The sequence below is a fragment of the Lathyrus oleraceus genome, chromosome 6, assembly GCF_024323335.1.
Source record: "Lathyrus oleraceus cultivar Zhongwan6 chromosome 6, CAAS_Psat_ZW6_1.0, whole genome shotgun sequence".
NCBI lineage: Eukaryota > Viridiplantae > Streptophyta > Magnoliopsida > Fabales > Fabaceae > Lathyrus > Lathyrus oleraceus.
In genome coordinates, this window is record NC_066584.1 from 501,706,282 (window position 1) to 501,778,370 (window position 72,089).

At 36.8% G+C, this 72,089-nt stretch overlaps 5 protein-coding genes across 6 annotated transcripts; 3 read left to right on the plus strand and 2 right to left on the minus strand.

Annotated features, from left to right (window-relative positions):
- Positions 1-1,400: 1,400 nt before the first annotated feature.
- LOC127097708 (uncharacterized) lies at positions 1,401-3,933 on the minus strand. The gene is made up of 6 exons (XM_051036201.1): positions 3,414-3,933; positions 3,283-3,331; positions 3,087-3,138; positions 2,247-2,410; positions 1,967-2,083; positions 1,401-1,651 (listed from the first exon to the last, which is right to left on the minus strand). The coding sequence occupies exons 1-6, from the start codon at positions 3,791-3,793 to the stop codon at positions 1,487-1,489; spliced, it is 927 nt and encodes a 308-aa protein (XP_050892158.1). The 5' UTR covers positions 3,794-3,933; the 3' UTR covers positions 1,401-1,486.
- A 2,997-nt stretch (positions 3,934-6,930) lies between these two features.
- LOC127097709 (mitochondrial pyruvate carrier 1) lies at positions 6,931-8,921 on the plus strand. Of its 2 annotated transcripts, none has more exons than XM_051036202.1 (5): positions 6,931-7,094; positions 7,808-7,915; positions 8,049-8,103; positions 8,203-8,338; positions 8,561-8,921. In XM_051036202.1, the coding sequence occupies exons 2-5, from the start codon at positions 7,823-7,825 to the stop codon at positions 8,601-8,603; spliced, it is 327 nt and encodes a 108-aa protein (XP_050892159.1). In that variant the 5' UTR covers positions 6,931-7,094; positions 7,808-7,822; the 3' UTR covers positions 8,604-8,921. The 2 variants fall into 2 exon arrangements, with proteins under 2 accessions (XP_050892159.1, XP_050892160.1); XM_051036203.1 differs by having other exon boundaries at positions 6,944-7,094; positions 7,811-7,915.
- A 1,973-nt stretch (positions 8,922-10,894) lies between these two features.
- On the plus strand, positions 10,895-16,495 carry LOC127096442 (uncharacterized). The gene is made up of 2 exons (XM_051035009.1): positions 10,895-14,866; positions 15,833-16,495. Exons 1-2 carry the CDS (start codon positions 10,895-10,897, stop codon positions 16,493-16,495), a joined length of 4,635 nt encoding a protein of 1,544 aa, XP_050890966.1.
- A 5,249-nt stretch (positions 16,496-21,744) lies between these two features.
- LOC127097710 (uncharacterized) lies at positions 21,745-25,726 on the plus strand. Its single transcript, XM_051036204.1, has 5 exons — positions 21,745-22,015; positions 22,101-22,383; positions 24,450-24,579; positions 24,946-25,110; positions 25,197-25,726. Exons 1-5 carry the CDS (start codon positions 21,841-21,843, stop codon positions 25,353-25,355), a joined length of 912 nt encoding a protein of 303 aa, XP_050892161.1. The 5' UTR covers positions 21,745-21,840; the 3' UTR covers positions 25,356-25,726.
- A 6,156-nt stretch (positions 25,727-31,882) lies between these two features.
- On the minus strand, positions 31,883-34,703 carry LOC127097711 (putative Myb family transcription factor At1g14600). The gene is made up of 5 exons (XM_051036205.1): positions 34,310-34,703; positions 34,114-34,227; positions 33,626-33,770; positions 33,118-33,370; positions 31,883-32,260 (listed from the first exon to the last, which is right to left on the minus strand). Exons 1-5 carry the CDS (start codon positions 34,446-34,448, stop codon positions 31,976-31,978), a joined length of 936 nt encoding a protein of 311 aa, XP_050892162.1. The 5' UTR covers positions 34,449-34,703; the 3' UTR covers positions 31,883-31,975.
- Between the last annotated feature and the right edge of the window lie 37,386 nt (positions 34,704-72,089).

Sequence of the window (72,089 nt, forward strand, 5' to 3'; positions counted from 1 at the left end):
CAATTGCACATGGGAGGAGCAAGCACATTGAGGTGACATTCCATTATTTGAGGGATCTTGTTACTGATGGAAGATTACAATTGTGATATTATAGAAGTCAGGACTAAGTTGCTGATTTGCTAACAAAAGGGATCACAAATGATGTATTCAAGAGGTTGAAGAAGAGCATGTGCATGGTGGACTTGCAGCACATGAATTAAGGTGGTCTGTTAAATTTTATGAAGTATTTCATGTGTTGTAACTAGTTACCATGCGTAACACACCGGTTATAGCTGGAGTTGACATGTATTCCACTAATAGAGAATTAAAGTTTCCGTAGGGGTAACCGGTTATCAGAAATGGTGTAACCGATTACCACTGAAGCTGAATTAATTTGTTTTAATTTCAGTGCCAGGTGTAACCGATTACCTATTTTGGCGTAATCGATTACAAACCCGAATTTTTGTTTTTTCTACTATTGTACTTGGTCAATTTACATTCAAATCATTGTGTAACATGTATATAAGTGTGTAGGATGCATTCTCATCCTAGTTAATGAAACTACTCTCTCTCTCTCTCCCTCTCTCTCCCCCCCCCCCCCCACACAACCAAATTACCCCAACTTTGTGGTTGCTTGTTCCAACAACAACTTGGTCCTTTAAGTTACCAAACGTGTACACCGTTATCCTTTTTTAACATAATGAATGTGTTAATTGTGGATGCAATTATTTTGAGTGGTATGAAAATGATGAGGTGTAACCAGAAATACAATAGTTACACATTTCTAAAGATTCAAAATGTGAGGAAAAATGATGTAAAAATCACTCTAATGACCAAATTGTTACAACAAAAACTTAAAGCACAATCGATTAAAAAAAAGAATTTAAAGGACCTTTCGTGTCATTTTGCCAAATTCTAAATATGGTAATCTTAAATATTTTCGGAAAATAAATTTCTAACATATATTTGATAAAAATGAATATGCCTCATAAATAAAGTAATTTTGTTATAAAATGAATGCGTCTGGATATAAAAAAAATTCTCTAGAGTGTGGAATCACTATCATGTGATCCCTTCATGGTGTAGTGAACAACACCCATCTCTCAATTTTCTCAACATAGTACAATGAGCATAAGAAACTCTAACTCCGTTAGATTTGAACCCAAAAAAAGTAGTATACAAATGCAATAATTTTTGCAACTGCCCAAAACAATCTGAAGATTCAAATGATTAACCCTTTTTTTCACATAAATTTGTTTAGGAAATCTTTAACTTATATTTTCAAACAATTTTCTTTTATGAATTTCTTAACTTCGCATTCCCTTATATCACTTAGCATGACCTTTTTTTTCTTCTGTTAGGGGGTATTAACCTAATACAAATATTTATAGAGCACATAACCATAAATCTAATGAACAATCTTAACAAAAATTCAAAACCATCCACTATTTAAATTATCAAGAATAATATATTTCAATATCATGTATCACACCAAAACAATGCATGATTAAGAATGTTCATTAGCAATATTCTTTGAAAGACTACGAAGGAAACGAGTGAGGGCCTTCTTAGCCTTAATCTCTAATATCTCGATTTTTTTCTCCTCTTCTTCATTAGTAGTAGTCTTCATTTCTTGAGCAGAGTGTACTTTACGTACGAGCTTTCTCAACTCCTGCAAAAGATAGGAACATTGTGTATAGAAAACAAAAGATAACCATATTTTATGCCAATAAACGTAAACAACATGAGCAATACACATTTTTTCGCACAATTTGAAAAACAATCTTTATTCTTAGAAAGAATTCTAAGTGAATCTCGCTAAAAACATAGGCTTACTCTCTATTTAATACGATTCACAGAAAATTCTCCCTTTACAAAAAACTTGGTTAGAAATGTTAGATGTATGTTTCACGGGTAACTGAAGTTGTGAAAGCGTTAGAATGTGCATGTCTGCAGCAACTTGATCATGCGTATTGCAAAAAGTTACCTGACGGTCAAACTCAACACCTTGAACAGAATAAACTTCATTGGTGATTTGAATGTCCTTGCTGATCAAACCATCAAACCACCTTGTTACTTGATTATCATCATATAATTTATATTCCTGATAAATTGCTCAAAATGTTAGAATACAATGCTAAGACACACTACATTGTAACGAAGCTATCAATTTCGGTTCATTAATTGGTTCATTAGGCGTAACTAAGCTATCAATTCCTTAGTAATCTCATGTCTAGATGATAAGAAATTTAGACATGAACTAATACCTCCTCCTCCTCCTCTTCTTCACTTTCTATCAAGTTCTCATCATCATCTCCAAGATCATTGGAACCCAAGCCTGTTAAAGCTTGCAGCTCATTGTGATCAGAATCCTTTGTTGCTTTTATTAATCGATCCATTAATTCCGGTTCCACGTCCCGTAGCAATTTTCCTGGGATAACAGTTTATGTATGAAGAACATGAATCTGCTGAGAATGGACATAATAATACCATAGTAATTCTTATCAACTCACAATGACTATTGACAAGTGTAGTGTATGTAGTTTACTATTACTTGAGGTGTACATGCCAACTCATGATTAATGTCAAAAGAAATGGTAAAGATAATTACATGAATAAATGTTCAAAGCAATATTGTGAATTAATATCACAGAAAATAGCGGTTTGTTCAAATTTCCCTATGTTAAAAAGCATCTCGTGAAACAATAACAATTTGTTCAAACTATGTACGCTATAGCAGGATAAGACTTGGTTGTTGACGTATGTTGTATGTATGCTACTCACCGCTATAGCTGTTATTTAACAACATTGATTGAAGACCCGTAGGTTAGCCACTGTTCAATCGTGACAAACAACTAGGGGCCTATTTAGTCATGGTTTAACTCTGACAAACCTAACCTATTATGAGACTCTATTTAATCAGAGGCTCTTAGCTATAACCCTTCTTGCACACCCACAAAGACGGCATCTAATGCATGCTGTGTTGTCAATCCGAAAAGCCTAATATAACATGACATAACATTATGCTTCCAAAGTAATTGGTGATTTAGTTACCTATATAACTTGACATAACATTATGCTTCCAAAGTAATTGGTGATTTAGTTACCTATATAATTGAACTGGCGCCGCCTTCCTTCGCGAACATCTGGTCCCATTCTCTGCGGCAAAACAACAAACACCTTCTCTTCAATAAACTTGAATTAGTAAAAAAGCATTATCCATAGAAGCACAAACAGAACTATTATAATTTATCATGACAATGAAAACACTAGTGATTAAGACGGAAAAGAAAAGGAAAGAACCTTAACAATCGCAATAGCTTCAAAAACAATTTGGTCCAACGAAAACATCCTGCAACAACCCAAAAACAAAATTGATCAAAGATTGAAACTTTAAGAAGCAGGGATTGAGAAATGAAGAAAAAGGAAGGAACCTGAGGATTCGTTTGATTTGGGGAGAAGAGAAGGAAGCCAAATCCATTCCCCATTTGACAGCTTGTTTAGCTTCACGTTTCAATTGGTTGCGGCTCTTAAAGGAAGAATCTTCTTCTTGTTCTTCTTCTCCAGGAACTCTATCTTTGAGTTGGGTTGCAGTGGGTGTGGGTGATGGAACATGGCCTCTTCGGAGGCTTCCGCGGGATGCAGTGACTGTGAAACGACGAGTTTTTGTGGGTTGTGGTGATGATGAAGATGGTGTTTGAAGAAGAAGATGAGTTTGGTGGTGTAATGGTGGAAGTTTAGAAGAAGTAAGATGGCGAAAGAGCAAGAAACATGGCGAATGTCTTAGAGAGCGTAATACTAGTTGTTGGCTCATATGTGACGGAATGAAGGAAACTCAAAACTCAAATGTGTGTTTCTTTTAGGTGTTTGTTTGATGATGATAATGATGATGCATTTTATCTCACTATCTATGTCTCTACTCTAGATACATTTTACTCTCTCTACTTTTTTTTTTAGTGAAACCAAAACTAAGTATGTCCCAAGAGCTAGGGATAAGATACTATGGTATTTGTCTTTAAACAATTTTTTTTTTATAATTTAATATCTGATTCTAAGATCAGTCGATCTGCTTATTAATTTTAAGATCGATTAATTCGATTATCAATTACATTGTCTATTTATGGGAGTCTCGATTAAAGCAAATACATGACTATGTATAAACTATCACACACCACATAAGTTGTTAATGATCTCTATAAATCTTTAAAACTTTGTTTTAAAAAAATTTCAACAAGTTTTAGTGTATAATATAGTTTCTATCACCCCCTTCCAACTCCCGCACTTGGTCATTCTTTTAAGTGTTTTTTTAATAGGTTGCTTACGTTTACTAATCATTTCAAGTGAAGGTTGAGTTTCTTTCTTTTTGGGAAGACTTAGGTTTTGTAGATGGGGTCGGTTCTTCTGACTGCCAGGAACCCTGGCAAAAGAAGTGGTACATAGAGACACAATTGTTGGTAGAGGTAGTCACCAAAGAAGAGAGAAAATGGTATTTGGTGAGGAGAGGAAATTTGACTTTATGTATGACTTTCAATATTGTTTGTTTATTGTATTTATTAATTGCTTTTTTTTTTCTGTTTGCCAGAAAGCATGATCGTCCTTAATGATTTCATCATTATGATGAAGGATTTTAACACGAACGCTGTCCATCACCCGCCTCTGGGATAGAAGGTGGAGACGGTCGCACAAACTCAAAAGGAAACCAAACAAAAGGGTTGTTGGGTTATACAATGATGGATATATATTTATCGTCTCTGCATGGACTGGTTGTGTTTTAAAGAACGTTCAATAGTTTTTATGATTTTAAGAATGATTTGTCAAAGTTTGTTGTTTATGAAATTGAAATACCATAAAATAAATTGAACTTTGGTGTTAATAATTGAGAAAAAATGTTGGGGTTAGATTTCATCGACTTATACTCATGTATAGTCGCGATCTGTGATATGAAATTCTAATTAGCTATAATATTATTGTCGATTGCTCTGCATTGTAGCTCATGTTTGAGTCAACAACAAGAAATCAATCGTATTACCTAATAGATGATCTCTGGCACGAGGCTCTCCACCTGCACAACATCCCTATGATGCCCGCTCCTAAAGCGGATGTGATGGGCTCTGAGTTGGGAAGGTGGTGCAAGTTCCATATAGTCAATGGGAATCACATAGAAGATTGCTACCAACTTAAAAAGGAAATTGAGAGACTAATACAAGAGGACACCTCAAGAAATATGTGAAAGGTAACTCCTCCCATTCGAAAGACAAGTATAACTCAGAAAAGCGAGACGACATTGGAAGCCTTATACCCAATAAAGCTAAAGAACCGCCTAAGGGTAAGGGTAATAAAGTTGGGCGCCACACACTCAACATCGTAGCAGGAGGATTCGCCGGGAGCAGAGAAACTAGCTCCGCTCGAAGAAGGTACACTCGCCAAATCCTGAGTGTAGAAAACCTCCCTGAAGTCGAGACCAAAGTCAAGTGCCAAACATCAAAAACCATAATCACCTTCTCGGAGGAAGATGTAGCTAACATTCACCTCCATAATGACGACCCCATGGTCATTATCATCAATTACGAAGAATGGGAAACTAAGAGAGTTCTCGTTGACCAAGGGAGTTATGCAGACATACTATACTGGGAGGCGTTTGAAATGATTCACTTTGACCCATAAGATCTGAAGCCTTTCAAGGATCGTTGTTTGGATTCTGCGGAGAACATGTGCAGGTAAAATGGTACATTATCTTGAGGATCACCTTCAGAGAGCATAGCTAAGCCAAAAAGATAAAGGTTAGGTATTTAGTTATTGATGCCCCATCTTCGTACAATATGATTATACGGCGTCCAACTTTTAATAGGCTGAACTTGAAGTACTGCAGAACTGAAATTCAGATTGCAGACATCACGATGAAGGTTGTGCAAGTGAAATTATTCAAGAGATTGAGAACTATGTTAAATGTAGATTGCATAGAAACAATGAATTAGGCGATGTTTTAAATATGTAATTCTTTATGTTAAACATGTTTGTAAGATGTAGGATTCGACATAGTCGAAGTCGAACGTATTCGATATAGTAGTAGTCGAATATAGTTTGTAATAGTTGAATCTGCATGTATTTGACAGAAAGTCAAATACTACTTTTAGTAGAAAAATGTGTATGTATTCTAAAGAGAGTCGAATACAACATGAATTCGACAGGGTTGAATAACAATTTGTTGTTAGTTGGTTAGTTATAAATTGTGTAATGTGCAAGCAATCTCAGTTATAAATAGGGAGGTACACTGCGTTTGTAATACACAACACACAAATTTTCAATTCAATACATTCTTCTTCTCTTCTCCTAAAACCATAATTTTCTCTCTTTTCTCCCCCTTTCTCTTTCAAAGACCGCCTCTCTTTTCAAATCATTGTGCGGCGAAATCGTCTTGCAATTAGGGTGTGGTTAAATCACTTGAGTGAATAGTGAAGAACATAAATCTTAAATCAATAAAAAAATGATTAAATATTTTTATAACAAGATCGATTCCTAATCATTTTGCGTGTCAAATGTGGCGCACTAGACATTAAAGAAAAAAAGGTCTGAAACATTAAAAATAAAGGAGAAAAATGATCCTCATATAATGGGGAAGAATTGATCTTCTACTACGTCCACTATCTATCCCATGAAGATTCCTATAAATATTTAATCTTAGAATCGAGAGGATCAAACGCTAGTTTCACATAATCACTTATGCAAAATTTCTTATAACCGATGAAGAGACTTTCAACTTTATTATATTTTTTTTATCAAATACATAATTCAAAATAAATGATTTTTTAAATAATAAAAACAATTTTTAACATTTTTATTGTTTTAAAAAATGAACACAATTATTCACTTATTAAAGACTCTACTAATATTAGCAATTGTACAAAAAAAATTTTTGGTAAGATATTATATTATGCTAAAAATATTAAAATATAGATAAATTGGTCTAAGGAATGAAACGCAGAAAGCGATGTCGTTTAACAGGTCTTTGTTGTTCGACCAATTTAAAGTCCAACAAGCATTTGGTAGGACCTTAACAGTTCTCTCACAGATTTGGATTCCAATCCTTGCCCGATCCTTCTCATCTCGTTCTCCAGGTACCTCCACACTTCTTTAACCTAATTATCTTTCTCAATTTCGATCTAATCACATATCACTCAAATCAAATTATGCTTTTTCATTATCTGTGTTATATGATACTGTAATTCTGGGCGATATTCATTACACTGTTTGATTAGGGAAAAAATCCATTCTTTTTGATTCAAGTGTGCCTGATTGGATAATGGGTATGCGCCTAATTCAAGTGTTTCAAGTGTTCCTAGTTCAAATTAGGCCAAACCATTGAAAGATATTTGTATTTGTATTGTATGTTGTCAATATACATAATTCATTATAAGATTTTATAGCAATGTTTAATCAACATTTTTTGTATCATTGTTTTACTCTTTTTTTAGATTATATATTTTGATAATAATAATAACCAACAGCATATTAGGAGGACTTGTTTAGTGGACTATATTAGACTTTAACTTTATTGGCGTGCCATTGCATCGGATCCCATCAGAACTTTGCAGTTAAACGTGTTTGGTCCTGGATAAAACATTATGATAGAAGTTGATCCATGTAGCCGATCCAATTAGTGGGATAAGACTTGGTTGTTGTGTGTTTTTTATGAGTAGAATTGCAGATTAGTCTTTTTCTGAGAATTGGTGCAGTCTTACTATTTTGCATTTACATACTAGTGAATTTGTGATATGATATCTTTTCGGTTGTTGAAATCATCTTACAATTTCATAATGACAATCTGCAGCAGAAGTGGTGTCTTATGGCTGCCTTCAAAGCATTTTGGAACAGTCCAGTTGGTCCTAAAACATCTCACTTTTGGGGACCTGTTGCCAATTGGGGATTCGTCGCAGCTGTGAGTTTCACTCGTATGATTATCTGGTTATGTTGTTAACAAAGTACTGCATTTGTTTACTTGACTAGTATACAGAAACGGTCTTAGCCTTTGGTTTTAAGCTAATATGTCAAACTTATTTTTATATGGGAAGGGTTTGGCTGACATCAATAAACCTCCAGAAATGATCTCTGGCAACATGACAGGAGGTTCGGCATCTCTACTTCCATGAAATGTTGAAATTCCTCTTAGCATATTGGTCTGTGGATTAATAATTTCATCACCTATATTTTTTTTAACTATTGCAGCAATGTGCGTTTATTCAGCATTATTCATGAGATTCGCATGGATGGTACAGCCACGCAACTATCTACTTCTTGTATGTCATGCTTCAAACGAGACTGTTCAGCTCTATCAACATACTCGGTGGGCAAAGGCAGAAGGGTAAGCTAAGCACATAACATGCACACAAAACAAAACAGTGAACTCAACCTATTCTATTTGCCGTTACTCTTTCTGATAATAATGTTTGGCATGTTATAGATTTCCACTGTATCTCAATCTGTATTGGTCTTCAAATGTTATGCTAGTTTTTTTGTGACTGAATGGAGCTATAGATGTCAGATTACAGATAAAAGTTTGTATCTCTTGCAATTTCTTTTGTAGGTATCTCTCGGGGAAGAAGGAGAAAGAAGCTTCATCGGAGTGAACACAGTGATTTGAAAAGATTATGTTTGAACTTGACGATAACTGAATAATTGATTGTGTGAAAGGGCTCGTGGAAATGGTAAAAGATTCAAAATTTTCCGAGTATTTATTTTTACAAGGATTATAAAGAACTCTACACTATTAAAGGCTTGATTGCTTTTGATCCGATCCAGAACTTTTGGGCATTGTTCAACCATTGAAATTTATATCCGCATTGTTCAACCATGGATATGATTCTTGTTAATGCATGTTGTCTGCAGTGTTGGAACATTATTGAACTTTGAGTGCACTATTCAAATGTCTACTCTCTTCTACTCCAGTTGCATGATTCTCTATAATACTGTCAAATAAATAAATGAGACTGGATTTTTCTTGTGTCTTAACAATACAAGTAACATGTCAACAATTTCTGTATAATCATGTAAAGGTGGATGAAAAACGAGTAATGCTTATGTGCTTAAAAAACATAATGGATTAAAATTAGTTTTAGAGTAAAGCACCCAGGGTCTGGATAAAGTCGTGTTGTTTAATCTCTTGAATTGTCCAATGTTAATGATTCGGGAATGAAACTTCTTTGTGTGTCGTGTTGTTGATAATTGAAGATCTAATGGCGAATTTAAAATGATCTTGTGTTCTAGTCCATTAGTGTGAGGTGTATCTGTAAATACTATGACACTCAAATTAATGACACTTGTAACTGAGAGATTTTGGGTTAGAATAGTGTGTATTCAAGTTAACTGTGATAAAAACATTGGGTATTGTTAATGGTTGAAAACTGATTTTTATAATTAGTTTTAACTTTAAATTGAACCATAACATTTCATTTTAGGCAAAAAAAACTCTTCTTTGGGTTTTGTTAATGTTTGAAAATTGATTTTTTTAATTAGTTTTAACTTGTCTGTGTGAACCATAACATTTCATTTTAGGCAAAAACTCTTATTCTCCCTAAAATTTCTTCATTTTGCAACCTTTTGAAAATTCGGAATACCCTTCACAAATTTGTTGCCAAATCCCTACCACCCTTTGTTCCCCCAATTAGTGCTTCTTATTTTCTGTCACCGTTCACATTTTGAACCTTTTTCCTTTAGACAAATCCTATATCATGCGCCTTTAAAGAACCAACAAAATATTCTAGTTTCATGATTTCATGATTGTTGGATTCATGAATAGCTATGATAACGTGATCAAAGTGAGAGGTCAACATACACATTACCTTCTCAACTATCATCTTATAAGTTAGGGTTTCACCACAATCCTTAATGAGATGGACGAAATTATGCACCTTCGACACATAACTTGCAATCTTTTCATCTTCTCCCATCTGCAGCAATTCATACTGCCGTGTGAAGTTTGTAATTTGACGACTTTGACTTTCTCACCTTCTTCATAGAACTTGACAAAAATATCTCATGCCTCCTTCGTCGATTCAGTATGAGAGATCTTGTCGAAATTCTCTGAATCTACTGTCGATTGAATGCAATACACATGCTTGCGATCTTTCTTCTTTGCCTCCTTATTGACAACTCTCTGAGCATCAGTTGCATTCTCAGCAAGCTCACGTACACCATTAGTAACCACTTCTAGGATTTTTATAAAAAATGAATAAGGATTGTGTTCCGGACTGGGCCGTGACACTAGGCACGGCACGGCCCAATGCTCGCCAAGCCCACGTCCCAACGACCGTGTCCAAACGACCACGAGGACACGTCAGGTGAACGACCGTCCGCCCGACGAACGTCTCCCCGGCCCCTTAAATACGTGTCGGACAACGAGCGGGTCCTCCTCATATGATCTCCATCCACTCATCGTCAACCCACGTCGCGGACACCTAAGTTGTGTCGGGCAGAGCCATAACGGCATCTCACTCACCACGTCACCCAACTCCCCTATATTGTCTCCTTAGGGATAGGGGCAGTTGGACCAGGGGGCAGACCTTGGTCTAGGTCTTAACGCTTCTTACGCGTCCCCTGGCAGCTCCTCCTTGGGCCTAGCTAATCCAGCCCATTAGGAGCCTTGGCCCAGCGCTGGGGGCTCAATATAAATACCCCTTTCATGGCAAAGGGGCAGGTATTCTAACTCACACTCTGATAACCTCATTCTGTACCTTTTCTGACTTAAGCATTGGAGCACCTTGCAGGTACACCCCCCTCTCATTTCATTCTCCGGCCCATTCACCAAGACCTTGGAAGGCCCTCCTGATCAGGTAAGATCAGTGGCGCCGTCTGTGGGAACTAGCTATCCCCATCTTCATCAAACGAGGATCAAAAGCTCATTTATTTCTGTCCTTCCAACATGGCCGGAGAACAACATAGCGATCACAGCCGTCCCCTCGACAACTACAATATGGACGACGGCCCGCCATCCCATGAAACGGGCGCTCGGGACGGTCATCCATCCACCCCGTCTCCAGAGCCCCAAAACAACGGGGATGCCTCTCACGCCCACAATTTAGGGGCAGAGACATTTCATCCCATTCCCGTTCCCGTTGAAGGAGACGCCGTAATGGTTGCCATGGTGAATGCCCTCAATCAGGCCGGTTCTATGCTCCACCAGCAGCACGAACGAATCATGGCCCTCGAAGCCGAACGACAAGAAGCCCGGCCCCAGCCGGTGAGTAGGATACAACAACGTTCGGAGCCAACGAAGAAGCGAGGACGTCGCTCTCCAGAACCCCACGTCAGCAGGGCACGCGCCCGTCGTGACGGTGGTCGAGCGGGAACATCACCAAGGCGCGGACACAGCCCCGACAACAACGAACTGTCTCCCTTAAGGAGCGACGAGGAAGATTTGCATTGCCCCCTATCTCGGGCAATAATGGAAGCCCCGCTCCCCAAAGGCATGGAGAAACCACCAAATCTAGCTGTGTACGACGGGACTACAGATCCCGACGATCACGTCGACAACGTCAACGCGATGCTCGACTACCGCAATGATATAACCGGGCACCTCAAATGCCGACTGTTCTCAACGACCCTCAGGAAAGGGGCCATGGCTTGGTACAAAAGCTTGGCCCCTGAGTCCATTACGTCATGGAGAGTCATGAGGTCCATGTTCACCAGGCACTTTACAGCTTCCCGTCGTCACCCCAAGACTGAGGCGACCCTTGAAGCCATAGTGCAGAAGAAGAATGAAACACTGCGCTCATACATCGAGCGATTCAACCAGGAAGCTGTCGAGGTAGATACCACCGAGCACATGAAGAAGTATCTCCTCGAGAGAGGTCTCTTGCCCGGCAGTGAACTTAGCAGAGCCGTAGGGATCGAGCCTCCCCGCACCTTAAACGAGCTCCTGCATAAAGCCCAGGCCTACATCAGATACGAGGAAAAGCAGGTGGCACACAATGCCCGCAGCGGACGTAACGCTGGGGAGACCGAGCACTCAAAACGCGAGGACACGAGCATTTCCCGTCGCAACGGAGACAAACGAAGAGAAGAAAGACCTCGCGAGCTCCGGGAAGGAAGAGGCCCCGCGGGCAGATATAGCGAGTACACCTTACTGACAGCTCCTCGAGAGCGCATCCTCGCAGAATGTATCAACTCTGAATTTAAGCAGGGCAGGGTCAGGTTCCCAAAACCGTCTGCACCAAAGCCCCACACCGACAAATCAAAGTACTGCCGGTTCCACAGAAGTCACGGGCACGTGACCGAAGACTGCGTCCACCTGAAGGATGCGATAGAAATTTTAATCCAAGAGGGGCACCTGAAGCAGTATACGAGGAAGAACGAAGCTCCCAGACACGACGAGCCAGAGAAGAAGAGACCCCGGGAAGACGCACCCCCTGACAACTCTCCCTATCAAGTGGCCCTCTGCGTGTCACGACCGGAAGATTTCTTCCTCCCCGAACCATTGCCCGAGGGCAAGATCACTGCACTCAGCCCCTGGGAAAACTTCCCTGCCACACTGGTGATATCAGGAGGAGGAACTAACGGGGAATCCGCGGCCCTCTCCGTCAAATGTAAGTTCGACGAACTCCTACTGACTGCCCCCGAGCAGAAAGCGACATTGACGAAATACCGGGGAAAATCCAACCCAATATCCTTCTTCCTGGAGGAACTCCCGGGCGGATCCCCGAACTCGGGCATCCCACTATTGATAAGGGCAAAGATGGCCCAATTCGACGTACGACGCATCCTGGTCGACCAAGGCAGCTCAGTGGATATCATGTACGTCCACCTCTTCAAGACTCTGAAGCTAGACAAGACCAACTTAGCCCCCTACGTCGGATCAGATCTCCAAGGATTCAACGGAGCAACAACCAGACCGTGGGGATATGTTGAGCTCCTCGTCACCTTCGGCGAACAAGAAACGGCCAGGGAAGTCAAAATCCAATTCCTGGTCGTAGACTGTCCGTCTCTCTACAATTGCATCTTTGGACGCCCGACACTGGCCGAACTCACCGCGGTCCCATCCACCGTCCACCTGAAGATGAAATACTACACCAAATTGGGACGTGTGGTCACCATCCATGGTGACATCGAAGCAGCCCGGCGATGCTACGACGCCGCAGTAAAAGGACAGGCCGTAGTCAGCACGAAGAGCAACTGCGACAACAAAAAACTCAAGACCGAGGATCCTGCCCGAGGAGTCAACGCCATCGACCTCGACTGTCGCATCGGGCTGGACGAGACCGAAGAGGGGAGGTTCCCCAAGGAACGCTCTCTCGAACACCCGGTCCGACCAATCCCCGACGGGGAGTTCGAACTCATCCCTCTTGGGGACGATCCGGAAAGGACGGTGAAGATAGGTAAGGGACTACCCGAGGAAACAAGAGAAGAGCTAGTAGCATGCCTCAAAGAGAACTCCGACCTCTTCGCGTGGAATGCCGCAGAAATGCCCGGGCTGGACCCCGAGATCGCGTGTCATAAGCTAGCTTTAGACCGGGCAGCCAAGCCCATAGCACAGCGTAGACGCAAGCAATCGCCCGAAAAGGCAGAGGCTGCCGAGCGAGCTGTAAAAGACCTCTTAGAGGCAAATTTTATTTCTGAAGCCCAGTACACAACCTGGCTCTCTAATGTAGTCCTCGTTAAGAAAAATAATGGAAAATGGCGTATGTGTGTTGATTATACTGATCTTAATAGGGCTTGCCCGAAAGATGCTTTCCCCCTCCCTAATATAGACTTGCTCGTTGACAACTCTGCAGGTTTTAAACTCTTGTCCTTCATGGACGCATATAGTGGATACAACCAGATCCCTATGTCGCCCGCAGACAAGAAACACACAGCGTTCATGACCCCAACGGGCAATTACTATTACAACGTGATGCCGTTCGGGCTCAAGAACGCTGGCGCTACATACCAACGCATGATGAACAAAGTCTTCAAGGACGAAATAGGGGACATGCTCGAAGTATACATGGACGACATGATCGTCAAATCACACGAGGAGATAACCCATGCTCGACACCTTGCGAAGGTATTCGAGCAGGCGAGACAGTGTAAAATGAGGTTCAACCCCGAAAAATGCACGTTCGGAGTCCGGGCAGGCAAGTTCCTCGGTTTCTATCTCACCGAAAGAGGGATCGAGGCCAACCCCGACAAATGCCGGGCATTCTCGGAGTTTCCGACCCCGAAAACCAAAAAATCGATCCAGTCACTCAATGGAGTGCTCGCCTCACTCTCCCGTTTCATCGCCAAGTCCGCCCAGCACGCATTGCCATTCTTCAGACTCCTTCGCAAAGAGGCTACCTTCGACTGGACCGATGAATGCGAGCAAGCGCTACTCCATCTAAAGAAGGTTCTGTCCCAACCCCCGGTCTTATCACGGCCATCAGAAAAGGAAACCCTATACTTATACCTATCCGTGGCAACCGAGGCCGTCAGCGCCGTTCTAATAAGAGAAACCGACGAAGGACAAAAGCCCATCTATTTTACGAGTAAAGCACTCCAAGGTCCCGAGCTCCGATATCAGCAAATCGAAAAGGTCGCCCTGGCCCTCATCAACACAGCGAGGAGACTACGATATTACTTCCTCGCACACACGATAAAGGTGAGGACCGACCAGCCAATCAAACAGCTGCTCGGGCGCCCGGATATGGCCGGGAGGATGCTCAAGTGGTCACTAGAACTCTCCGAATTCGACATACAATACGAAAGTAGGAAAGCCTTGAAAGCTCAGGCACTGGCCGACTTCGTCGCGGAGATGACCCATTGCCCGACTCCAGTAGAAAGCGCCCACAAATGGACGATCTTCGTCGATGGCGCCTCTAGCACATCAGGCAGCGGGGCCGGGATCATCCTCGAAAATGAAGAAGGGATCCTGATAGAGGTATCATTAGCGCTAGCGTTCCCAACATCAAACAACCAAGCCGAATACGAAGCCTTCCTCGCGGGCCTGAGGTTAGCCGAGGACCTGGGAGCAAAAGAGGTAAAAATATCCACCGACTCCCAGCTCGTGGCCTCACAAGTGCGAGGAGAATACCAAACCAAGAACGACAACCTCCTCGAGTACTTGTCCCTCGTCAAAGAAAAACTTGATAGATTTGAAAAATGGGAAGTTCAACACATACCCCGCGAGCACAACACACGGGCAGACGTTCTCTCGAAACTAGCCAGCACGAGGAAAAAGGGTGGGAATAAATCAGTAATCCAAGAAATTCTCCCTCGGCCCAGCATCGACAAACTACCGCCTCCACTCGAGGTCAACGCTATTGGAGATGCCCACTGTTGGATGACACCCATCTACAATTACCTCACACGAGACGAACTCCCGGCTGACCCCAAAGAGGCGACCACTGTCAAACGACGCGCATGCTCGTACGTACTCCTCGAAGGCAAACTCTACCGGAGAGGATTCTCCATCCCACTACTCAAATGCGTCGAGGAAGAGAAAGTCCCCGACATACTTGGAGAGATACACCGGGGAATTAACGCTCAACACCTCGGCGGACGATCGCTCGCGCGAAAAGCCCTTCGAGCAGGCTACTACTGGCCGACCATGCAAAACGATTCGAAAGAGCACGTCAAAAGATGTGACAAATGCCAACGACATGCCGACATGCACCTCGCACCCCCGAACGACCTCAAATCACTGTCTTCCCCATGGCCCTTCGCGTGGTGGGGCATGGACATCCTCGGACCCTCCGTCACCGGATCATATCAGAATAAATACCTCATCGTCGGGGTGGATTACTTCACCAAATGGATCGAGGCGGAGGCACTGGCTAAAATAACCGCGCAGAACATTCTCCGGTTCTTCAAACGCAATATCCTCGCTCGGTTCGGTATACCCCAGGCACTTGTCACAGACAACGGGACACAATTCACGGACGGAGGATTCCAGGACTTCGTCGCCAGCCTGGGCACCACACAGCATTTCACGTCTGTCGAGCATCCGCAGACGAACGGGCAAGCAGAGGCGGCCAACAGGGTAATCTTACGTGGCCTCAAACGCAGACTCGGTGAGGCAAAGAGGGCATGGGTCAAGGAGCTACATAGCGTCCTATGGGCCTACCGCACGACACCACATTCTACCACCGGGGAAACCCCGTTCCGACTAACTTACGGCACCGAGGCAGTCATCCCGGTGGAGATACGGACGCCAACGAGGAGGACAGAGGAGCCCCTAGACGAGGAAATGAACGATGAAACCCTTAGAGCCGAGCTCGACCTAGTCGAGGAGATACGTTCCGAAGCAGCTCTCAGGGAAACAACCCTCAAACAAAAAATAGCACTACGCCATGACGCGAAAGTCATAAAAAGAGAGTTCCAGGTCGGCACCCTGGTCCTCAGAAGAAACCAGAAAAACCCGAGAGAGGGCAAACTGGCGGCCAACTGGGAAGGCCCTTACCGCGTCCGCGACAAAACGAGCAACGGGGCCTATTACCTAGAAAACCTACAAGGAGAACAACTCGCTCGACCATGGAACGCAGAAAAACTTAGACAATATTACAGCTAAATACGCCACGGGGAGACGTGGCAGGTACGACCACGCTCTTCGTCCCCAAAACCCCAGGGAGGAACCACGAGACCCGGGAACGATCCGGGGTCACATGACAAACACAACCCTCCCCGACGGTTGGGATCTTGACCAAGACTCAACGTCGAAGTACCAGGACTGGCAGGGCACCCAGCTCGCGATGGGAGGGCCCAAGCCTCGGGACCAGGGTTCGAACAACGGACCCGGGCCTCGATACCCACGGGCACAAAGCCCGACACTTCGTCGGTTCCCTAAACCGAGGAGATTAACAAAGTCGAGCAGAGTACGAATTCATACAAACAAGTATCAAACACAAACGAGCACGATGAATGATAACGTAAATATTCATGCATTAAAAACGATAAGAGCGGCCGAAGCCAAGTACGCCCGAAGGCCATATTACAACGCCCGAAGGCCAAATACATAAGGCACGCAGGCCATGATAACTAAAATCAAAGAGAAACAAATAAACTAAGACTCCGCTCGGAGCACCTCTTCATCCTCTTCTTCTTCTTCTCCCCCCAGCTCCTCCTCCGCTTCAAACGGGCAGATAATCTCACCGTCCCGGACGCAGCAGTTATAGGCCGACCCTACTGTCACCAACTCAGGGTTCAGAAGCCCGAGCTGCTCGACAGCATTGTCGAAACCCTCTTTGAAGCAGGCCACGAGATCTTGGTTGAGAGTCCGAATATGCCCTAGCAGCTCACCGCGCGAACCAAGGGCGCGTTCCTCCTCGGTCTCATCTGCCAGAGGACGGACCTTTCCCTCGAGAGACTCAACCTGAGCCCGTAGGCAAGCGTTGTCCTCGGTCAGCTTCTGATGGTCGACCACCTGCTCTTCCAAGCTCGCCTTAGCAGCCTTCAACTGGTCCCTCTCCTTTTCCACCTCCTCCAGCTTCTGGCTCAGCCCTTCCTGCAGCTGATGCTCTTCTTTGTAGTCCGACAGATCTTTAGATAGTCTTTCCTTCTCCGTCCGAACCTGCAAAAGGGCATCCTCCAGCGAGGCGGTGGAGACCGAAGTGTCGGTCAAAACCATGGCCGTCTCCATCACCCGGATGACAGCAGCAATATCCCTGGCCAGATCTTTCCTCCGGGCAGCAACATCCTGGTCCAGAATAGCCTTGGCCTCAGGCGCAGGCACAGCAATCGACTCCTCGGCCTTGAAGAACGACCGTTCCACATAGCAGGGAGGAAGAAGATAGCTGCCCGGTCCATGCGAACTTCCTGGAGACGACCTGGTAAGGGCCCCAGCCGGACGCTTCCGTTTATGGAGGGGAGAAGCCGCTGGCGACGGACTGCTATCAGGAATGTTGATCGGGTTAGATCGAGGAGGAGAGGAAGGAATCACGCTCGCCGCCTGCGAGGGACTAGCCCCGGCATCGCCAGCAGTCTCCAAGGGACGGGCCACAGTTTTCTTCTTCTTCTTGGGCACCCGGTCAGGAGCGCCGACCTGATTCGCTAGCTTCAGCACCCGATCACGAGCATTGGGCATGGCACCTGCAAATAAATTACACACCAACATTAGCGAGCGAAGTCATAAACAGAAATAAAAAGCTAAACAAAGTCTGCCTACTCAATAACGCCAGAGCTTCCTCCTCGGTATCACACTCGAGCAGAGCCTTCGTATTGATATAACGCGCCTCGGTGATTAGTTCCCCGGCCTCATCCAGGTAGGGCACGCCCTGTCGATTCGCCCAGAACCCCAAGCTGAAGCTCTGCACGTAATCGACCAGCTTCTTGTACGCGAGCCTATCCTCCTCGCCGAGCATCGCATACTTGACTCGGTAATGCGCCGTGGAGAGATCGAAATGATCACGCTGCCACCTCAGCGGTATCTTCGACATCAGCGTCTCCTCCCCATTGGGTGTCCGCTGATAGTAGTATAGAGAGTGAAGGGCAGCCCGGGTAATCGGCATCACCACGTACCACCGGTTTTTGAAATGGCGAACAGAATCCTCGTACGTCTTGAACAGACGCACGGGCTGCTTGAAAGAAACCCAACTGTGGCGACCACGGGAACCGGACCTCTGGAGATGGAAAACGTGGAAGAAGAGAGCCCGGGTGCAACCAATGCCGAGGAACTGGCAAACTAACTCGAATGCCCGCATAAATGCGAGAGCATTAGGATGTAGTTGGGACGGCGCCAGCCGGAGCCACTTGAAGACCGACATCTGGAAGGAGTTGAAGGGCAGTCTAATCCCCGCCTCACGGAAAGCAAATTCATACATGGTGAACTGCTTCCCCGGGAAATGATGGCAAATGCGGTCCTCTTCCTTGGGGGCGCAGCAATACCAGTTTGGTGGATCCTCCCGGCTTATGGTCTCGACCATAGCGTAAGCAATGACGGCCTCGTCACAGAAGTCTGATTCCTCCTCCAAGGGCTCGTCCGCAACCCATGAGAAGTCGACCTGCCCGGAAGAGGAGGCGTGTTCGGTACCATCTCGGACACTCCCATCCCCGACAGGGAGACGAGCGATTGTCGCGTCTTCGGTGGAGGACCCAGAATCTTCCCTCCTCGGTCGTAAGCGCCCGGTAGCACCTGAAACGCAGACAGAAAGAGTGAATTCGACGTCGTATCAAATCCACCCTTCCACCGCAGGTCAAGTGAAAGGGCGTAGCGGCGACGGACACTAACCGTGCTCAACTCGGTGACGCGCGCATTCTATGGAGACCGGGCATAAACTTCATACAGCCTATGCAAGTATTGCCCGGCATATGAAATTTATGCCCGGTACAGTATGATCCCAACCCTATTTTCTGCCATCTAATATACACCTACAGTCCACTACACTGTTCCTAAGTTAAACCTAACCACATTTCTACAAAAATAGCATGCGTTTGACAGAAAACAGCAAGGAAAAACAGTGGGTCACAGTGGAAAATCATACCTGTCATAGTTAAGTTGAAAGGGGTACGGTGGTGCCCGAGCAGAAGACGGTGGTTCAGATAGGAGGACGGGCGGAGACGGCGGTCCAGACGGTAGAGCGAGCAAACGAGGGAGAATGTGGAGAACTCCGGTGAACGTGTGAGCGAAAAAAGTGGAAATGAAGTTACTCAACCCCTTTTTTATAGGGCTTGGCACGTGGACCAACACGCTAGGTCATCATTGCCTAGCCTGCCTACGCCGTCTTTGCACACGAAACGAAGCGACCCCACTGATTCTGAGACACGTCTATCAAAGATAAGAAACTGAAACGACCCGAGCACCTATCCGTCTCCTCGACTCACCAAGACGCCACCTCCCCGCGTCATACCCACGTTTACCACAAGGAAGGTGCGGACCAACCGATCACCTCCATCCCCGACATTCCCGGAGAAAGGGTCGGTCATGAACAGGTCTGTTACGACCTCACCTGTCTAACGATGAAGCTTCCCCATCGTCTCGGGGAACCCTTAGTTGAAACATAAGTCATCTCTCTGGCTCAGAGACTCGACTTGGGGGGCTCCTGTTCCGGACTGGGCCGTGACACTAGGCACGGCACGGCCCAATGCTCGCCAAGCCCACGTCCCAACGACCGTGTCCAAACGACCACGAGGACACGTCAGGTGAACGACCGTCCGCCCGACGAACGTCTCCCCGGCCCCTTAAATACGTGTCGGACAACGAGCGGGTCCTCCTCATATGATCTCCATCCACTCATCGTCAACCCACGTCGCGGACACCTAAGTTGTGTCGGGCAGAGCCATAACGGCATCTCACTCACCACGTCACCCAACTCCCCTATATTGTCTCCTTAGGGATAGGGGCAGTTGGACCAGGGGGCAGACCTTGGTCTAGGTCTTAACGCTTCTTACGCGTCCCCTGGCAGCTCCTCCTTGGGCCTAGCTAATCCAGCCCATTAGGAGCCTTGGCCCAGCGCTGGGGGCTCAATATAAATACCCCTTTCATGGCAAAGGGGCAGGTATTCTAACTCACACTCTGATAACCTCATTCTGTACCTTTTCTGACTTAAGCATTGGAGCACCTTGCAGGTACACCCCCCTCTCATTTCATTCTCCGGCCCATTCACCAAGACCTTGGAAGGCCCTCCTGATCAGGTAAGATCAGATTGCATCTGTTTTCTCCATCAGATTCAATTTTTATCGTCAAGAACTGGAAGAGAATTCAAAATGTCATTTTTTTTTACCATTCATCATTGCAGGAATTGATTAACAATCCACAATCCCGAAAACACGATCACCGACATGTGCTTCTTGAAAACACGATCAAGAACCTAACCGAAACTCTAAATATCAATTCGATAGTGCGTAAGACACTTTTAGTGAGGAGAGAAATAAAGAGAATATGAAATAAGGATTACTATTATTGAAGAATGACTCTGTTACAAAATTGAATTACAAAATATTTATTTATATACACTTAACTTTGGACTTAGGCCTCATACAACTTGGATTATATTATATATCTCAACAGGATTAAGAATTTGTGTTCTCTTTAAGACTTCAATTCAATCACAACTAATATTGTAGCCGAAAGAATTACTCGTTGCATATTTTATTCGTGTGGATTAAATAGAAGATTGTCGTTCATGTTATGCTCGTGATTAATCCGTTTCTACGATCAAAATTTGTGAACTACAATAGATAATAGATAATTGATTGATCTCTAAAGCTTCTAATGTTGGACAAATTGCAAATGTCAAAAAGGCTATAGAGATTGCGAGTGTTGAAGAGTATCCACGTGTTGAAGAGGTCAGAAAAGAAGGAGTATGACCGGTTGTTTGTTTAAGAAGCAAATAAAACATAAATAGTATGACACACAACTATATTTTCTTTAATCATTTTAAAATTAATAATAATATTAAATTTTTCTTTCAACCTTTTATGTATGTGAATATACTTAAATAAATTAAATTTGTTGTCTTGGCTTTGCTCCAAAAATCTAAAATTATATCTAGATTTATTAAATATGATGAAATCTATTGTTTAGATTGATAAATTGATAATAAAATCAAGCGAAATTTTATTATATATCCTTGTACCTTCTAGTTTTAACTGAGGAACAAATTTATTCAAGTTCATCATAACAATATTCAAACAATAAAAATGAATCTTTATTTTATTATCAGCTTAGTTTTATTACATTTATTTTACTCCACTGTATTGTTTTAAAAAATGATGAGGAAGAGGAATTAAGAAATGACTAATTAAATAAGATCACTTATATTTAATGATAATGAAAAATGACTAGAATAAAATAAAAGTAAATTTGTGCCCGAAAAATAAAATAAAATAAAATAAAATAAAATAAAGTAAATAACAAAGGTAAAGAAGAGGAAGAGGATTGAAGTTAATCCCAGAAAAAGGTTTTCCGAGAGAGTCGAAATGGACGCCGCCGTCACCGCCACCGCGCCGCCGACGAGAATAACCGAAGATAAAGAAGATATGAAACCCTGGGAGCAGCATTCCGGCGTAATCAGACTCCCTCGCTTCGACTACAATGCTCCGTCTTCTCTTCTCACTCACTCTCATTCCGCCTTTCTCATCACCTGTACAATCAGTATGTTCTTCTTCTTCTTCTATTACTCTCATTCATTCATAATCATTGACCTAATTTTACTTGATTCCTCAATTTCAATTTTTAGAGCGAGAGAAAAGCGCTACTAAAGAAGCTATTACAATCCTTCATAGCTTCATCAATGGCGATCAACACTCTTCCGACAAAACTGATACTACTTCCAAGAGAAGGAAAATATCCGCACCAGAAACTGCTGTCAAAGAGGAAGGAGTTACCGATCTTTCTCTGGTTAAACTCATAAGAAATGGATTGGTACTTTTTATTTTTCCTAAAAATACATTTCCAGATACTGTTGGAATTGTATCTAGTGTTATTCAGGCTTTGGAGTCTGGGAAGATAACTTCGCCGGCGTAAGTAAATCAACTTCGGCTAGTTGAATATTGTTCTGTTTGTTGTTTAGTATGCAAATCATGCCGCCTCCTGTGTTTCATTCAGAGCCGTTTAAGTTAGCCATAGTTCAAACATGATGAAACAATTAGAGGCCTTATTTAATTATGTTTTAATAGTGACAGAGATTTTACGAGGCTCTGTACGTTTTAACCGTGACAAATTTTAGGTCCTGTGCAGTAGTCCGTCTTTCACGACCCTAGTTTCATTCAACCCTTTTTACATGCGCCCTAGGAATTAAGAAATGGCAATTATCTTCACTAACATAGGCAATAGACACGGGGCACAGACACTAGATAGACACCTCAACAATAATTTTAGAAGTGATTGAGTATAACCATGTCTCCGGGTCATGTATTGGACATTGGACACACTTTTAATTTGAAATGTTGGTGCTAAATAGAGAATTATTAAAAAGAATAGCTAAGCGCTGCCAATATGTTGTTGGTACAAGCGAGAATTGATTAATAGTAAGTGGTTAACAATTAGGCCAACTGATTCACAGCTTGTCATCTCTCCATTCTCTTTTGCTCATACATTTTGACTCTGTTTTCATTTTGGGGACTCTCCCAATTAGGATTTCCTTCTATTGAGTTTTCTACTTTTATTTTCTATATATTAAGAAGTAAAGAAAATTTGCTAGCAAGAAAAAGGTAGCAATCATGTGAATAAGAGAGAATTGTTTGAGGACTCTAGCCAAGTTAATAGGTAGCTAAAAGGGGGGATTGATAAGTTGTAAGGCCCTTCTTGGATAAACATCTTAATTTGTAGCTTATAACATGTGTCAGATATCTCTATAGCAAAATATAAATAAAGTTAAATTGTTTTCCTATAAGCTATAAGCTATTTTTGAAAACTATCTTGGAGAACTTATGAAGATAAGTTGAAAACGGCTTATGCACATGTCCTAAGCTGTTTTCATTAGTTCTCTCAAACAGTCGCACAAAACTTATTCTAGTAGATAAACTTAAATAAGGCAATCCAAACAGACTCTAAGTGGTTAACAATTATGTGAACTAGTTTACTCCTTCTCATTCCTCCATTTTTGTATGTAAAATGTACATTAAGTAAAATAAAATTGACAGAAAAAAAGTTGATATATCAAGCTTCATTTCAATCTTCTTGTACAACATTCTTGCTTTAAGGATGTCTTGGTAGGGGTTTAGCTTGTGGTATTCTTGAAACTTTGCCTAGACTATTTCTGTTTTTCCCGCATTCTTTGATTGTGTGTTCTTTTCTTCATTTGTATTTACATGTTTTCTATTGGTTCATGAAAAGTAAATAGCTTTTATTTTACGTACGTCTTAAGTATTGCTGTGATTGACGCTTCTTGTGCTTGTTCATGCTTAGTCATCTACCTAGGTGAGGCATAGTTGATACTTGGTAGAGGCTTAATGCCTCGTTGTAGACTGAGCGGGGTGCCTTTCACCTGTAACCCTTAGACATGCTCCTACGCTGAGTTACAATATTCTTGTATTGCTTGTTCCATTCATAATTCTTCGATGTCATTGTCCATTTTGTATACTATGGTTCTTTTCTTTCACTGTTTTCTAATTCTATTGCTTACAATGACATGCTCTTGTTCTTTCTTTTTCCTCAGTTGAAGGTGGCAGAGTTAGAACCCGAGTTTGCAGATGGTGTGATTTTTGTATAAAAAAATTAGTAAATAATACAAACTCTGATTATATTAGAGTTATAACATCAACTTAAAGATTGCCACAATTCTTTATTATTTGTAAATCATACAAAATACTCACTTTTTTTCTGTAGTTGTTACTACTGCTACCCTATTAAAATCTATGTTCATTTCTGTTTTTCCAACCTTAAAGTCATAACAGCCATTCGTGAGTACCCCGCTCACATCAGAGCATAAGCTTTTAGAATGATTGATAAAAATATGGACCTGCGAATTCTATTTTTGAGTTGTTTGTATTGGGTGGAGTTGTGTCATATATGCAGGTTGATGGACATATACTACAAATCCCCCCTTCTTTTTGGTATTAATAGTCTGCAAATTTCTCTGCTGCAGCTGGTGCCATCGCATTTTGCCCATCCAAGGTACCTGTAGTTTGAATGAAAAAGAACTGCATGAAGTAGTATCAGTGCTTGTTAAACAATTTGTGGATGCTAAACAGGACAAACTAGGACGACCGTTAAAGGTTCAATTCATTATTATCTTTTAGTCGCAAATGAGTCATGTTTTTCATAAGCTAATGAGAGCATCTTTGGACTCATTGGCAGCTCTCATCACTTGACATACAAAGAAGAGCTAGCATTTCTTTAAAGGCTACAATATTAATGAAACTGATATCTGAATGCTGGCTTAGTATTTAAGGATTCATTAACATCTTAATAGATATTTCTTAAGTGATTTAGAGATTATGAAATAAATATTTCTTAAACAGATAGTTCCAAATAAGTTTCAGACAAATTAATTCATACATATATGTTTCTGCTATAGAGTAGAATATTATGTTAGAAAATATGTTTGATGTGCATCATGTGCATGTGCAATGACTCTGTAGTTTGCTGTTGGATTTAACCGAAGAGGTATTGAAGAGATGAAGACTGCCAAAGAAAATTTAAATGGTTCTAACAGTTTGCTGGACCGCAATAAATGCTTCGAAATAGTGGCTACTGCTGTCAATCATGTTGTGAAAGATTCAGTAGTGGATCTCAGATCTCCAGTGGTAAAAAGATGTTGTATTGTACTGCATTAAACAAATTATAACTCTTGGTATCCACATTTCACCAAACATTACACTTTGTTTTGCAGCTATCTGTTCTTGTTGAGGTTCTACCCCTCTCTGGAGTACCTAATGGGTCCCTAGTGGCTGCTGTTTCTGTTCTTCCTAGCAACCTTGTTAGTACTAAGCCTAAACTCTGCGTCAAGGCTCTTAATTCTAATACTAAGGAAGGGTTTGTGGCTCAATGAGAATGACTGATTCTATAAGTAGGTGGCACGGTTGCATTATCAATGTCAGATTGTTATCCTGGAAATATCTGGTGGGTTTCTTATGACCATGCAAATGGAAATTGAAAGAACCATCAGTGTAATGAAATCCCTCCCAATGTACTATTTTTCTCCCACTTGCTACTAACAAGTTAAAGCTGTGGTACTTTTGCTTTACTCCACCTATTTATGATGTGGCTAACTTGTTATTAATTGTGATTTGTGAATTCAAGCAGAATATAGCTTTATTCACAGCTGAAGCCGTTACTGGCTTTCTTCCATTCGTTTATTCAGTGGTTTGTGTTATGTAACGTTGCTTAAAGAATGAAAATAGTAGCTGTCGTTTTTTTCAATTATGTGTTGATGTTGAGGGTTCCCATGATTCTTGAAGGAGTAATAACCGTTTGACAAGTATGCGTCTTAAATATTAGTAGGACATTCTCTTTATATTCTTTTAGGAGATTAAGATTCCATTTTCATCTTAGAATATCTTGTTTGATAAAAAAAAACTTAGATTATCTAGAAGGGGAGAAAATTCCGAGAAGCCCCAAGTCTATAAAATCGTCATAATGTCTTCTTTAAACTTTTTAATCACCCTCTCATTGTCTACAATCTGAAACATTGGATGAGAGGTTAACAAAATCAAGGCAATTCACCATGATTTTTCAAGTAAACCACTCATCCAAATATGCATCACGCGAATAAAACGTGAGAGGGAGTCTTAGGAACAAGTCAGCCAATAAAACTTGAGGGGGAGTCAGAGAACAAGTCTTACATTCATTAAATAGAATGAAAATTAGTCATTATTCTCTAATATGCATCACTGGGCTCGCATGCAATTCTGGAAAAACTCTCAAGACCAATTAATAGATTTGAACGGAGAGAAACAGAATAATATACGATGGAATGAGGGTGAGTTGAACGGAATATAATAGAACAAATTTGTTGTGTTTTTTTTAATAATGTGATAGAATGAAATAGAACAAATTAGTACGTTAAATTACATACACCCCAAATTGAAGAAAATAAAACAATATTGTTTTATAGAATGATAACTAAATATTTATCATTAACATATTTTTAATTTTTAAAATATTATAACATAGAGTATATTTGAACAATTTATAAAAATTCTTCTTGAATAAAAATAAACTCTCAAACTCCTCCCTATTAAATCACTTCATTCTTTTCATTCAACCACTTTTTTATTTTTATTTTTAAGTCTTTCCTCTCATTCCTTCCAAACTCCCAAATAAATATACTATTGTTGCTTGGGGCAAAGCTTTTGACCTGTTTGGATATTTGGTGTACATTTGGATTGATGCTAAATTTGACATAGCTGCAGCGAAGTACAATTTTGTCTAAATCTATGTGTTAAAACATTAAAAAAAAAGTCATCGGTACTGTAATTTGGTTAAATTTATCTCCAAGCCAAACATACAGTTAATCAGCAATTTCTCATCCAAACTAGCTTGTGATATTTTATCAAACTATGATGAAAATTTCATGAAGCATTTTGCGCATTGAACTTGAGACGTGGAGAACTCTGCTATAAATAATTATTAGTTTTAGTTAAAATTAACTTAACTAATGAATAATAGTATTATGTCTATATGGCATTATTATTTGTATATATAATCAATGTAGCTGTTAACACTAATATACAACGGAATATTGGATGAATGTAATTATTTACTGTAACCGTTTTGTAAGAGTACTGAAAATTTGTTATTCTCTCTCTTCTTTCATTTTCATCTTCTTCACCTTATGCACCAACAATTGGTATCAGAATCTGGTTCAGGTCCACAGGAAAACACAGGGAAAAACAAGTGAACGGTGATGCGTTGTATGATTGATTTTGTTTCTTGAATTCGTGTTGAATTTCTAATCGGAATCGTAACAGAATCACATTTCTTGATTCCACGGGATTGAGAAACACTAGTGTTTGGTTAAATCTGAGTGATTTGCACAAGATTGAAGATGAACGGAAACGGTAATTTTAGTACTAAGCTTCCAGTGTTCGATGGGAAGAACTGAAACCGGTGGATGATTCAGATGCGTGTGCTGTTTGACGCTCAAGATGTTCTTTATCTCATCAACGACGATTACGTTCCGATTGCACTTCCAGAAAATACAACAGACGCGCAGATGAATGCTCAGCGTGATCTGAGAAAGAAGATCAGAAGGCGTTGTTCTACATCCATCAGTGTGTGAATGTGAATGTGTTTGAGAAAATCGCTTATTCGACGACGACGAAGGCTGACACACTAGTACGATGCTACGAAGGTGATGCATCAGTGATGAAGGTAAAACTTCTATCTCTACATAAGCAGTATGAGTATCTCAGCATGAAGAACAATGAGAAGGTACCTGACTACATCTCTAGAGTAATTCTGATCACAAATGAGACGAAGTCGTGTAAAGAAACTCTATCTGAAGAAAGTATAACTTTAAGTCTCTTACTCCTTAGTTTGATTACATTGTGGTAGCAATTGAACATTCTAAGGATCTTAGCACCATGAGAATTGAAGAGCTGCAAAGCAGTCTAGAGGCACAAGAGTTGCATCTGACTGAGAAAAACTCTAAAATGGAGGTAGATCAGCAGACTATGAAAGCAACTTCTGGTAAGAAATATCAAAAAAAGTCTTGGTCAGAAGCCGAGAAGAGATCTGATGGTGTTCAAAAGTCAGAAACCTAAACTTCTTAAAGGAAGAAGAATGCTCAGAAGGTGAATGAGAAGTATGACAAGAGGAAAGTCCAATGTTGCTGTTGTAAGAAGTTTGGCCACTTCGCTGCTGATTGCTGGTCAAATAAGGAAAGGGAGTCAAAAGAAGCAAATGTAGCCAAGAAATTTTGATGATGAATCAGTGTTATTGATGACTTATGAATCAGATGATGCATATTTGACAGTCTGAGGGTATATGGACATTGGCTACTCAAATCATCTTACTGGAAATAAGAAATGGCTGGTTGATTTTGACTCTAGAAAGAGGACAAAGATAAGATGTGCTGATGATAAATACCTCAATGCTAAAGGTATGGAAAATGTCAAAGTAGTTCTGAATAATGGTAAAACAACATTGATTCAGAATGTGTGGTATGTTCCTGGCATGAAAGCAACCTGATGAGTGTAGGTCAATTAATTGAGAAAGGATTTTCAATTACCTTGAAGGACAACCTTTTAAAGTTGTATGACAGTAATAAGAAGTTGATTATGAAGTCAGAACAGGGGAGGAATAGAACATTCAAAGTGAATGATAAAATTGCAGACTCTGAATGCTTTAGTGCAACAAGTGTTGTGAAGGAAAGTTAGTTGTGGCACAAAAGATTTGGTCATCTAAACTTCAGTAGCTTAGTGCGTTTGACTCAAAGAAGATGGTACATGGAATTCCTGCAATTTATAAGCCAAAGAAGTCATGCAATGTATGCATGAGAGGGAAGCAACCAATATTGCCATTTGCATCTAAAATGCCTCCAAGAGCAAAACATGCTCTCAGTGTGGTGCGGTCTATTGTGTGTGGACCATTTCCAGTACCTTCACTTGGAGGGAATAAATACTTTGTGTCATTTGTTAATGAGTTCACAAGGATGACGTGGGTATCCCTTATAAAGTTCAAACACGAGGTATTTGCTGAATTTAAGAAATTCAGAATCAAGGCTGAGAATTAGAGTGGTCAGAAGATGAAAGTTCTCAAAATTGATGGTGGAGGTGAGTATAACTCTATAGAGTTCAGAAAGTTCTGTGAGGAGAATGAAATTGAGCATGAGGTGACTGCTCCATACACTCCTCAACACAATGGTCTTGCTTAAAGAAAAAACCGAACTTTCCTTGAACAAGGAGCATGCTAAAGGAGAAGAAGCTACCTCACACCTTATGAAGAGAAGTTGTTGCCACTGTGGCATATATGCTCAACTGATGTCCAACCAATAAGCTGTAGGAAATTGTTCCTTTAGAGAAGTGCATAGAAGATAATCAAAGTGTGAGCCATTTGAAGGTGTTTGGTTCTGTTTGTTTCAAACATGTTCCAGATGCTAAGAGAATCAAGTTGGATGACAGAAGCAGAGTTATCTTGCTTGGAGGGTACCATAGTACATCTGCTTATAAGCTCTATTATCCTGTCACTAACAAGCTTGATATCAGTAGAGATGTCATTGTGAAGGAATCAGGAGCGTGGGATTGGAGTAAATCTCAATCCAACTCTAGTGAGTTAACTTCTGAAGATACTTTAAAATATGAAGGTTCTAAAGATGAGTCATAATCAGAAGATGATTCTGAAGGTGACTCTGAAGGAGAGTCCGACTCTGAAGGTGAATTTGATTCTGATCTAGATTTCGATGGTGATTCAGACTCTGGTGGAGATCCAGACTTTGGGAATATTCCAGAATCTAAAGGTGGTACTTCTGGGGTTCTAGCATCTGATACTACTCCAGCGCCCGTAGAAGATTCTGAACAAGTTTAGAGACAATAAAGAATCATAAATATTCCAAGAAGATTTGCAGAGTTTAATATACTGCAAGATACTGAAGTAGACTCTGAAGGAGAAGTCATTCAGTGTTTCATGTTAGTAAACTCTGAACTAGTGAGTACTGAAGAAACACTCATGAAGAAAGTGTGGCCGAAGGCCATGAAAGAAGAACTTGAGGCTATAGAAAATAACAAGACTTGGAAGTTGATTGAGCTTCCAAAGGACAAGAAACCCATCAGCGTCATATGAGTTTTCAAGGTGAAATTAAAGCCAAATGGATCAATCGACAAACACAAAGCAAGGTTAGTGGCAAGAGGTTTTCTACACAAATCTGGGTTAAACTACCTTGAGGTGTTTGCTCCTATAGCGAGACATAAGACAATCAGATTGGCGATTACGATAACTGCTAAAAGGAATTGACCTCTGATGCATTTGGACGTGAATCTGCATTTCTGAACGGTCCATTGCAAGAAGAGGTATATGTGTCATAACCTCTTGGGTTTATGAAAAAGAATCAGGAAGGAGTTGTGTACATGTTACATAAAGTATTGTATGGACTGAAACAAGCTCCTAAAGCTTGAAATCTGAAAATTGATTCAGTTTTCAAGCTTCAAGGATACATAAAATGTGAGATAGAGTATGGTGTCTATGTTCAGCATACTTCTGTAGGCAATATGATTATAATATGTCTGTATGTTGATGACATATTGCTAGCAGGAAGTTGTGAACATGAGTTAACTAAGTTCAAGAAAGTGCTGATGAATGAGTTTGAGATAACTGATCTAGGAAATATGACATATTTTCTAGATATGGAGATTATGTACTCTAAGAAGGGTATCATTTTGCATCAACTGAAGTATGAACTTAAACTTCTGAAGAGATTTGAGCTGCTGAATTGTAAGGTTGCGGTCACACCTTCAGAAACAAATCACAAATTGGATTCTGATACTAAGGGTGATGATGTAGATGCTACCATACATGATATTTGCTATGCAGTTGGAATATTTAGTAGGTTCATGAGTAAACCGAAGTGGTCTCATTACCAAGCTGCTGTAAGGATTCTGAGGTATATTAAGGGGGACTCTAAAGTATGGAGTTTTGGTCCCTTTTAATGAAAAGGCTAATTCATAACTGATGTGTTACTCAGACTCTGATTGGTGTAGAGAGAGAGATGACATAAGAAGTATTTTTAGATATTTGTTTAATTATATGGTAAGTCTTATTTATTGGTGTTCTAAGAAGCAACCGATTATTATTTTGTCAACCTGTAAGCTGAATATATTGCAGGTGTTGTGGCTGCATGTCAAGCTGTTTGGATTTTGAATTTAATACAGGATATGAAGATCAAAGTAAACAAGCCTCTAAAGCTGATGATTGATAACAATCAATCTTGTCAAGCAATCATATTGAGACTAGGTATCATTTTCTAAGAAGTCGGGTTCAGAATGGAGTGCTAGAAGTTATGCACTGTAACATTCAAAAGCAACTCACAAATGTTCTGACAAAAGCAATAAAGACTGATCAATTTCTTCACTTGAGGGATATAATTGATGTTAATTTTGATTAATTGAATGCATTAAAGGATGATGTTAGAAATAATTCATATTCACTAATAGTAGTTATAGTTAAGCTTAATCTAACTAGAAATTATATATATATAAACAGTATAGCTGTCAACAGTAATATACAACCGATCAATGTAGTACTGAATGTATGCATCATATGCGGTGGATGTGTGTATTTATTATTCTCAGTGTTTTTCCATCTTCATCTTCTTCAATTTATACACCAACAAACACTAACTAGGGTATATATAGATTTAAGAAATGTTTAAAAGGAGATGTTCACGTAGAAATAAACATACTTAAAGTATTCCAATAGACTCCGTTAGCAATCAACTAGGTAACACAATTTTTGGATAACATTGCTTTATAACTATTCCAATAGATACTACTCCATTTATATAGCTATTAATAATTTCTAAAAGGTCTAGATAAAACCAAAAAAACACATTAAAAATAAACTAGAATTCTAGAATTGTAATTAAAAAGCCAACCAACGAAGCAGTGAATAGGGAACAAGAAAAGTAGCACAAAGAGAATAAAGAGAAAAATCCTACATTAAAGTAGCATCAAATCAATTACCACATATGGCTAAAGATAGGTCTAAATTAATCTTTTCTTTAACACTACTAGATGTTCTATAGCAGTCTTTAGGAGGAGTTGTCCAGCATGAAATTGCCTCACTGATTTCACTTGCCGAATAACAACCATTACTTGTCTGAGCTGAACCATTTTGCAATGTTAGTGACAATGACAACTCATCTCCTCCTTCACTTTCAACTTCTACATGTGCTTTGTCAGTTTTCATAACTCCATTCATTGACCATGAACCCCTCCTTTTCTCATTCCCATTACCAACCTGTAAAAAAACAACATACACATACATACTAAGCTTTCCAAAATAAAAGTACAAAGGGCCCAAAAAATTCTAACCACTTTTTTAGGCTGATTAATTGTTACATATATAATATTAATATTTATGTTGACAATTTCTCACTTAATTTCAAACGTGTTTTTCAAAAAACCAACTCCATCTAGAATAATGTAACTAACAAACTAATAGTAACCACCCATTTTAGACCAGTACCAAAAGAAAAAAAAGGACGAACAATTAAGAGTACAAATCTAAAAACTACTTATAAATGCCTAGGACGATTTAGCTGGCACTGTCCTTTTAAAATCTAAAAAATTACAAAAAAAAATTATGAAATTATGATAATGTCTGTGTCTGCAAAAGAACGGGTAAAATAGAGCGGACATAATAAAGGATGAAGACCTAAACTTTGGTCCACCTCTGCGAAAAAATTAGGGCAAAACGGACACAACCACTACAGGCTGACACTATTTGCCACCCCTATCTAGAATCAATAATAATGTAAACATACCTTTTCACAACAGTAGAAGCAAAGTGTCACATAAATATATAGAAAACATTCTAAAGGATAAGAGAATGCAATAGCAGCTGAAAAACCAACAGTTTGGCATTAACGTGGATCCCAAAGTTTAAGGGCAAAACGTAAGATTAAGATCTTACTGATCAAAAGTGAAAGTGTTAGGAAATGAGTATATACTGCTACTATAGTTATAGGTATAGATATAGCTATAGCTATAGCTATAGCATGCAGTGAAATAAAACCTAAAACCAACGCAACACTCAACTTGTTTGTTCAAGTTAAGAAAAATAAAAAAAAATAGGAGTAATTGACTCTCACTCACCTGAGAGAAATGAGATGGTTGGTTCGGAGATTTGAAAGAAGTGATGCCAAAATGTGGTTGAATCTTTCTCTGCCATCCATAAAACTTTTCTTCCTCTTTTATTCCTTTTTTCTTGTGCAGCAGTTCATGGTCATAAAAGCGGTACGGATTTGTTATTGTTACTGCACCACCATCATCATCATCATCACATATTCTTCTTCTTTCGCTGCATTGCACCAGACTAATTGTTGTAGAACTTCTCTCGATTCGAGCTCTGATCACAAACAGTAGCACAATACTATTATCCAAATCCAAAGGAATTTTTCGAGAAACAATAATAATATTAATAATAATAATAAAGTTAAAGTAATTGTAGCTCAGAAAAGTAAAAGATCAACCAAATACCTATAATCCTTTTTGTTTCTCTCCCACTTTTATACCATTAACTTTATTTTTGTGTGTGAAAAGTTTGAAATTATTGTTTCAAGGGTAAAGCTAAGCAAAGCAAAGCAAAGCAAAGCAAAGTTACCTTTTAGAGAAGATATTGCTGTTGCCAAGGAAGGAATCAGATTCTTCTCTTATGAGTTTTGAACATGAATGCTCATTCACTTCATCAACACATCCATCGTCATGATCTTCAAAGCATTGGTTTCTATGTTGTGAACTTGTTCTACCTGAAGAACATGAACATCAATGATAGAGATATACTTTAAATGGTGTTGATTTCATGAAAATGTATATACCATTAGAAGAAAATTTACAAGGACATGAATTTTTTATATCCTTGTTACACTGTTTTGGCATGAACTAAATGCAAAAAGGGAGTAATAAATGAGTTCCGTAGTTTTAGTTTTAGATTTCCCGGTTTTGCATAAAGAAAAGTTTGTTTTGTGAGTTCAAATAGTTACTAAGAGAAGAAAGAACAATAGTGTTGCATTCAATGCAGAAACAGAAACAGAAACAAAAACAAAGCATGCACATATGTTTTTGATAGGACATGAAAGAGAGAATATTGACCTTGTCTTCCCATTTCACCTCTCATACTTCTGTACATCTGGAGATGGCTTTTGACATGTGAAATGGTGAGACCTTTTACATCCATAAGCTGAAGAACAAGTTTAGGAGTAGCCTCTGCAAAGAGGAAGAGAAGAAACTGTAAGAGAAGGATCCATAAGAATAAGAGAGATTAGAAAAAAGAAACGAAGAAACTAACTATGATGGCCTCCAAGGGTATGAATGGCCGTAACGAAGCAACGGTGAAGTTCAGGAGTCCATCTCAAACGAGGGACTTTTGATCTTATATACTGTCTCACTGCTCCTCCTACACCTTCTCTTCCACAGCTACTACTCATTTTTTTTCTTCCTTTGAAAATGTTTGTCTTCAAAATATGGGTTTGTTTGTATATTTATATGTAGAGAGAGAAGAGAATCCAGGTAGGAGAGAGAGGGGAATATTGATCAGGAGAGAAAATGAAAAGACGAGAGGAATATGGAAGAGAGGTCTGCAAATTCCTTTAGGACATTGGTGTCAACTGATAATACCTGAACCATCTCATGGTGGTTGCTGTACTGCTTTTATTTTATTTTCTTTGTGTTGCCAATCACAATTAAAAAACAAATGCTTAACTTATCACAAACAAAGTGTGAATAAGTACAAACAAAACTTAAACAATAAACAATTCATTTTAGTGGTTACTATGTGTCAAGTAGTCTCATTACAATCTCTAATATATTAAAAAAAAATAAAAAACACTCTATAATGTGTATATTTTATATTAATGAATTTATAAACAAATGCTCCATAAATCCTAACTCAATTAGAAAAAAAATATTACTACTTTAAATGTCAATATTGAAGTTTAATTTTTAATTCTTAGTATTTTGTATGAAATTTTAATAGTTATTAGAGGGTTGAAATCCAAACTGATTTAAAAGAATTTGTAAACCAATTAAAAGAAATAGAAAATTGCAAAAGATCAAATAATAATGAAGGTTTTAATGTAATTTTGTAAAAACGTTCAAATTTTAGAATGATAGCAATCTAAAGAGAATTGAATTGTTTAATTATATATTTTAATGCTTTATTTATTTATTTTAATTTTATTATTCATCCAAACTTATTTTTTAATATTATTTATTAATTTAATTTAACTTATTTATTTTAAGTATTTTATTTTAATCATATTTGATTATTCTTATTTTATTATATAAAATTTTAATATATTATAGATCAAATATATTATATATATATATATATATATATATATAATTAATTTAAATTAAACTGCATAAAATTGAATCAAAACTGCTTATACTTTTTTGTCAATAGATAAATTTACTTTTAAATTAGATAAATTTACTTTTAGATTAGATAAATTTTTGTCTAAAAACTAACTCAAACCACCTCATAAACATTTTTAATAATTATTATCAAATCGTATTCAAACACAAAAATAATAAATAAATAAATAAGTTTATTAACAATGAATTTGACTTGATTAATGAATGCTCGACTGACTTACAAAATTAATAGATGATTTTTAAATATTTCTTTTAAGTGTATATTGAGAATTTTTTTAGAATAATCAATTTTTTTTTAAATTTAACACAATATATCAAACTATTCATGGTTCACACATCATCTCATTCTTAAGTTTTTCTTTAATTTTTCTACCAAAGTTATTTAAAAAGATGGGTATGTTTGTTATTCGATTCTCAAGTCTCCGTTGAAGATCTAATTTTGGAACACCCAGACTTTTGAGCATCTTGATAGGAGTTTGATCTGTTGGTTAGACAGGGAGATTGAAGACATTGAAAAAATTAGAAGAATTGATAGACTTGTTTCGATGTTCAACATAGCAAACGAGAATAACGAAGCACAATATGCACGAGAGATAGTTAGAATAGACAGTGATGTCAATGTTATGATGCATGAAATAGATGATATTGTTTTAATAGTTGTAATCTTTTATATATGTTTTAAGTGTTAAGTCATTTCGTTTGTTCTTCGTGTTATTGTTTTGGGCGTGTTTGTGTTCGTTTTGTAGTAGTCAAAAGTTGTATTCAATATTAAATTGATTGGTTACAAAAAATAAATTACATATCAAGTGTCCATAGAATAATTATGTTGGGGAGCTTGTTCCAAGATTGGAACAAAGTGTCCGCGTGTGTTTGGGTTGACAACATATACCACATAATCCTACTATTTTGTCAGTCGAATCAATTTCGGTTCTAATACGCGTGTTGTTAGGATGATATTTTTTCTTCCTTTGCATATTTTCGTTGTGCTAAACTATGTACCCTTGATACATAGGTCAATATTCCTCCTTTGTTACCACTAGAAAGCTATTCTTGGATATATTTTGAATATATTTATGATTTTGTAAATGGTAGATAGATGTTTGGAAAGGTCATGACGAATATATGAACATATCGCAATGACTATGAGTAAAATATATAAAATGCTTGAAATTTTTCGCAATTGCATCAATCTCTATTTAGTTCTGACTCGATAGTATCCTTTTAACAATCCTTCGTTATAATCCATTGTCTCCAAGTATATCTATGACTATCAAAGAATGTTAAGATGGTTATTCTAAAAAAAACTCTATATTGAATCTTGAGACACACATTTTTTTGATTAAAACAAATTTAATCAAAAAACTAATAACTTTAAAATTAAGAAGATCAATAGAACACAATATTGGAAGATTAAATTACTTAATAAAAAGTATTTATTAAATTATTTATAAAAAAACTTAAATATACTATTTAGTTATCTATTCTTAAACAAAATTGAAATTTGATTTTTTATTTTAAAAACAATTATTTAGTTTTATTTTCAATCTTTTTAGTTTTGATCTTTCATATTATTTGAGGTAAATTTTACTGACGTATAATATTATTTATAACATCTTTTAAGAATTATTTTATGGGTAATGCTAACTTGTGTCCCAAGGACACATGTTAAGAAACACACAAATAAAAAATTTATATTAAAAAAATAAATAAAATTATTAATTATAAATTTCTAATAAATTCAATAAATAATTTCTAATAATTTATTTTTATATTGATCTCTTAACTTGTGTTTTTGGAGCACAACTTAGCATTATTCTTATTTTATAGATATGTTCTATTAAATTTGTTAATGGCACCATCAAAATTGATCTTAAAATAATAGTCTAGAAAACCAAAATAAAGAAAAAAAATTGAAACTAAGGAGAAAAATAAAAATCTAGAATAGAAAAAAAATGTAAAAAGAAATATATTTAGTTTGTTTGTTTGTAGTGAATGGAATGGAAGTGAGAATTGATAATCCCAAAAAGAAAAAGCAAAAAGGAAGGAAAGAAGAAGTTTTAAAAATCACGAGTTGTGATCTGATATTATTGGTACAGAGAGGTTGGAGGAAATGATTACAGCTGCTAGCTAATGCTACTGCCATGCCAACAATAGCATACTCCCAACTGCCTCGCTTTGACCTCTCTTCTCTCTCTCTTGTTTCTCTCTCTAGGAATCGAGTACTAGTAGTACATAGTAGACTAGTATAGTATGACTTCTGCTACATACGCCAACATCGTCATCATCACTGTGTAAGAAGACCAACACCTCCATTTTCTTTTCTTCTCCTATTCTTCTGGACCATTTTGCCCTTCCCCGTAAGGCCCACACTTTTTACCTGTGTGCCAAGTAATACACTTTTCGTCGTGCTATTTTGGACGTGCATGGGAACTTCTTCTCATCGCTTTTTCATTTTTTTAAACTTGTTCTTATTCCAATGTAAACACCATCATATACACTTAAACAATTTTCGTACAAGTAATATTTTTTTTAATTTAATCAACCCAATCAATAATTTATTTAATAGATGTGTTGTGATATCTGATTATAAAAATATGAATTAAAATTATTTTTTTTAGGAGTGTATTAGATTCCAAGGACTAAAGTAAAAAACGCGCCAATTTGTAGAGACGAATACGAAAAAAATATTTAATCCAGAATTTTGGGTTTGAATTCAGAATTTTGGGTTTGAATTCAGAATTTTATGTCTAACCTTTATACAAATTCATAATTTTTTCAGATCGATGAGAACAATGAGATATTCATGTATATTTATTTAGTGCTCCACAATTTCAAACCATAATCATTTTTGCTAGTTTGATTATGTAACTTTATTATTTACTCTTTCTCTCACAATCTTCACCATCATCTTCCATTAAAGTTTCATCTTCATGATTGTTTATGAAGTATGTTTGAATTCTTAGTTTCTCAAAGTAGCAATGTTATTTTTATGTATTCATGGTGGTGAAGTATTTTTCAAAACAAATACACTCATGCATGTATATACACTTATGCAAGTGCACTCATGTATTTTATGTATGTGATTATCATTATCATGCTCCTATTTCATGAACATCAATTAGTGTAAACAAGAGTTGGAAGGGCATGAGTTGAAGCATTTAGTGGAATATTAAGTAATTTATAGTTGAAATAAATTAATTAATCATTGATAGTTTATGAAATATATATTCTTGTTGGAATATTTCTATCAAATAGAATGGTTGGTATAGAGGAAAGTTAGTTGTTTGTAATAGCAAAGGTCATGAGTTTAATCCCTCATAGGACTAAGTTTTGAATTTTTTTCCTTTTAAAGATTTAAGCCCCCAAACAAAATAATGTTTATGTGAAACTATTGGAGATAAAAATAAAAATTTAACGTAAGGACTAATCTCAACACAAAAGTAGATATAGGGACTCAGACAAAAAAAAAGATACAAGGACCAAAATCAAAACCTCGCTAACTTACGGGGACCAAATGACTATTTAAGCCTTTTATTTATTTATTTTTAAAAGGTGAAAGTTTTGTTTATTATATTATTAGATCAAAAATATAATGTTTACTACTATTTCGTATCGGTTAAATGTTCAATAAGACAAGACCCATTTATTTTGTCAGTTCTATTTAGTCTAAGGTATAAATAATTTCACAAAAGGTTTTCAGATACATTATCTACAATCTCCACCTTAAATACAATTATCTTGAACTCTAACTGATTTGAACGTTGAAGTGCTAACCATGCAGGTACCCCCTTTGATCCGCCATACCAGAGATTAACAACGTCGATTCAAGATTGACACCAATTAGCAACATTGATTCAAGATCAACGTCTCTGCTTCAAGAATCACTACAATCGCAGTCCCCGATCCAATGTACTGCATCACCAAAAATTTTAGGAAGCTTCGCTCTGCCGTAGTTTTGACAATCCTCTCCATTTCTGGTTCTGCAATAGAATGATGACATCTTCTGTGAAAAATGACTTATGATTCCTACGATTTCCATAAAAGTCACGATCGATTTGAAAGCATCATCGAATAGACACATAAATTTTGGATCCAGGTTTAACGAAAAGTTGATCCAGGAAAAATAAAAAAAGAAGTCAATTTTAGAAAAGTTGAACGATCCGGTTTAACTGCTCAAATATGAAGGAATCTAAATTGAAGAAACATTAACTTCATCATATTTCTATCATAAAACTCATGTGCAATCCTTCAGAAGAACACACTTAGTAGTTGAACGATCTTCAGAATATTCAATATCAAATGAATGAGCCTCTTGTTTAAAGAATTAAAAAGAGGATGAAGAAGATAAGGAGAAACATCAACCTCGGGGAGAAATATGGAAAAGTCTTCTTCCAACGAAGAAGATGAAATCTTCTTAAAAGACATCCTACGAGGGATATAATTTTCCAGGTATTAAATCATATGCATAACTTTTTAGAATAAGTGGCAAATCATTGGAGGAAAATAATAAACTAAGAGAGCGTACCCTAGGTCTTAAGGAATCCTTAAGATATCTTAGGGAAATCAATAATTCCTTCAAAATAGAAATAATTAAGCTTAAAAATTCGAAAGAAGAATGTAAGCGACGCGAGTCCATTACAAAAAAAGTAACTAGGCTTCGTGAAACCTTAGGAAAGTTTACCCGAGGAAAAGAAAAGTTTGACCTAATTCTATCTAGTCAAAAGCCTTTCCTAAATAGAAATAGAATAATATTTAAAAGAGATAGAAAACTTAGGAAAAATGTATATCAAAAGGACCATAAGCATCCAGTTTATAAATGCACACATTGTAAGAGAATAGGATTCTTAAAACACTTTTGCTTTGATAAATTAAAAGGTTTTAAAAGTAACCACCTTAAATATTTAGTGACTGATGCACCAGGGTCCAAGAAGATGAGGGCATCAAAGGTGAAACCTTATTTTTTTGCAGGTATGATTTGCAGCTTGAAGTTTTGACGATTATTAATGAAGTTGTGAAAAGTATGGTATACTTCCTAAGTATACAACATTTATGAAGTCTCTGAGCTGAGGATAAAATGATGATGACAAGTGTAAACCGTTGTGATCCAAGAAAAGTCTTTGAGACAACTTAAAGTTTATGATCCTCAGTGCTCAATTAAATGAATATGTATGTAATAGACCTATTGTGGTTTTACCAACTCTCGCATCCAACGATGCATAAAGGAGAATACCCTATTTGGTGTCATCTGTTTTGGGAAATATTTATCAGGACTTCTTGATAAAAGAGATAAAATTATTTTAAGGTTGAAATAATCGATAAAATATGATTAACCCATTTGAGTAAATTTTTTAATTGTTTACTCATCCAATTAGTTTATTTTATAACACATAAGATGAGTATTTTAGCTTCTTATTACAAGAGATGCAAATAAAAGCCAAACAGGGGTATAAAACACAAACCCAAAACAAAATATGATGAAAATAATTGATTTACACTTGTGTCCAATTGATTATAACTCTAAAAAATTCAAAAAATTTGAATGTTGGAGCTCACCACAACGACATTTAGGAGAGTAATTATGGTAACTGATACATGCAATAGATAACTCTCATTTTTACTATTTCTAATTGATTGGGACAATCGGTTAGACATGGGCTATAAAAGGAGGTAACTTATCATCCTTCTCATCTTATCCTTTTATTACTTGTTCATTGCATTAGAAACACATTATCTCACTCACTCATCATCATCACCTCAAAAAATGGACCAAAAGAGAACTCGTTATTCCCAACTGTCATCTTCATACTTCTTCAAAGATTTCACCTCTAAATCTCAAGAAACAAACTACAAACTACCCTCTCACTATCTAGAAGAAGATCTCATCAAGAATTACTCCTTCATGGAAGCAATAACTATTGCAAAGCTAAGGAACATTGTTTTTTAGAAACCCTAGGAGAGATGCCTATATTTGGTAAAAATGTTCCATGAAAATCTTTCCCACACAGATGGAATCATCAACTATAAAGTCAAGAAACATCCCATCACCCTATCTCTTGAAAATTTCTCTCATATCTGCAACATGCCCTTCATAGAGCAAAATTATGATCAAATGGGCCTTGAAGGTAACAAATTTACCTTTGAAACTATTGCTCATTCACTCCTCATTAACCCCACTTCCACTATTCCATCTTCCTTTAATGTTGGACTTATTCTCCCAAACATTAGACTAAGTCACTACACCACAATACATGTTCTGTTTCCAAAGAAGGGTAACTATAACGCCCTTTCAAAATCAGACATCCTTGTTGTTTGATTCTTAGAAAACCAAGTCCCTTAAAACTGGACAAATGTAGTTCTTCATCATATGATAGATATCCAAAGGAAAAACAACATCCTACCGTATGCCTAACTAATCACCAAGATACTTCACTACTCCAACTATCCCTTAGCAGAAGAAAAACCTATCTATGTGCATAAAAAGGTAGGGTAAGGTGTTATAAGCAAGTTGAGATATGCACTTCAAGAAGGAAAATTTGTCCCTCAATAACCAAGAAGAGCAAGAGAGCAAAGAAACACTCCCCCATCCAACTCTTACAAGGAAATGCGTAACTAGCAAAGGAAGATGAATACAAAAATCAACATGCTCATTAAAAAATGGCAAGAAGATATCTTATCTCTCCAACAACTTCCAGTGAGGATGATGATGCTGAGATGAATTAAGTGTTTCTTAGATGTTTTCACATCTTCTTCCTTGCACCTTTAAAGTAAGGTTTCGTATTTTGAATTCCCTAAATAAAATAAGAACTTGTCTTACTTTCCTAAATGACTAAATTGCCCTTGTCTGCATATTTATTTTTTACAATGCATCTTTACCCGTCTTTTTGATTATGACAAGAGGGAGAAGTATAATGTCAAGGGGAGTAGGGTATACTCTTTATTTAACTCAGGCGGAGTTTAATCACTCCAAATGTATATGTATTGTCTCTTTTACCACCTCCCCCGAGAAATGTGTTGTCATCATCACAAAAAGTGAGAATGTGAAACCTTGTATTGCAGGTGATATGATTTTAACAAGGACATTACCTATTGATGATAACAATTAATATCTTGTGATAAGTCAAGCATGCATGATCAAGCAGATAAAGATGCAAACATAATCACTAGGATTTGATGGAATTGACTATTCGATGATGGTAATCAAATGGAATGAAATATAAAGCCTCATCTCAAGCTACTTAAGCAAGTATCCACAAAAGAGTAATTTGAATCATCTGAATCTTGGCGTGCAAGGTTCAGTCCTTCCTCCTTGTCTTTTGTCGCTCCCTTGTCTTTATTATACCAATAATTCATGGCTAAGTGACCCCATTTTTTTTACAGTTATATCATTGCACACCTTTTTTCTCTTTGTCTTTCTGACAGGAGTTTCTTTTTCCTCTTTTCGAGGATTCAAAAGCCATATCATCGACTTTATGCTTTTGAGTGTTTGACCAAGAATTCTTGCTCTGAGTCTTGTCTCCTTTTCCCTTGAACTTATTGGAACCACCATGCTTCTTACAAGTCTGAGATTTCAGTGCTTGTATCGAATCTTGAACCCCTTTCCTTTTAACAATCCTAATTTCACGCGCCTCCAACGAACCAACCAAATCTTCTAGTTTCACGGTTTCAAGATTGTTGGATTCTTAAATATCTATGATAACGTGATCAAAGTGAGAGGTCAACATACGCATTACCTTCTCAATTATCATCTTATCAGTTAGGGTTTCACCACAACCCTTCATGAGATTGATGAGATTCTGTACCTTCGACACGTAGCCTACAATATTTTCATCTTCTCTCTTCTGCAGCAATTCATATTGTTGTCGCAAAGTCTGCAATTTGACGACTTTGACTTTCTAAACTCCTTCATAGTACTTGACAAGAATATCCCATGCCTCATTCGTCGATTCAACATGAGTGATCTTATCGAAATTCGTCGAATCGTTCATCGATTGAATGCAATATGCGGTCTTGCAGTCTTTCTTCTACGCGTTCTTGTTCGAGGCTCTCTGAGCATCAATTACTTTCTCAGCAAGCTTAGGGACGCCATTAGTAACCACTTCTATGGTTTCATGAAATTCAAACAAGGACTTCATCTGCTTGCTCCATCGGTTCCAATTTTCATCGTCAAGAATTGGAAGAGAATTCAGAATGTCATTAGTACCATTCATCTTTGCATCGATTGATTAACAACTCATGTTATTGGAAACACGATTACCGACGTGTGATTCTTGAAAACACAATCAATAATATAATCAGATCTCTAGATACCAATTTATTAGTGCGTGAGACACTTTTAGTGAGGAGAGAAAGAATAAGAGAGAATGAAAATACAAACTGATATTATTGAATTATGATTGTACAAATTGAATTACAAAATATGTCTATTTATATACATCTTCCTTGTATGCTAAATAACAAATCCTAAATTCTAATTAACTTTGAGCTTGAGCCTCACAACTTAGATTATATCACATCAAAAATGTCGAGACCTCACAATAAAATAACAAAAAAAAAAATAAACAGTAATTTTTTTTATTATTATGAATGATCTATTGAGTCAACTAAATTCTTTAATATCATGTTAATAAAATAGAAAGAATAAAAAAAAAGCAAATTAGAGTTTCTATTAAAATAAGAATTGCAACAAAATATCAATATTAAATATTAAAAAAAAACTTAATTATTCTACTAAAATACAATAAATATATAATGCTAACATAAGTAATAATAATAATCTATCAAGTCGGTGGGTCCTAACCCAATATGTCTATAGAACGTGTTCATTCTTTAGTGTGGTTAAGTGCTTATAACTTTGGTCATATGATCCAAATCTAGTACTACTACTATAGAACAAGACTAATTCATACGGGGGAGGGGTTCAAATCTCATTCTCTATTGACATTAGTATAAAATAGAGAAGAAAATAAGAGGAATATTGTATCACATCGGTTTGTCCTAAAAGAGGCAAAATATTCAAAATACCTTATGAGTTAATGACTAGACATTTCTGTTAAAGTCCAAGTGGAACCTTTCTTGTCATAAGAGGAAAAAACCAGGTCAACTATTTGGATTTCTAATAAAAAATTTATTAACATGTCCAAACAAGAAAATCAAATGGAAAATACTCCCATGAGAGATCAACGGCTGAGATTGTTGGAAGAATGTTTACGTTAACGTGATAAATTCTGTATGTGGGAATTTCAAGTCTGAACTATTGTCAATCTATCTATCTACTATCATTCAATACCTGAAATGTGCCATCAAAATCAATCAATCAACTTTCTTTCTTCATTTATTAAATATTTACTCACTTTTATTTTATTCTTTCTTCATGACAGTATTATACTGTAATATTTGTATACTTTTGGAATTACAGCTGTTTAATGATGTATTATTATTATTATTATTATTATTGTTATTATTATTATTATTATTATTATTATTATTATTATTATTATTATTATTATTATTATTATTATTATTTATTTTAATAATAATAACAATTATTTATTATTATTATTATATTTGTTATTCTTATTATATTTATTATTATTATTATTATTTTTATAATAATACTAATAATAATAATAATAATTACTATTATTATTATTACTATTTTTTTAAATTTTTTTATTATTATTATTATTATTATTATTATTATTATTATTATTATTATTACTACTACTCTTATTATTATTATTATTACTATTATTACTATTATTATTAGTATTATTATTAAACACAACATTTGTTATAAAACATACAAATTGTGAGATTTTATGTTGAGTATGTTGAAATTGATTTACTAATTAATAGCATGTTCAATAATAAAAATTATAATTATAATTATATTTTAGTGTGAAAATAAAATAAATATTGAAAATGAATACATAAATAATTTTGGAATCTACTAGACATTTATTTATTAAAGACATTAGGAATATTTGGATCAATTTCTATAAATCTTTCTTTGACTTAAATATAATTTTGATCCCTCTTCTTTCATTTTTCTGAATTGTCTACGTGGCATGTTCAACAATAAGGTGACAAATGAAATGTTGATTAAACTTGAAATAAAAGTATCAAGCCATTTAAAAATATTTTATATTTTATTTATATTAATAATTGTTGGTGATTTTAGTATCACCCATGATTTTAGTAGTAATGAGATTTACTATAGGCCGATGCAATTATGCGTTAAAGCTTGGAAACGAGTTAGGAGTAGTGCGGAGTGCACGCTCGTAGAGCCAACGTATAATTGACTGCAAGTAATTAAAAACGGGATTCCAAGGGGCGTAGCCCCTGGCGGGGTGCGGGGCAGCGCCCCGCTGGGGTTCCAAGGGGCGAAGCCCCTGGCGGGGTGCGGGGCAGCGCCCTGCTGGGGTCCAAGGGGCAGAGTCAGCGGGCGGGGTGCGGGGCAGCGCCCCGAAGAAAATTTTATTTTGAACGTTTGAACCTTCCCAGCCGTTATTACCGTTTTTCTTGAAAAGGTATGACTTTTCGTTTTCAGTTTTCGTTCTCCTATAAAAGGGGGAAATCTGGCCTCGGTTTAGGGTTACACACAAAAACCATTCTACGTTCCAGAATCTTTCTTTTGCCAGAAACATTCTTTCTTCAAGAATTATCCCCACAAAGATTTCGTGAACCCAGGCATAAATAGGGTCGAAATACTTTGTTCGGAAAGTGAACGAACACGATTCTTCGAAGATTATCCAAGATTATCAATTAATTATCTAACAATAATTTTAGAAAATAATTAAAACAAAATAATATTTAATCTTTTGAGTTTTTTCATCCCCTTTTAGAAACTCTAACAAAATTTTCTTCAAATATGCTTCTCTGTTTCATAACAACAGATCAACAATCCTCCAACATCTCTTGGTATTATGAAACAACAAAAACTTCCAACAAAAACTAGTTGGTTGCAGATCAAATGTTTGTGCGAAGAACACTATCAAAATTTTTATTTTTAATCTCAGAACCCAAACCCATATTATTCTTATAAGGACCCATGATGGTTAAACTCGTTATGAATTTCAATTTGAAATCAATGTGTTTTTCAAAACTGAAGATAAATGGAATTTGTGGATTGAATTTCATAAACGGCGTTTGAATGAATTTTTGATTTTGTTTTGATGGATTAAAGTTTGAAAAATATTTTGTAAAAAGATGGAGATGTTGTGTTGTTATGTAATAGAAAACAATGAGTCTTAATGCAGAGTTTCAATCCATGTATGAGTAGGTTAGAAGGTCGCGTGTTCCAACTAATCATCCATTAGATGAAATCGACTTCTCTCGCATAATTTGTTATTGTTTGTGGAGAAGTAAGCTTCTTCCTCAAATTCAGTCTAGGGTTCAATCAACATTTGCATCAGGAATCATCTTCACCAATCAACAAATAGATTCATAAATGTTGAAAAACAATTTAACTCTTGAAATTCTACCGATTGTTGTTATGCAAAGACAATCGAATCTCACACCTTCACCATTCTCCAAGCTCCAATGGATTATGGACAATCGAGGGTTAGAGGCGGATTAGAATTAGGGTTCTTCATAATTTCTAGGCTATAGTTCTTCTAAAAAATTTATGAACTAGGGTTCTTGTGTAATTGGGGAATTTTTTTTTTTGAGGAATGAACTGAATCAATTTTTTCAAAAGGGGATGAAGAAACTCAAACGATTAAATATAATTTTGTTTTAATTATTTTCTAAATTTTTTAATATAAATAAAATATAAAATATTTTGAAATGACGTGACATTTTTATTTTAAATTGAATCAACATTTTATTTGTCACCTGATTGTCGAACATGCCATATAGACAATTTTGCTTAAGCATTTTTCATTTTGTTTTAAATAAAGATTTTATATGTTTCTTCTCTTATTCCTCATTTTCTATCTAATTTTATTTATTTTATGTCTTTATATATCTATCATCTTTCTCATTTTCATTTCTTTCCATTATTGCTTTTAGAAATATCTTTCCATTATTGTTTTTAGAAATTATATATCTTTCATCTCTTTTATTTCTCCAGTACAGTTCTCTATTGCACAACTCTTTGAGTACACTCTCTTCTCTTATGTGGGATATCCCTTTCTCTCAAAGTGATACCAATAATTTATTAAGTTAATTTTGTTGTATGTATCTCTCTCATTAGTGTTTCATCTCATTGCATCTTAACCAAAAAATAGGAACTACCCGTACTTTTTACGGGTTTGTTATAAATCTAACTATATTAAAAATATGTAAATTTTTATAATATTTTTTTAAAAAATTGTTACTTTATAAATATTAATAATTAAATTATATTAATGCATAAATATAAATAAATGGCATTTTTAGGTTTAAACTCTAGATAATAAGTTGCATCAATTTAACTTATCAAGTTGTTACAATATATTGGATTAATTTAAAATTGTAATATATAGTTTAACTCAATTGGAAATAAATAATATAAATACTAAATAGTTTTTTTATGGAATAACTATATATTTTTCAAGTAAATCAATAGAATGATTATACTATCATGGGTTTAGTTCTGAATACATGTGTATAGTTGTCAAGATTAATTTTTATAATCTAAATTCAATTTGATTTTTGAGTTCAAGTATCCGTTTTGCATATAATCAATTATATATATATATATATATATATATATATATATATATATATATATATATAATATATATATATATATATATATATATATATATATATATATATATATATATATATATATATATATATATAGATATATATATATATATATATATATATATATATATATATATATATATATATATAGATATATATATATATATATATATATATATATATATATATATATATATAATTTTTTTGTGTATTTTAATAAAAATTAATAATTTATATATTATAATTATTTGTAATTTTTAGAAAATATTAAAAATATTTAATTTAATTAATTAATTGATGACAAAGTATTTGTCTAGTATATTGTGTATTATAAAAATTTAATTTTTATATTATAATTATTTCCAGAAAAAATAACGTGAGGAATGTATTGAAAAAAGTGCTAGTGTCATATAACTATTTTGATTTTTATGTTAATATTATTGAAAATTAATTCCCGTGTATATCATTTGTCATAAACTATAATTAATTTATTATTATATTTTCATTTTCATTTAGATATTTATAAAGCACTAAATTTAGCTAGCTAGTTAGTAATAAATAGTTGTAGGTAAATAATTTAGCTATAACTAAATAGTAACGAATAACTGTATTAAAAATTAGTTATATGCTCCAACGTTTTTTTTCAGTTATTCATTTGTAAAATAATCATGTATAAAAGTTATAGTTAGTGGATTTGGTAAGTATTTTCTTTTTATTTAAAAATTACAGTAAGAGTATTTATTCCGTGTATGATTATACGTTTAAACAATTTTTAAAGTGAATTATATAAGTATTTTTATTTTTTGTTGTTGATGATATTAAATAAATATTATTTTGAATTAATCATTTAATGACATACATTTTTATCTTAATTTTTTAATATGATATAATTGTATATAATTTATTTTATTTTAAAAAAAGTATAAAAATATTAAATTTAATTACTTATTAATTGATTCTTGTCTCTTATAAGAGACATAAATTAAAATTAATATAAAAAAGACAACATATACAATTATAAAAACAATACGTGTCAAATATAGAAGTAGGGTTAATTTTGATTCTAGGCTAGCATTTTGTTTTCTCAAGTTTATATAGTATCTTGATTTTTTAATATGATATAAATTGTATATGATTTATTTTAATATGGTGTCTTGAAGTGAACGTTTCTTCTCCTGCTCTAGAAATATCTTCTGGAACACATCAATCTATGCAAATTGAAGGTTCTAATTCTGAACTCATTCCTCTAGTTCTGAAGATTCTGCAAGAGTTGAAGCAAAAAAATGAAGTTGTAAGGATTCGGTTGGACAAACAAGATGAGATGTTCAAGGAACAAGCTGAAACAAACAACAAGATTGAACAAATGTTTCATGCTATCTTATCCAGACTACCACCCCTTCTTAAACCTTAGTTTTTAAAACTTGTTGCTTTCCTAGTATTTTAGTTTTTATCATTTCTGATTCTGTACCTTGCCTTTTTCAATGAAATGAAATTCTGTTTGGTTTTTACTTTGTCTATTTTCTTTCTTTTTGATTGATGACAAATGGGGAGAAGAATGATACAATTTTGATATACCTATTTTACTTCTGACATCCAACATTTGTCTTTAATATTCTTATTTTTGACTCTGAAAACTATTATGGGAACTTTGATTAAAGTTCACCATGCTGCTAGTTAACCAGGCTTTCCAGGAGTTAATACTTTTTCAGAAGACATTAACCAAGCTTATCTGAGTTTGAGTTAACCGAACGTATATAAGTTTTGACAAATCAAGCTCTGATACAAGACTGATAACCAGACTTCTGTAACCAGACATATATAAGTCAAGTCTGAATACTTCTGTAACTAGGCTTCTACGTTCTTGGAAGTTATTTCTTTCATGCTGATTGAGATATTTTATACGTTAAGATTATTGTAAAGTCTTCAATTTAGGGGGAGCTTGCAAACCTAACTCTAAAATTCTAAGTTGAATTTTTTTTAATAGTATAAAATTTAGTGGGAGCTTACAAAGCTCACTCTGATGTTTCATGTGATTAAACATAGTAAAAGTTGTTCATCAAAATACATGGTTTTGTCATCACCAAAAAGGGGGAGATTATAAGAACAAGATTTGATTTTGCATCGGACCTTTAGTTTTGATGATAATAATATATTGTTTCTTAGAGAACAATTTTGTACCCTAATGATTTTGTCTAGTGTGTAGCTTTTGCTAATAAGTTCCGATTCTGAAGATTTGGTGAGTAACATCATCAGATTCTGGACTCAACACACTTTGACTCTGAAGAGATACAAAAGTGCGCTTTACAAGATCATGTCAAGTTCTGGAACGTTCTTAAACAACGGTTCTGATGAACGTTTATGCTAAGACTTCTGATTGTGGCTCTGATAGAAGAGCCTCTAGAGATTTGTCAAGCTCTTAAGATTCTGCACTCTCGAGTTCTAAAGGTCAAGTTTTGAAGACTCTGAAGACTCTTTACTCAGTATTGATCCTTCTAAACATGCTTCAACAATATTTATTCAGAAGCCTCTGAAGATTAGAAGATAAGATCAAAAGATTTTACGTGAGAAAAATAGTACACAATACAAGTGAAAATGCTCATTCCACTATGCTGATTTTATGGAATAAGGACTGTACTATTGTACCATTTTCTCTCCCACCTTTGTAGACCGTTATGCAAGGTGCCAACTCATTTGTGAATATTTCCATCCACACTATCCAACGAATCTTTTCATTGCCTATATAAAGGAGACTTGGAAGAATGAACAATGCTAATTCACACTACTATCTCACAACGCTTTTGCTGAAATAAATATTATTCTTGTGAATAAATAAAAGAAAACACACATAGAGCTTTTGTTCGTTTTTGTGTGATAAATACATTGTACTGAAATTTATGTAATCTGCTTTCTTAAAAGTAATCTTGTAAACACATTTCTTGTATCTCATTGATTGAGTTTGTATTTATTGATAGACTAGGGTTTAGTAAAGATTCTCAAGAAGACATTGATGTGTTGTCTTTGTGTGTTTGTAATCAGTTGATTATAGTGGATTAGGTCCTTATTGATAAGGTAAAATCACTTTGGCGGATGGACTGGAGTAACTTCATTAACAGTGAACCAGGATAAAAATAATCGTGTTCATTTATTTTTGTTCTTGTTTCATCTTTGAGTGTTTTGGGTACGAAATTTTTTGATCTTGGAAACCCATTTCAAACCCCAATTTTTTGTATTTCTTGTCACCTTCAACCATAAGCCAACTTAATAAGAAGATTTGTGCAAGAAAGACCGCACCTCATTTTCTTCAAAGAATTAGAAAGGCCAAAGAAGAGAAATATTTTGGAAAGTTCATGGAGATCTAGAGAAAATCGATATCAACATATCTTTAATTGATGCAATTCAACAAATGTAAATTATTCCAAGTTCATGAAATATGTACTAACAAAGAGGAAACGTGTGAGAGAATTTGCTATTGTAGCATTAACTCAATAATACAACCATCTTGTGCAAGGGAATTTACCTCAAAAGTTGAAGGATCCATGAAGTTTCATAATACCATGTAACATTGGATAAACGTTTGTGGGAAGCCCTTATGAGATTTTGGAGCTTTCATTAATATTATGCCCCTATCCAAATTTAAAAATCTTAGCATTAGAGCTACCATACTAACGACCACCACACTTCAACTAGATAACATAAGCATATGCTATCCTCAAGAAGACATTTAAGATGTGATGGTAAGAGTATACTTTAGCGATAAATTCATGATCATCAAGCTATGAATAAGCAAAACATCAAATAACAAGAGTTGCCACCGCGCTTTTATTGTTTCCAAGGGAAAAGTACGAACAAAACCCGAAAAGATAAGAAGTTTTCAAATTAAAACTAATTAAATGCCAGAGATTATAGGTAAGGGGGTTGGTTACACAGAGGGAAGGTGTTAGCACCCAAAGTGTCCTAGGTACTCCTAGGAAGCCCTTTCTTGTGTGCATATGTATTTTGTATAAAATGATGTTTGCAGACAAATAAAATGGGGGGATGAGAAAAGAATTCATTAATTATATTTTTGTGTTTGACAAGACCTTCGGACTTGTGCCTACGTACCAACATAAAAATGAGGGATAAAAACCTCTTAGTTCGTGATACAAATTTCAAAGTGGATGCATTGCTTTTAATCAAAAAAATAAGTTTGAAAGGCATAAGGGCCTAGAAAATGGTTTGAATGAGTTAGTTCTTTTTGGCTTTTGAAAATTTTAAGTCAAGTATAGTTAAGTTTATTTACATGTTTGATTAAGAAAAAGTTTGAAAAATGCAATGGCATAAGGCCAAAGTTTCTAATTTGCAAAGGGTCTAAGTTTAGAAAATAACAAGTTCAAACAAAGAAGTTTTTTTAAAAGGAGGGAGAGATTTTGAAATTAAAGAGATAAGGAAGAGATGAAGAGACTAATCCTAAGCATAAATTTAAAAGTTAAGAGTTGAAAAGATCTGACCAATGAGCTGCAATCCAATAGGCAAGAATGCCATATAGAAACCCAAATTTCCTTGGACATTAGAATCAAGCAACAAACAATGCATACAATATTCACTTTAAGAGCAAGGCATCGAATAAAGATAGCCACTCCATAATGTCCTTCAAATTTGCCCATGTAGCAGATGAATTCTACAAGTCACAGGTTCAAAATAACAGCTTCACAATGATCATGTTACAGATGAACTCATATGGATCTTCAATGATGTACCAGATGAAGTTTCAAATTGCAAGCACTTGGTTACATGAAAGTTGGAATTTGCCAAGTCCTTTTGCATAGGGATGTTGCCTAGATTCTAAGTCCAATTGCCCAAGATCAAACCAACAGTCCACACAATAGTTTTTTAGGGTTTTTGTTTCTTATTATGTACATTAATGGTCAAAGACCACACAAACAAACAAAATACACACAAACAAGATAAATCACACAATATGGTCCAAGTGGACAAAGTGAAAATGCATTAATATAAACAATTAGAATGGTATGAATAATGACAAATGAATAGAGCTTAAAAGTTAAAGTGCATTAAAAGTAAATGACTTGAAATTAAATGTTAGTTGTTAATGAATTAGAAGTTAGTATTGTTTTTGCTTTTTATTTTTTAAGTCATTCTTTGGAGAACACTCAACCCACTTATCACAAGTATGGATCCTTGAACCAAGACATCTTCCAAAGGAAGGAAAAAAGGCCAAGTTTCCACACAATACCATGAAAGGGGGGAGACTTACAATCTCACTAACTAGAATGCTATGCCTTTTTGTGTCAAAAATTTAGCACCATGTTAAGCAATCGTAATTGGACTTATGTAGAAGTCACAACTATTTGAGGCCGGGCAATAGAATTTTGGTGTTAATGCATGTTAGAGACATAATATAATGGACTATGCTCATGAAACATACCACACACAAACAGAATATGCAAACGAGGTGGCCTTATCTCATCCATACTTATGTTGATTTTTCAATTAACTAGCCTTAGGACTTTGAGATATCATAGGTCAAATGAGATGGATGCATAAAGAAGGGGAATTAGATGAAGAGGGAGGGGAATAAATCAAAACTCAAATTGGTCAAAGGAGGACTTTTACCAAATTAAGATCATTCATTCATTTTGGGAGATGGAATGTACATTCCATCAATCCCCTAAATCCAATGATCTTAACCTAGCAAAGTCAAATCAACTTTGACCAAGGCCCAACAACACAAGTCAAACTTATACAAATCATCAAGATAGCTCAACACAATTATTTGACATTTATTCAATTTAAAAATACTAAAAACAATGCATTAAATTAAATATGGTTTTTCAAATTCCTAAAATCTCATCAAAACACCAAAGAAATGGCCATGAGATTTATCATAGGTCAAACAAGGTCAAAGGACCTTGGAGAAAAAATTTCAGAATTTTTGGAGACTTAAAAGTATTTTTAAACAATTAAAAATATTCACAAAATCAATAAAATCATGAAAAATATTAATAATGATCCAAAAAATGATTTTAATTAAAAAATATGAAAGAGGATTTTTTTTTTGGTGAAACTCTCATATTTTTTTGGATCAATATTAAAATTAATATGAATTAATGAAAATCAAATGAAATAAAATGAAAATCAGAAAATCAAAAAAAGCGTGGACCACTTGATCTCCTTCATTAATTGAGGTGACAGATCAAGTGGACATGAGCGCGCGTTCCACCATACACCTGGTCAATTGTTCCACACGCGTGGTAATTATTTTGGGCGCTCAGGATGAAAACATTTCAAATAAGATCAACGACTCAGAACCTGTCCAACACTCCACCGGCACTGGACCTCCGGTCACCTTCTCAGGCGAGGTCCACCGGACTGGTTCACTCATCACCATCAAGAAAATGAAAAAAAGGACATGATCTGAAAGAAAAAATGGCGTAGAGCACGAATCTGACCTCAATTTCAACTAACTCTAAATATATAGAAAATATATGAGGAGTTGAATTTTGAGGTGTGTCAACTCAGTTGCTTCAATTTGACCGCAAAGCAACTCAATCTTCTTGCCTACATTGGTAGGACTTCAGACAACCAAAGATCCAAGAGAATTGATGGGAATTAAGTGAGAATCGAAGAGAAGAAGATTTCTGAAAATTACCTTCAATGTTGTGCATAAATGGATCTTGCTTGCTTCAAACTTGACTTGATCACACTCGAGGAGCTTGCAGAAGTGGTTTGGCAATGGTACAAAGCTTTGGATCCTAGAGTTTTTGAATCTCCAAACAGTGAGATTCAAACTCAATTTTCAAGTTGAAAATTCTCAGGTTTTCCTTTGAATGGTGAGGGTTTCAATTGGAGGGCAAAGCTGGCACGCAAGGTGTGTTTGAAATGAGCTCAAAGGCCTTGTATTTATAGCATTTGGGATTGATAATTGCACACTTGAAAAATTGCTAAAAATGGCAAGGGTGATGCACAAGCTTGCATGGGCGTGCACAAGCCCATGAAGCAATCCATTATGATCCAATTGCAGCTGTATTGAAGTTCAAATCATGCTTGAATGGCAAGGCAAAGTGAAATGGAGTTTTGGACATTTGATTTTCTCTAATGATGCAGACCTGTTAAGACCATGCGCAACCCTAGCAAACCTCATCAAAAATGCATGAAATACGGTTCTTTGAAAATCTTAGATCAAGGGGACAACTTTGATGTTGAACACTTTTCCAATTGGAACATGGATCATGGTGAATTTTGAGGTGGAAGTTTGGAAATTTCAACATGTTGAAAAGTTTTCTAAGTGTTAAGTCATATATCTCAATATTCCAACTTACTTAACTTTTTATGTGAGCTCCAAATGAGAAAAGTGTATTCATCAAAGTTTTATATCTTTCAAATACCTTCAAAATGGTCACCAATTTCATGTCATTTAGATTTATAATGATAGAGTTATACATTTTTGAAGTTGAGGAAAATCACTTGTTCAATGGTATAGGTAAAAAAGGACCTATAATGTATCCTCATATCACATGCTCATAAAGGTTGATTTAGCTCTCACTCCAAACATCAAAGTTGAATTATACACATTGAATTTGATTGTGCAACTTGGAAATCTTTCATCTCATAAAAATTGAGCAAGTTATGGCCTTGGGAAGTTGACTTTCAAATTAGGGCTTAGACAAAATGACCTATAATATTTCATCATAGAAAATGATTTTACAAGAAAAACTAGATCTAGGTCTCAACATGAAAGTTATTTGTAATGTCCTTTAGAGTAACTTTTATCTTGGAATAATTTTCATATAGTGAAAAGTGTAGGAGATAGGGTCTAGGGAGACCCAGTTTTGATCAGATGAATTCATCTGGCCAACCACCATCAACCAACTTGCTAACCTTCAATTCTCTTGAGTTTATAGGCTCATGGTAGATCATATATGCATAAGATGATGAATTTTCAAGTGTCCCTTAAGAAATTTGATCAATTGATGAGATAGCTTGTTGGAGAAGTTACTCAAGATACCCACTCAAACTAGGGTTTCCAAGGCAAATCACTTCCAAACTCTTGAAGAATACTTGATGAATATGACATGTAGAGATAAATGGGACTCATATATGATGCTTTTAGACATTGTGGATCAATCCTTGATTGTAATTTTAGCCATGAGGGTCTGTAAGACCCCAATTTTGACCCTAAGATCCCTCATGCAATTTCATCATAAGCACTAGCATTGGGATCACACCTTGGCATCCTCCTTACCCCTCTTTCATTGGGTTTGTTTTGGGAGAGATCACCAAGCACTTTGTGATTATATTATACTTGTATTTTAATTTCACTAACCAAAATACCAAAAATATGTCTTTGTATTTGTCTAACTCTTTTGTAGGAAGGGCATGATTCCATTGATTCATCAAGTTCACATCTAGGATTTGAGACCCTCATGAACAAAGAGCACAACCAAGAGTTGATCCAATAATGTTTATGAGCATCACATATGAGTCCCAATGATCTCTACATGTTATTTTGATCAAGTTTTCTTCAAGAGTTTGAGGGTGATTTGCCTTGGAAACCCCAGTTTGTTTGGGTATCTTGAGTAACTTCTCCAATAAGCTATCTCACAAATTGATCAAATTTATCAAGGGAAACTTCAAAATTCATCATCTTATGCATATGTGATATACCATGAGCCAAGAAAGTCAAGATAATTGGAGGTTAGCAAGTTGGTTGATGGTGGTTGGCCAGATGAATTCATCTGATCAAAACCGGGTCTCCCTAGACCCTATCTCCTACAATTTGCACCATATGAAAATGATTACAAGATAAAAACTTACTCTAAATGACATTCCAAACAACTTTCATGTTGATACCTAGAGCTAGTTTTGCTTGGAAAATCATTTTCTATGTTGAAACATTATAGGTCATTTTGTCTAAACCCTAATTTGAAAGTCAACTTCCCAAGGCCATAACTTGCTCAATTTTTATGAGATGAAATATTTCCAAGTTCCACAATCAAATTAAATGTGTCTACTTCAACTTTGATGTTTGGATTGGGAGCTAATTCAACTTTTTTGAGCATGTGATATGAGGTTACGTTATAGGTCACTTTTGACCTATACCATTGATCAAGTGATTTTTCCAAACTTCAAAAATGCATAACTCTATCATTTTAAATCCAAATGACATGCAATTTGTGACAATTTTAAAGGTCTTTGATAGAGCTACAACTTTTATGAAGACACTTTTCTCATTTGAAGCTCATATAAAAAGTTAAGCAAGGTGGAATATTGAGACATATGGCTTGACACATAGAAAAGTTTTGATATGTCAAAAATTTCCAAACTTCCACCTCAAATTTCTCCAAATTCCAAGCTCCAAATTAAAAAGTGTTGAACATGAAAGTTGTTCCTCTTGATCTCAGCTTTCCAAAGAGCTCAAATTCATTCATTTTGGACAAAGAATGCATAGGTTGTGCATGACATAAACATGTTGACATCACTTGGCAAGGATCAAGCTTCAAACATCCATACATAATTGCTTAGCATTCCAACACGACTTCATCATTGCTTACACTCAATTATGGATCAGATAGAGTGATTTCATGGGCCTGCACACGCCCATGCACTCATGCATCACACATTGCTAAATTTGGAAGTTCATTTGAAGTGTGAAAATATCAATTGAATTGGCTATAAATAAAGCTCCAATTGCTCAAAATTACACACACATTCGCACCGACTTTGATCCCCCATCTCAAACCCTCACTTTGCAAAGGATAAACCTGATAAATTCTTTTGAATTTGAGGTTGAATTTCCACTATTTTGAAATTCAAATCTCCAGGAATCCACAGCCTTGTAAGCATCCAATCCTTCTTCTGCAAGCAAGTGGAGTGAGACCAAGCACAAGCAAGATCAAGATCAACTGAATCCAGACCTCCATTGAAGGTATTTTCCCAAAATTTTGAACTCTTCGATTCTCTCAAATACTTGCTCAATTATATTGATTATTTGGTTGTCTGAAGTCCTACCAATATAGGCAAGAAGATTGAGTTACTTTGAGGCCAAATCGAAGCAACTCAGTTCATGTACCTCAAATTTCAACTCCATGTATCTCTCAATATACTTGGAGTTAGGATGAATTGAGGTCAGATTCGTGCTTTACGCCATTTTTTCTTTCAGATCATGTCCTCCTTTTTCATTTTTTTAATGGTGATGAGTGAACCAGTCCGGCCAGGGTCGCCGGAGAAAAAGACCGGCCTTTGGATGCCGGTGATGTGCTGGCTTGGTTCTGAGCCTTTGGATTGATTTGAATTGTTTTAATTTGGAGCGTGCATTTGAATTACCAATGTTGCCACGCGCTGACTAGTGACCAGCGTGGATAGCGCGTTCTTGGCCACTTGATCTTCCACCTCAATTAATGAGGGAGATCAAGTGGTCCACGTTTTTTCTGATATTTTAATTTTCATTTTTATTGCATTATTTTCAATAATTCATATTAAATTCAATATTGATCCAAAAAATATGGGACTTTCACCAAAAAAATTCAAATGTTTTTCTCTTTCATATTCTGAATTAAAATTATTTTTTGGATCATTATTAATATTTTTCATAAATTAATTGATTTTGCATTTGTTTTTAATTTTTTAAAAATATTTTTAAATGTCCAAAAATTATTAATTTTTTTCTCCAAGGTCCTTTGACCTTGTTTGACCTATGATAAATCTCATGGCTATTTTTTTGGTGTTTTGATGAGATTTTAGGAATTGGACAAACCATATTTAATTTAAATGCACTATTTTAATATTTTTAATTTGAATAAATACCAAATAAATTTGTTGACCAATTGTGATGACTTGTTTATGTTTGACTCTTGTTGTTGGATCTTGGTCAAGGTTGATTTAACTTTATCAAATTAATATTATTGGATTTAGGGGATTGATGGAATGTACATTCCATCTCCCAAAATGAATGGATGATATTAATTTGGTAAAAGTCCTCCTTTGACCAATTTGTGATTTCATTCATCCCCCTTCCACTTCATCTTATTCCCTTTCTTCATTCATTTATTCCATTTGGCCTATGACATCTCAAAGTCCTAATGCTAGTTAATTGAAAAATTGACATGAGTGTGGATGAGATTAGGCCACACCTTTTGCATATTCTTTTTTTGTGTTGTATGTTTCATGAGCATAGTCCATTATACTATGTCTCTAACATGCATTAGCACCAAATTCTATTGCCCGACCTCAAATAGTTGTGACTTCTACATAAGTCCAATTATGATTGCTTAACATAGCGCTAAATTTGTGACATAAAAGGCATAAGCATTCTAGTTAGTGAGATTGTAAGTCTCCTCTCTTTCATGGTATTGTGTGGAAACTTGACCTTCTTTCCTTCCTTTGGAAGATGTTTTGGCTCAAGGATTCATGCTTGTGATAAGTGGGTTGAGCGTTCTCCAAAGAATGTCTTGAGATGAAAAGTAAAAGAAAAACAATACTAACGTCTAACCTATTAACTACTAACTTTTAATTTCAAGCTTTTACTTTAATGAAATTTACTTTTAGCACTCTATTTCATTTGCCATTGTTCATATCATTCTAATAGTTTATGTTAATGCAATTTTCACTTTGTCCATTTGGACCATATTGTGTGATATATTTTGTTTGTGTATGCTTTGCTTGTTTGTGTGGTCTTTGACCATTAATGTACATAATAATAACAAAAACCCTAAACAACATTTGAGTGGACTGTTGGCTTGATCTTGGACAAATGGACTTAGAATCTAGGCAACCTTCTTATGCTAAAGGACTTGGCCAATGCCAACTTGTTGAAGAACCAAGTGCTTGCAAATTTGAAATTCATCTGATACATCTTTGAACACATCTCTAAGTTCATCTACAACATGATCATTGTAAAGCTGTTATTTTGAACCTGTGACTTGTGGAATTCATCTGTGGTATGGGCTATTTTGAAGAAGATCATGGAATGGATAAGCTTGGATGAGGCCATCTTTATTTGATGCCTTGCTCTTCAAGATAATATAATTGTGCATTTGTGTGTTGCTTGATTCTAAAAGTCCAAGGGAATTCTGGGTTTCTATTGACATTCTTGTCTATTGGATTGCTACCCACTTGGTCAGATCTTTTCAACTCTAAACTTTTAATTTTATACATAGGATAGTCTCTTCATCTTCTCCCCATTTCTTTAATTTCAAAATCTCTCCCTCCATTTTTAAAAATCTTCTTTGTGTGAATTACTTTTGTTTTAAACTTTGACCACTTTTGTAAAAAAGATAGAAACTTTGGCCTTATGCCATTGCATTTTTAAACTTCTTTTCTTAAATCAAACTTGTAAATAAACTTAACTATACTTGACTTAAACTTTCAAAAAGCCAAAAAGAACTAACTCATTTAAACTATTTTTAGGCCTTTATGCCTTTCAAACTTAAATTTTGTTAAAAATCAATGAATCCATTTTGAAATTGGTATCACGAACTACGAGGTTTTGATCCTTCATTTTTATGTTGGTACGTAGGCACAAGACCGAAGGTCTTATCAAACACAAAAATATAATTAATGACTTCTTTTCTCATCCCCCCATTCTATTTGTTTGTAAACATCACTTTGTACAAAATACATATGCACACAAAAAGGGCTCCCTAGGAGTACCTAGGACACTTTGGGTGCTAACACGTTCCCTCTGTGTAACAAACCCCCTTACATGTGATCTCTGACTTTTTATTAGTTTTGATTTGAAAAATTCTTACTTTTGGGTTTTGTTTGTACTTTTTCCCTTTTCCCTTGGAAACAATAAAAGCACGGTGATGACTCTTATTATTTGATCTCTAGCTTGTCAATAGCTTGATGATCATGAATTTCCCGCTACAGAAATTAAGTGGAGACTCTGATGGGGAGTAGTCTCCAGTGGGTTTAGCCTATTTTTTGTGTGAATATATTTGTATATATGTGATGTTTATATATATGTATGTGTGATATAATTTACTTGTTATGCTTGGTGATCTTTGAGTGGTGAGATAAGTTCTAACCCAAACTTGAGTGCAATTAAGATAGGAGGATGGTATAGTCATGTTCGACTTGTGTGGACTAGTCCTTAACAAGTTGGCTTGAGATCCATCTACTCAGTGGAGACTCCTTTGGATTTGGAAATGTCACACAAGTATTTGTGGTTAGGCATTACTATCTCTAATTGGGTCTGAGAAGCTGAGGACCTTAGAACATTTAACCCATCTTGGCCTATTTAGGACGTAGTGCGGAAACTGTTCAAGTGTAAACTTGATAACAGTTGTTACGCGATACTACACTCAGACGAGTTTCTCTTGAGAATATTATGGGTCGATGAGTCAGTCATCTTAACCTGTAATATCCGATAGATGGAATTAAGACTCTGGGAACTTTTTAGAACATGATCTATAGGTTTTTATACTTAGTTCACTCCTTTGGGATGGTTCTTACCCAGACTCCATGCTCGTGACTTGCAACAAACCCTTGATTCTTGGTTGATCCAATCAAGTCTTGCCAATATCAATGGAACTTGGGTGTTGATAAGGTGTAAACCATAATCCACCAAAATGGATGATTGATCTTGACAATGAATTGATTCATCCCTTGACCTTTGTTTGCCTTGTATGTGATCCCTTATTTGTGATTGTTGCATTCATGCATTCATGCGCATCATAACATTCATCACACGAAAATTTCAAGGAACGAAGGTATCATTTGCAAATATTTTCAGACCATGGATTGTGGACGAAGGAACACTAAGAAGTACAATTTCAGATGTCCCGACTTGAAAGAGTTAAGGAAGCTAGCATCTTTTGTATTAGATCCCTTGGACTTCAAACAACGTCATGGGAAGCTATTGTCTATCTTGTGTGCTGATGTGGTTGAAGGACTTTTGAGTGTATTGGTGCAGTTCTATGATCCTTTCTACCGTTGTTTCACTTTCCCAGATTATCAGCTTGTCCCTACCTTGGAGGAGTATTCTCATCTTTTGGGGATACCTATTTCTAGTAGAGTGCCTTTTAGTGAATTGAAGGAGATTCCCCGATCTAGTATTATTGCCGAAGCTCTTCACTTGAAGAAGTCTGAGATAGAGGCTCATTGGGTGAAGAAAGGAGGATTGTTTGGTTTACCATCTGTTTTCCTCATCAAGGAAGCTACTACTTTTGCTCAAGCTAGTAGTGTGGACGCTTTTGAAGCTATCTTTGTGTTGCTCATCTATGGATTAGCTTTGTTCCCTAACATTGACGGTTTTGTTGATGTTAACGCTATTAGACTTTTCTTGATTGGGAATCCTGTGCCTACTTTTTTGGATGATATGTATTTCTCTTTGCATCTAAGGAATTCTAAGGGTGGTAGAACTATTGTCTGTTGCATTCCTCTTCTGTACAAGTGGTTTATTTCGCACTTGCCTCAGACACCTGCTTTTGTGGAGAACAAACAATGTCTAAGGTGGTCTCAGAGACTTATGTCTCTCACTAATGATGATATAGCTTGGTATGATCCGTCCTTAAGCAGTTTGGAGATTATTAATAGTTGTGGTGAATTCTCTAATGTGCCTCTCATTGGTACACAAGGAGGAATTAACTACAACCCTGCTTTGTCTTGTCATCAACTTGGGTTCCCCTTGAGAGACAAAGCTAATAACATGTTGTTAAAAGGTCTTTTCTATCAAGAGGGTAAAGATTCCCAACATTTGAAGCAGAAGATTGTGCCTGCTTGGTATAATATGCATAGGAAAGGAAGATCCGAGCTTGGTCTGTGTAATTGTGTAGCTTTGGAAGCTTACACTCTTTGGGTGAAGAAGAGAGCTTTGGAGTTGAAGATGCCTTATCCTTGTGAAAGACCTATGTCTATGGTTGTGGTTGAGCCATTAACTCTCCCTAACCAAGATGTAGAGGAGTTGGAAGACGCGCTCGTCAAGATGAAGCAAGAAAAGGATATGTGGGAAGAGCGTTTCCGTGCTTTGAGCAAGAAGCATGAAGAGTTGCAATTGGAGTCTAAGGATAAAATGCACTTATTGAGCTACTTGAAGACCGAGTGACGAAGAGACAGAGAGATACAGAGGTTTCATCTTCTAGCATGCCTTAGCCTTCCATTGCTTGTTAGAAGATTGTTGACCAGCTTGTCCTCGAGAAGACTCAGATGAAGGCTTCTTTTGAGACCGAGATACGTCGCATTCTAAGGAAGTATGCGCCTTTAGCCAGATCTTCTGACATTGTTGTTAGGGATCCTTAGGATGACTAGTCTCCTTTTCTCTTGTATTTTTTATTTTGATTTCTGAAATTGTACTCAGTGTAATCTTTCCAATTATATAAATGAAAAGAGATTTTTTTTGGTCATATAAAAATTATTGCAATTGTTGATATATATATTTGCAAATGATATAGTAAGTTCCTTGAAAGTAAAAAAATAAATAATCAAGCATTGCATTTCATGCATCATTTGCATAAGTAGGTTTTCGCCAGATGTCTGATTGGTGTTTCTTTTGTGCTTTAGCCAAGTTGACTCACCGATACAATACCCGAGCCAATCATCAGAAAATCATGGAACATTTGGAGTAAGAGAACAGAGAGCTGAAAGATGAGATCTCCCGCCTGACTGCCAGGATGGAGTCAGTTCTTGCTGCTCAAAATCAAGCTTCTCCAACACCTGCAACTCCTCCCGCGAGGACTGTCACTTTAGAGGTGACTACATCTATCATGCCTGTTGCTACCGCCCACTTCGCACCGAACCCGCCTGCCGGATTCCCGTGGGGAATGCCACCCAACTTTGTGCCCGAAGGCTTTGCGCCAACATTTTCTTCCATGCCGGCATCTAGCCCGGTCATGTCCGTGCCACCTCCCGTTGTGCACACTTTGCCTCGCGTAGAGGATACCATCTATCATTCCGAGCCGTCTGAGGGTCCGGATGTTTATGAGAAGATGACGAAATGAAATATCAGTTTCTTGAGCTACACAAGGAATTGAAGACGCTGAGAGGTAAAGATCTGTTTGGGAAGAGTGCTGCTGAGTTGTGCTTAATGCCCAATGTCAAAATCCCGATGAAGTTCAAAGTGTCTGACTTTGAAAAATATAAAGGGAACTCTTGTCCGCTCAGTCATCTTGTGATGTATGCCTGCAAGATGTCTACTCAGACAAATAATGATCAATTACTTATTCACTACTTCCAGGATAGCCTGACTGGTGTTGCACTCCGTTGGTACATGGGGTTGGATAGTGCAAGCATTCGCACTTTCAATGACTTGGGAGAGGCTTTTGTGAAGCAATACAAGTATAATATGGACATGGCGCCGGATATAGACCAACTGAGGTCTATGTCTCAGAAAGACAAAGAGATATTTAAAGAGTACGCGCAAAGATGGAGGGAGTTGGCTGCCCAGATCACTCCTTCTTTGGAGGAGAAAGAGATGACAAAGATCTTCTTGAAAACTCTGAGTTCATTTTATTATGAACGCATGATCACTAGTGCTCCCAGTGATTTTACTAAAATGATAAATATGGGGATGAGACTTGAGGAAGAAGTCCGTGAAGGACGGTTGTCAAGAGATGAGGCGTCAACAAGCAAGAGATATGGTAGCAACTTTGGTAAAAAGAAGGATAGTGAAACCAATGCAGTAATCAGTGGGAGGCAGAGGAGGCCTCAGATCAGAAAAAATCCACCACCCCATCAACATCATCATCATCAAGTGTCATCAGTAATTCCAGAATTTTCTAATCAACAAGCAACACCGATTCAACAACAACAACATCAACGTCAACAACAACAACCGCAACAAAGAACGAACACCTACAACAACAACAATACCAACAACAATCATCATCAGCAGAATTTTGAGAGGAAGAAGGTCTCTTTTGACCCGATTCCTATGTCATATGCAGAGCTGTATCCCTCGCTAGTTCTCAAGAACTTAATCCAACCGAGGAACCCACCGCAGATCCCAGAACCACTTCCATGGTGGTATAAACCCGAGCTCCGTTGTACTTTTCATCAAGGAGCACCCGTACATAATATTGAAAATTGCTATCCATTTAAGTATGAGGTTCAAAAGCTTATGAAGAATGGTATGGTGTCCTTTGAGGGCCGCACACCGAATGTGAAAGCAAACCCTTTGCCCGCTCATGGGAACTCTTCAATGAATATGGTGGACGGTTGTCCTGGAGAATTCAAGGTTTTTGACGTCCAGTTTATCCGAAGATCTTTGATGCAGATGCACAAGGATATCTTTTTGGTGAGTGATTGTGAACATGATCATGATGGTTGTGTTATTTGTAGTGTGAACCCAAGAGGGTGTGATGTGGTGAAAAGGGACATCCAACGTCTGATGGATGAAGGCATGATCCAGATTGTTCAATCTCGTCATGTAGATGACGACATCAATGTCATAGTGCCCGTTTTCAAGCAACAAGAGCGGTTGATAATCCAATATGATAGCAGCAACAATAAGAATGTCAATCAAAGATCAGTATCGCCGTTGGTAATACGGTTAGCGGGCCCAGTCCCGTATTCAGTTGATAAGGTTGTACCGTACCAGTACAGTGCTACAATGATAAAGAATAGCCAAGAGGTCCCATTACCTACGACTAGTTCAGTGGTGAGCATTGCTGATGTAACGAAGGTGACCCATAGTGGTCGAGTGTTTGGGCCGGTGTTCCCAAAAAACAAGGAAGAAATGATTGTTGGTAAGAAGGCGGAGGTGCCTAATGTAGATCCAGTTGGTTCTTCAAAGGATAAGTCTGGTGAATCCAGTAACTTGAAAGCCAATGATGATGATGAGGTACTTCGATTAATAAAGAGAAGCGAGTTTAATATGGTAGAGCAGCTGCTTCGGACCCCTTCAAAAATCTCAGTGTTGTCTCTGCTTTTGAATTCCGAAGCACACAGAGAAGCACTACAGAGAGTTCTTAAACAAGCATATGTAGAGCAGGATGTTACTGTTGGTGTAAGCCCTAGAGGCCAATACTTTTGGTACTTGTATTGAATTATTTATTAATAATAAAAGGCTTTTTCTTTATTATGTTTGTTTAATAAAGTCCCTAGAATAGCTAGTCCGTTTAATGTATCAAGTGTGACTTAATCATGAGATCACATGAAACATAAGGACACTATTCTTAAAGTATCCGTAGTCGAGCTTTATTGTGAAGTGGGATAACATTAAAGCATTAAGACTATTATGTATATAGACTGATGATCACATCTCATGGATCATGAATAAGGAGTTATCAAGTCTTAAACATAGGTATGAATATTAAGAGTAATATTTATACTAGATTGACCCGCTATGAGAATACTATATAGAATGTTATGCAAAGTGTCATAAGTTATTCTCATGGTGATAATGGTGTATACCACCCTTCGACCTAAAACCACTATGGACCCTAGATGTAGAGTCGAGTGCCTTATTGCTGATCAAACATTATTCGTAACTGGATGACCATAAAGACAGTTGATGGGTACTCCACGAAGCATGCTAAGGGCATGAGTGACCTAGATGGAATTTGCCCATCCTGCGTAACAGGATAAATGTCTATGGGCCCAATATTGAACTGGACAAGGATGACACGGTCTATGCCTTGTGTTCAATATAGACATAAGGGCAAAAGGGTAATTGTGCACATAAGTATTATCACAAAAGGATTTGTCATATCACATGACATTTTCGTGTCTTGGGTAGAAGTGATGTGTTGCTAGATACCGCTCATTATTTATTATGTTAAATACGTGATTTAATATAATTGCCAATGTCGCGAAAACCTACAGGGTCACACACAAAAGGACGGATTGATGAGAGATAGAGTAACTAAGGAACATCGTAAGGTACAGTGCACTTAAGTGAATTGTAAAACATCGTAAGATACGGTGTACTTAAGTAGAATACGAAATATGGTACGGTACCACGCGCTTAAGTGATTTTGGCATATTATAAGATATGGGCCACATACACTTAAGTGAGTTTTTTAGCTTGTAGCCCACACAAGTGGTTCTATAAATAGAACCCTTGTGCAGAAGCATTTGTGGAGTTGCAATTTCTTCTCTCTCTCTCTCTCTCTCACTCACTCAAAGCCTTCATTCGTAGCAGCTAGCACTGAGATTGAAGGAATCCGTTCGTGTGGACTGAGTAGAGGCATTGTCATCATTCAACGTTCTTGATCGCTCCGTAGATCTGCATCAAAGGTTACAATCGTCATAAGAGGTAACGATTCTATCACTGATCATGCCCATCCGTAAGGATCACTAAAGGAGAAAATTTTAAATTCCACTGCGTTTTGGATCGCTTTTCTCCTTCAGTGGTATCAGAGCCACTTACGAAACCATGCATTTGATAGCTGTTTATTTTTTGTATTAATATGATTAAAAGACAGAATGAATCAAAGAATAAACGAGAAATTAAATTTGGCATCATGTGTGTACGATTTGGATGATTGATGTTGACTATGCTTCGGAATCCGACATTAGTATGGTGAAGCAGCGATGCATCGATCGTCCATAGGTTACGCAATTGAGATTGATCAAGTTATATATATGATATAAGTAATCCTAATGCAAAATACGGTATATATATGATATACTGTTTCTGTTTCGTTCATTCAAACACTTAATGGTTGTTTTCCTTTGAGCGATCAATGGCCGTTTGCTTCTTGATCCGACATTAGTATGGTGAAGCAATGACCTGTTGATCAATTATACTGAATCAACAATTGAGGTGTGTTTGATGGTCTGGAATTGGTGCATTAGGGTTAGTGACGGCACAAGGGTTGTGCTGTCAAAGAGTTATGAATTGAGGGCTTATTGGATCACGTCTGTTGACTGTTTCAAAGCGTTGATTTTGGCCGCGTGACGTTCGTGATGGGCCTGTGACGGTCGTCACAGGCTGGACGCGATGGTCGTGACATGCTTTATGACGGTCGTCACATTCACAAAGTCTGTATTCTCTGTTTTTCTGCTTTGTGACCGGACAGCAGACCCCCGGCTAACTCTGCGTAGTGTGATCGGTCACCGAAATTTAATTTGGTTTTAATTAATTAAAAGAATTAAAATTAATAATAATAATGTGTTTATTATTATTGTCTTGTGGTGATCGGTTATGGCCTTAGTTTTCCTTTATTTTGTTTTGGGATTTTAGAATACGACCTGCGTGTCGTGCCTCTCTTTTAATCTCTTAATGTAACTTCTTTTTTCATCTCACTCCCTCGTATGTAAAACGAGTTTCTTTTATGTAATGTAATGTTATGAAGAAAGAGAAGAATTCAATATCAAAGGAGGACAACCTTGAAGATCTTGCTGGGAGAAGCTTAGATCGTTATTAGGTTAGCTTAGTTCTCTCATTGGCTTGGGAGAACAATTGCGCTAGGGGCCATAACTGTTTCATTATGTATGTTGATGCATGTGAATGTATGTTGATGCATGTGAGAGACGATTTATATGATAAATAAGCCGGTGAGATCAAAATAATTGCAAATTCCCTCTAATTAAATATTAAGTTTATGCTTTCCAAGTTTTAGCACTCATCAAGTACCAAAAGTATTAGCCTCTAGGGCTTACACCAACACCTTCGACCTGAAACCACTATGGACCCTAGATGTAGAGTCGAGTGCCTTATTGCTGATCAAACATTGTCCATAACTGGATGACCATAAAGATAGTTGATGGATACTCCACGAAGCATGCTAAGGGACATGAGTGACCTAAATGGAATTTGCCCATCCTGCGTAACAGGATAAATGTCTATGGGCCCAATATTGAATTGTACAAGGATGACACGGTTTATGCCTTATGTTCAATATAGACATAATAAGGGCAAAAGGGTATTTATACATATAAGTATTATCACAAAAGGATTTGTTAGATCACATGACATTTTCGTGTCTTGGGTAGCAATGATGTGTTGCTAGATACCGCTCATTGTTTATCATGTTAAATACGTGATGAGAGATAGAGTAACTAAGGAACACCATAAGGTACGGTGCACTTAAGTGAATTGTAGAACATCTTAAGGTACGGTGTACTTAAGTAGAATATGAAATATGGTAAGGTACCACGCGCTTAAGTGATTTTGGCATATTATAAGATATGGGCCACATACACTTAAGTGGGATTTTTAGCTTGTAGCCCACACAAGTGGTTCTATAAATAGAACCCTTGTGCAGAAGCATTTGTGGAGTTGCAATTTTGTTTCTATCTCTCTCTCTCTCACTCAAAGCCTTCATTCGTAGCAGCTAGCACTGAGATTGAAGGAATCTGTTCGTGTGGACTGAGTAGAGGCGTTGTCATCGTTCAACGTTCTTGATCGCTCCATAGATTTGCATCAAAGGTTTCAATCGTCACAAGAGGTAACGATTCTATCACTGATCATGCCCATCCGTAAGGATCACTAAAGGAGAAAATTTTAAATTCCGCTACGTTTTGGATCGCTATTCTCCTTCAGTTACTGTTGATCAGTTTGATCGCATCGTGGAAAACATCACTTCATGCAATAATTTGAGCTTCTATGACGAAGAACTCCCTGAGGAGGGAAGAAATCATAACATGGCTTTGCATATTTCAATGAATTGTAAGGAAGATGCTTTGTCGAATGTGCTTGTTGACACCGGTTTGTCACTAAATGTGCTTCCGAAGTCAACTTTGTCAAAGCTATCTTACCAAGGAGTGCCTATGAAGTATAACGGTGTAATCGTCAAAGCCTTTGGTGGTTCGCGCAAGACAGTAATTGGTGAAGTGGACCTTCCAGTTAAGATAGGTCCGAGTGATTTTCAGATTACTTTTCAAGTAATGGATATCCACCCGGCCTACAACTGTTTATTGGGAAGTCCATGAATTCATGAGGCAGGGGATGTTACCTCCATTCTGCATCAGAAATTGAAATTTGTCAAGAATGGCAAGCTTGTGATTGTGGGAGGAGAGAAGGCGCTGTTGGTTAACCATCTGTCATCTTTCTCGTATGTTGAAGCTGAGGATGAGGTTGGAACTCCGTTCCAAGCCTTGTCTATTGCTTCCTAGAAGAGGGTTGGGTCATCTACGTCCTCATTAAAAGATGCTCAAAAGATTGTGGAAGAAGGTGCTGTTGATTAGTGGGGGCGCATGGTAGAGGTCTCCGACAACAAAGGTAGAACCAGTTTGGGGTTCCAGAAAGGTTCATCAACTGTTAGATATGAAGATATGCAACTCAGCTTCCATAGTGGAGGGTTCATTCATGGCAATGAACAACACTTAGCTGCTGTGCTAGAGGATAGCGAAGAGGAAGACTGCACCAACTTTGTAACGCATGGAAAGACATGCAACAATTGGACTACTGTTGATATTCCTGTTATTTTGCATCGATCTAAGTAATTACTTTTATATTTTAAAATCCTTCTCCTATGCCTAAGGGAGAAGTGAACATTGTTTGGGCATTTTAAATTGATCATCAATAAAATTAATTGTATTCATCCACATCTTTGATGTTTATTTTTACTTTTTGCTTTATTCTGAAAATGGTAATCACAAAAACATAAATAAACAATATAATTGTCCATCTGCATAATATTTGGTCATAAATTCACTTCTCTAAAATCAAAATATCAAATCATTATGCAGGTTGGTTCCTAACCCCATTGAATATAATTCATCTTCTCCTTCTCCAAATTTTAAATTCCCTGTGTTTGAGGCCGAGGAGGAAAGTGATGTAGAAGTAAGTGATGAATTGTCTCGTCTTCTTGAGCAAGATGAAAAGATTATTCAGCCGTTTGAAGAGCAGATTGAACTAGTCAACTTGAGTTCCGAAGATGATGTGAAGGAAGTCAAGATTGGGTCTCGATTGTGTCCAGATGCTAAGAAGGGGTTGATTGATCTTCTTCGAGAATATTCAGATATGTTTTCTTAGTCCTATCAAGACATGCTTGGGTTGGATTCTGAGATTGTGGAACATAGATTGCCGTTGAAGCCAGAATTCCCACCAGTCAAGCAGAAGTTGAGAAGAACGCATCCTGATATAGCTGTGAAGATCAAAGAGGAAGTGCAGAAGCAGATTGATGTCGGTTTCCTTGTGACAACTGAGTATCCGCAATGGGTGGCCAATGTTGTGCCAGTGCCGAAGAAAGATGGAAAAGTCCACATGTGTGTTGACTATAGAGATTTGAATAAAGCCAATCCGAAAGATGATTTCCCTCTGCCACACATTGGTAAACAATACTGCTAAATTCAAAGTCTTTTCATTTATGGATGGATTTTCCGGATATAATCAGATCAAGATGGCACCCAAAGATATGGAGAAGACCACGTTCATTACACCCTGGGGAACATTCTGTTATAGAGTGATGCCTTTCGGTCTAAAGAATGCTGGTGCAACTTACCAGGGAGCAATGGCTACTCTCTTTCATGATATGATGCATAAAGAGATTAAAGTATATGTCGATGACATGATTGCTAAATCAATTGATGAAGAGGAACATGTTGAGCATTTGTTGAAACTATTCCAGCGTTTGAAATATAAACTTCGATTGAATCCCAATAAGTGTACTTTTGGTGTTCGTTCTGGTAAGTTGTTGGGCTTTATTGTCAGTGAGAAGGGTATTGAAGTTGATCCCGCCAAGGTCAAAGCAATACAAGAGATGTCTGCGCCCAAAACTGAGAAGCAAGTCCGAGGTTTTCTCGGCCGCTTGAATTATATTTCCAGATTCATTTCCCATATGACTGCCACATATGCGCCTATATTCAAGCTTCTTCGGAAATATCAGTCTTGTGATTGGACCGAAGACTGCCAGAAAGCTTTTGACAGTATCAAGGAATATTTGCTTGAACCTCCTATTTTGTCTCCACCTGTTGAAGGAAGACCGTTGATCATGTATTTGACTGTGCTAGAAGATAGTATGGGTTGTGTTCTTGGTCAGCAAGATGAGACTGGGAAGAAAAAATTTGCTATTTACTACCTCAGTAATAAGTTCACCGACCGTGAGACTCAGTATTCTATGCTTGAAAAAACTTGTTGCGCATTGGCTTGGGCTGCTAAGCATCTGCGTCAGTAT

What these genes read in the sequence shown, in the direction of transcription:
- LOC127097710 (XM_051036204.1), top strand. Translation starts at nt 21,841, where the DNA reads ATGGACGCCGCCGTCACCGCCACCGCGCCGCCGACGAGAATAACCGAA. An exon ending in TCTCATCACCTGTACAATCA is followed by an intron (nt 22,016 to 22,100) that starts GTATGTTCTTCT and finishes TTCAATTTTTAG; the next exon opens with AGCGAGAGAAAAGCGCTACT. An exon ending in AACTAGGACGACCGTTAAAG is followed by an intron (nt 24,580 to 24,945) that starts GTTCAATTCATT and finishes ATGACTCTGTAG; the next exon opens with TTTGCTGTTGGATTTAACCG.
- LOC127097711 (XM_051036205.1), bottom strand. Translation starts at nt 34,448, where the DNA reads ATGAGTAGTAGCTGTGGAAGAGAAGGTGTAGGAGGAGCAGTGAGACAG. An exon ending in AGCAATATCTTCTCTAAAAG is followed by an intron (nt 33,371 to 33,625) that starts GTAACTTTGCTT and finishes GTTTGTGATCAG; the next exon opens with AGCTCGAATCGAGAGAAGTT. An exon ending in AACCATCTCATTTCTCTCAG is followed by an intron (nt 32,261 to 33,117) that starts GTGAGTGAGAGT and finishes GTTTTTTTACAG; the next exon opens with GTTGGTAATGGGAATGAGAA.
- LOC127096442 (XM_051035009.1), top strand. Translation starts at nt 10,895, where the DNA reads ATGGCCGGAGAACAACATAGCGATCACAGCCGTCCCCTCGACAACTAC. An exon ending in AAGAAGGGATCCTGATAGAG is followed by an intron (nt 14,867 to 15,832) that starts GTATCATTAGCG and finishes GGTATACCCCAG; the next exon opens with GCACTTGTCACAGACAACGG.
- LOC127097708 (XM_051036201.1), bottom strand. Translation starts at nt 3,793, where the DNA reads ATGAGCCAACAACTAGTATTACGCTCTCTAAGACATTCGCCATGTTTC. An exon ending in AAGCTATTGCGATTGTTAAG is followed by an intron (nt 3,139 to 3,282) that starts GTTCTTTCCTTT and finishes GTTTTGCCGCAG; the next exon opens with AGAATGGGACCAGATGTTCG. An exon ending in AAGAAGAGGAGGAGGAGGAG is followed by an intron (nt 2,084 to 2,246) that starts GTATTAGTTCAT and finishes GCAATTTATCAG; the next exon opens with GAATATAAATTATATGATGA.
- LOC127097709 (XM_051036202.1), top strand. Translation starts at nt 7,823, where the DNA reads ATGGCTGCCTTCAAAGCATTTTGGAACAGTCCAGTTGGTCCTAAAACA. An exon ending in CTCTGGCAACATGACAGGAG is followed by an intron (nt 8,104 to 8,202) that starts GTTCGGCATCTC and finishes TAACTATTGCAG; the next exon opens with CAATGTGCGTTTATTCAGCA. An exon ending in CGGTGGGCAAAGGCAGAAGG is followed by an intron (nt 8,339 to 8,560) that starts GTAAGCTAAGCA and finishes TTTCTTTTGTAG; the next exon opens with GTATCTCTCGGGGAAGAAGG.